The sequence below is a fragment of the Aulostomus chinensis genome, chromosome 20, assembly GCF_037954235.1.
Source record: "Aulostomus chinensis isolate RoL2024-O1b breed Wild chromosome 20, RoL_Achi_v1.0, whole genome shotgun sequence".
In the NCBI taxonomy this organism is placed as follows: Eukaryota; Metazoa; Chordata; class Actinopteri; order Syngnathiformes; family Aulostomidae; genus Aulostomus; species Aulostomus chinensis.
Window position 1 is genome coordinate 16,398,321 of NC_141339.1, and position 70,665 is coordinate 16,468,985.

Here is a 70,665-nt window from a genome sequence, read left to right on the forward strand (position 1 = left end):
AAGAACATGTAAACGTCTCAAGTTTGACCACAATACGGCCATGTCACGTGTTGCCAAAGCTACTTCTCGAAACTATCCCAAAAGCCCCACTTTCCAAGAGCGATCAAAAGGCATTCAGTGTGTTCTTTCAACAGAGGCTGGACCTTCCTGCTTCCCAGTTGCGTGGACGCACTAAAAGATATGCTGAAGTAGTAGTGGATTTGATAGTCACCAGCCCCAAAGCTGATGTTGCTACACAGTCATTGGTTTAGTGGCCGTCTTAGACTATTGTTGATCATTAGTCACTAAGCTGGCTTGTTGAAGGGCTGATGTAACTTCCCTTTTCACTCTTGGTGATCACAGTTGACCTCTTCTTGCCAAAAACCTGTTTCCAGAGGAATGGCGCGTTACCTCACTAACATCCAAACATGAAGCATTTACATGATATTCAGCCAGAAGGGCAAAAAGGCAAATGAACAGACAGCTGATGCAACAAATCGGCGACTAGTGTGATGAGTCACACACCTGTTTTGTCCAATAGCGAGAAACAAGAGGGAGCCAGAAGATTTTGGATGAAGTTTAGCCGGTGGGGGCCAGAAAATGACTCAACAGTTGGTTGCTGAAGCCGAGTAAATCAAAGGAAGACAAAGGCTGTGCTGCATGGCTCAGAGAGCAGGTGCCTTGAAAACATCCTCATTAATCTTTTTCATTTATGCTTTTTAACAAAAAAACCTAATTGAATCAGGAGCTGACACATACAGTCACCTGGAGTTCATGACAGTATGAACTGAACAGTGAGATATTCTTTAATTAGGCTGAGAAGATGTAAATAATGTGATCCATGGGGATTTTTTTTGTTGTTGAAGATGCATTTTCAAGGTAATCTAAATGTCATATTTAGACATTATAATTAAGCAGGAAAAATGCGTTTGTCTGCAGCTCTTTAAACGTCTTAATACACAAGAAAACATGCTCTTAAATATAATAATTTGGCCTTTATTTTACATGTGAAAGGCTTATTGCTTGTGTGTGTGAGTGTGAGAAGCTTGTGTGTGTGTGTGTGTGTGTGTGTGTGTGTGTGTGTGTGTGTGTGTACTTACTGTACTGTGCAACAGTGCTCATGCTGGATTACTGCCTGCAGGCTATCAGCCAACAGCAGCTGTGTTTGTTTGGTGGATCACAAACAGGGTGTGTTTTGGGATATAAAATTTCTAACATCTTCATCCAGATGATAACTGTCAGTTGAAAAAGATTCAGTTTTCTTGTGATCTCAGAACCTGTTTGTTGCATCAAAGTGGACGTGGCAGAGATGTGGATTTTTTTATGGCAGGTGATTGATCTCAGGAGTATTTGTCTTCAAAGAGATTCTCTTAGACCACGTGTTGGTGGGCGCTGGAGTCCAGCCGTGCTTTGGAACAGTGTAGCAAGAACACTGACTATGAAAGAAAAGATGACATCTCATTATGTTTAAAGTGGCTACAGACACAAAAGCATCATCATCAAGTAAATGTTGATTGCACAGTGTAATTTTTGAGACCATCTGTAGTTAAATTGGTTCCATTCAATCAAGGCTTTCACCATGAAATGACTCTGGGTACCAGTCCAAACGGAAGTACACGGAACCCTTTACAACAGGCCGGCAAACAGAGGGGGCATGCAGCTACCCACAGAAGAAGTGAGCCATCTTTAGTAGCATGGAGGAACCAAAATTGTGACAAAGAATCTCGTTGATGAAGGAAGCAAAGGTGACCGAGAGGGCGAGTGACATAATGAAAGGAAAAACACACATATTCAGTTGGCATGCTGTCGACTACATTAACAACCAACAAAACCTGCAAACTAAATGTTCCTTTATTATGGCACTGACATGGGGGTTTCAAGTTCAAATTGGCTTAACAACAACAGTTGTTACTCTGTAGGTAGTCTCGAGAACAGGCTGCCTTTCGTAGACCTGTTACCGATGTTGCTAATGCTAGCTAGCGTCCAGAACAAGTGCTACAAACCCAGCTACAGCCAGAGACAAATGTTTGTGTTCACTGCTGGATCACCAACCATCATAAGTTACATGAGTAAAGTTATATATTTGTAGAAATAAAATTTCAAACGATGTTTTGTTTCTCGCATCTGGTGATAGCACTGGCGGCCCAGTTCGCGCTAATGTTAGCATGCACAAACAGATATTTACTCCATGTGTGTTTGATAATGAAAACAAAGAACTTTTTTTTTTCATTTACTTTTTCAATGTACAAGGTCATTTCTTCCATCACCATTTTAGTTGATGCTTGACTTAAAAGAGCTGGAGAAGGATTAGGTTGGTGTAGCGATAAAAAACAAAAAACAAAAAAAAAAAACAAACACTTAAAAACAATAAAGGGGAAGTGAAGAACCGTGTGTCTGAAAGAGTTGTACATCTACCAACTTGTTGTTGGGGATGTGGCAGCACCCAATACCCGGCAACTAAATGGAACTTTCTACAAGCAAGGAGGTTTATTTTGCTGATAAATGACATCACATCTCACCATCAGCATTTCACTGGAAATGCATGCAGTCAATCCAGAGGCCAATAAACAGCATCCTAGCAGAGCTATCAGGTATATGCAGGTGGAGAGCAGCACGCCGTCAGTGTCGGTAAAGTGCGACTAACTGAGGAATGATGGGTGTGTGAGAATCACGGCACAGTTCAAAACCACTTGCTGGTCTTCATTAGACGTGAGGTCTTTGTCTCTGGCTTGTAGTCAGGGAAGCAGGCGACCTTGTCTTTTATGGGCAGAAGACTGAAGGTGGGTGATTTGAAGCAGATACATTTTTGCCTGCGAGCAGGGCAGTGAGAGAAGCTGCTAGAGAATAGCAGTCTGAGTTTTGAGTCGGAGGATTTCCCCTGTCAAGCCTTGCATCCGTTCTGATATTTTTCTGCCAAAACATGGAAATACCTAAGCAATGATGTTATAAAGCATGAAAGTAAGTGTTGTTGTTGACGGGGGAAATGGCTGTTTGTTCTAAAAAAACTACTAAAAGTATGACTGTTTGTCTTTCGAAGAGGTCATCTTTTGACTTCTGGGATGCATATCGATCAAATAAGTGGTATCGACTGTCACCGACCAAACCCGCAACCCTGAACATCCATTAACAGATGTGGCTTTATGCCATTCATCCATTTACTTAGTATATTTATTCCTGTTCATCGCCAGTTACATTGAACCTCATGTGGTGACGTGAGGTGCCAGAGGAGAACTTTGGCATTTAAGTGGTCTGCTATTGGATTTTTCAAAATGGGAACAGTGTCAGATCCACTGACAGAGAGCGTAGATTCATGAAAGTTATTTTTAGTGTCGCACTGGATTTAGATCGCAGTTTAGCATATAAAAATGAACACAGTTTGAGTAAAAATGTTCCTGCGATTGTTCCCTTTTCTGAACTTCAAAAATAACCGAAATAAAGACGATTAGCCAAAATTCAGTTGGGATAGCTTTTGAAAATGTGGATTGTATGCTTTATTTCCTCTTATGACCGAGCCAATTAAAACTGAGTTCACACCTGACACACCTCACCAGTGTATGTTGGACCAGGCAGAGTAAATTCAAGCACATTGCCTTTTTTGTTGTTGTGCTAGCTTGCTAACTAGCTTGCCCACTAGCTCCCTAACTAGCTTGCTAACATACACAGTCTCCTGGCTCATGTTGAGAAATAGTAACCAAAACAGAACATTTCCACAGTTACAAAGCAGCTTTTCTTTCTCCCAACTTTTCTTTTTTTTTTTTTTTTCATTTCAACAATCATTTCTTTGACTCTTCCTCCTAGGTTTTTCAGCCAGCTAAAGCTAGTCCCGGCTACACCCTTCAGCTCTGATGGGTTTGATGACAAAAAAACGCATTATTACAGGTGCATGAGGCTAGAACTGTTACCACAGACATAAAATGCACTAACAACATGAGACAGAGAAATTTACCGGATGTTTATAACCCTAACGGGCATTGTGTTAATTAATTTAGGGCTTGACTATAAGGGTTGTTCGTTCTTATGTGAACTCCACACCACAGTTTAAATTTAAAGGGATGCAGCTCTTTCATGACAACATATGTTGTCAGCTTCTTCTATGAAAACATATCGGCCATGTCTGAGGCTGAGAACTTAAGGTTGTTTGCTTTTAGCTGGTTGGAGGACCGAAGGTCACATTAATGTAGATTGATTTAAGGTTTCTTTTTTTCAGACAAAGGACAAATGCTGCAGAGGGTGATTAAATCCAGGCCCTACACTTGAACACTTCTGGGAACTGATTTTCCAAGAGCAAGGGACTTGGCGCCGGGGATCCTGTATATTTTCCACCGTGATCTCTGCTTGGCAGAAGCCTAAATAATAAAGCGCTCTTTACTGAGCTGCCCGGGGTTCCCTGTGTACAAACACAAGTCCTGACCCCCCACCCCCACCCCTGGCCTTGCTGTTTTAACACGACCCGTAACCGAGGGGGTTTACCTCACACCCCACTAAGCTCCTGTCCTGTGGTTGTCTGACAGTCAGCCTCAGCTCTGCCACACTCACACATCATCTCAGGTCAAGTCGATTTAAGCTTGAGGTAAATTTACTTGGACTGGAGCACAATGACAGGTTTGATACAAACATCTAGCCCCAATTTGGAGATAATGGGTCATGAAATAACCTCTAATGGTTTAACTAACCACTAGGAATCCGAAATAAACATGAAAATAGTGAGTCGTTGAAGTCTACAGTGTGTTGCACCCTCTATCCACACCTATACCTCTCTGCAACTGATTATACAACATGTGTTTTTCAATTGCATCATGCAGTGCACCAGGGTATGAGTCAAACCTAGCAGGCAGTGATGAAACGTCCATTCATGCGATTCACACACGGATGTGTGTTTATTTAACTACTATGCAGGTTAATCTGGGTCCTCAAAGGCTGGTGTTGTGTGTTGGTGCCAAAGCTCACAAACCTTCTGATCAGCCTGCCAGCGTTGAAACCTGAGGTCAAGAGAAACCTCGTCTGTAAGCGGCCCCCGGCTCCCTTCTTTCTCACAGAAGATGAGGTTTTTCCCCTTAAACTATTGCATGAATACTTGGCTTCTCGTTAAATGCAGTACAGTATTAAAATGTTCCATATGTCCCGCTGCTGATTATTACAGTGTGCCACTGACAGCATCTGCTAGCACCTTTACCTCCACATACCCATTAATTGGGGATCCAGCCTTAAAATGCAATGTGTGCATAACACCACACTTTAAAAGCCAAAACAGTAGCTTGGTACTGGAGGAAAATTAAGTGATTTTTCCATTTTTTAAAAGCTGAAACATTTTTCCCATGAACAATAAAATTAAAACAACACATACGCCTTTGGGTACGGTGGAAGAAATTAGGCCTCAACTGCAGTAGCTCATCAACGCCGCCACAACTCACATCCCTACGCCCTTGTTGTGGGTCAGACTTTTCAAGGCTAATACTCATGTGGCACCATAAGTTCTTGCACTGCAATCATGGTTAACCACATGAAACCCACCATGAGATAAAGTTGTTGAAGAGAAGAGACGTTTAATAAATCTAAAAGTTGCTAGTGCTGGCAAAAACTACATAAAGTCTCTTTACAAGGGTTGGGTGTAACATAACAATTTGTACTGGTTTAACATAGCTGTCTTCTTGATTCATTTCTTTTATTGTAATTTTATGCCCTGAATACAGGCTGCAATCACTCATAAAAACCAAGAAATCTGTGTATCTGCTTGTTTTTGTGTGTACAGAACAGAAAACCAAACATACATGTTCTGTGTTTAGGATGTGTTATGTCTGTATTATCTAATGACCAGAGGAGGCCACACACAAATAAGTTTATTTTGGTCACTTTTGGCTATTTACATCGACTTAAATTAATTTCCTGGAGTCTTACCCTCACCACTACTTGCCTGACCTTCAGATTAAACATTCATTCATTATCTATACCGCTTATCCCGCACAGGGTTGCGAGGGATCGAGACCAATCCCCAGCTAACGACAGGAGAAGGAATGCTGACCAAGCAAGTTCCAGGGCCCGTTTGGGGCTGGTGCCTGCTTTCGAACCGGTTCTTTGCATTTAGACGACATGCAAACCAGCTCTTGGCAATGGAAAGCTGGTTCTGGGCTGGACCCAAGACTTTGCTGGCTCGTCCTTTTCATTGAGATTATCGTGACCAAACAAAACTTTGATATTGGTATACTTAGTCCAGTGCACACTCCAGTAACATCGCTTGTCTGATTTACAAAGGTCATGTTTTTAGCATTTAAATATTTTCATGGCTTCCAAAACTCCAAAGACGGACTGCATTCTTGCCTTGTGGGCCTCTGTGGAGGTCCAAAACCAGTTAGTGGGAGCCATTCGGGCATCCGTTGGGAAAGGCAGCACGGTTCAAGAGGACTGAAGCAAATAAACAACAAACTCAAAACGATAGAGGAGTTTATGAAGCAGCCAAGGCAAAACCTCCACTTTGATATTCTGGACTCGACCCTCTGCAACAGACCGCTGAGCCAATGTACTGCAGCTCTGAACTCAGCGTTGGCTACGTCTGAGCCAAACCAAAGTTAATCCTTGTAAGTTCTTCAGTAGAGATTGTTTGCACTTTTTATTTCCAACATCAGTCTTTCTATAATTGTTTATTAATCCTTCGTGAGGGATCCACCTCACCTAAGACTGCCTAAGTCGCTGCCCTGCAGGATCGAACCCAGAACCTTCTTGCTGTGAGGCAACTATGCTAATGACTACACAACCTTGCCGCACCACTAACCAAAAAATCTAAAATTGCACTAATTGGGGACATGCCTTTTTGTCCCCAATTCCACACGTCATCCCCAATTAACTGGTCTTTAGTCTGCTTTGTGTCCCCATAAATACCGAACGAGTGGCTGAACTTGGCAAATGAGGGGCATCTTTGTTTTCTTTATGGAAAGAAGACGATAACCCCAGTACCAAGTAGAGCTCCTCTGGCACTGAGCCAGTGTTAAATATCAAGTTTGACTTCATAGCAGTGCCTCCCGTCTGCAATCCATCTGTGAGTGAGTTAATGTGGAGAAATGTACACGGATGAGGTCTTTGTTAGGCAGACTTACAGAAGTCTTTACTGCACTTACTAGTATTTCACCCTCAGGCCTCGCAGTACTTTCATCTCCTCCCCTCTTTGAGCTGCCTGATTGTCTGTTGTCATCTTCTCACGTTCTAGCACTTCAGCTTCTGTTTTTATCCTCTCTATAAAAATGATCAGGCTTCAGTCTGTTTCTTTTTTCCCCCACTCGTGCGTCTAGGCTGAGTACAGTTTGCTACCACATCTTAAATGCGGCCAACGCCATCGTTGTTGTTTTGACAACAAACAAATGTCACTGCGTCACACTGCCTTCAGTCCAGCCTCCTCCCTCCACATTTCTCCCTCCAGTTCATGCTTTATGAGTCTGATAACTAACCTCCAACTTCTCAACACAAACTCCAGTTTGTAATTGTAGCTTTGTGTTTTAGGTTTTTGGTTTGTGGGTGCAGGAAGGATGATGATAATGTGGATAGCTGATCGAATCTACGAAGCGCCAGCAGGCAGATAGGATCAGCCACACTCAGGGCAATGACGCACTTCACCCTCAACTGCATTGCAGCATAAATCATAATACCATGATTGCTCACAGAGCAGTATTCTGTATTTTTGCATACAGGCTGCAAGAGTGATGTACGTCATCACCCATCTTGTGGTAACTCTGGTAATAATCGGTCGTAGCATTACTCCAAATAGCTTGCGTGTTTAAGGGAGGACGGCATGATGATATACCATGCCATTTATACTGAGTTAGCTATCCTTTAAAGGCATAGTTCAATGTTTTTGGGGGAAATTCACTCTTGTAGTTAGATTAGTTTGCTATCACTCTCTCTTTTGATTAAGTTTTGGAGGCAGCAAACATGCCTAAAGTGCCAGTACCTCCAAAAGACAGTTGTTCTAGTCGTCATGCTTCCATAGGCCGTTCCCCTCCTACATATGCAATGAGAGAAATGGCCGTGTTACATCCTGCCAACACAGTTAAGGTCATAAAGTTAGGAACAGGCACAGAAAATACTTGATTCAGTTTGGGAAAACATCACATTCTTCGGTTAACATCACGAAATACAAAGTTATCCGTCTGACTTGGACGCCCAAATCATACTTGAAAGCCTGATGTTAGTCGGTAAACACCAACCTGATGAGGACTTGTTTTTTGTTGTTGTTGTTGTTGTTGTGGTTGTTTTTAGAAAAAGTAGCTGCCACTCACCACAGAACACTGCTGGAATGAAAAAAAAAAAAAGGATTCTAATTGATTTTCATTCTGTTTTTGCATCGTTTAAGACCTTTATGCCGTGTTAAGAGGTCCATTTTGAAATATTTTTTGTGAGATCACCTTGATTTGTTGAGTCAAAAATCTAAATATTCCTGATGTATTAGATCATTTTATGACTTCTTAATGGCATCATTAGATTCTCTTTCATCATTGTGCTCAATAACCTTCATTTTTCTTTATATAGTTTCTGCTTTAATGTCTAAAGGATGAGCCCTGATCTCATACGAAAACAGAAAAAAGTATTTAATCCTCTCCTCTCCTCCTCCCTCACCTCCATAAATCCTTTTATCTTTACCGAGTTACACTTTTCGGGTTTAAATCATAAAAATAAAAGAAGCCAAATGAGTGACAACAGAAAAGCAAAGGCTTCTGGTAATAAGCATGTGAGTGAAGCTTTGCAGTAAGTTCTTCCAAGCAGCTCTGAAATGTCATAAGCATACAAGGAGCTTTATTCAAACATCCATCTCCACATGTGGGTGGGCAGGCCATCAGGAGCGTGAGGTCACACCCTGCTCGTCCTCGTCCCTCCAAGACCTTCCTGCTGACTATTCACATATTCCACATTAATCCTACTCTGTTGGCACATTATAAACAACACACACACACACACACAAAAGGGCCCATTGCCTGGGTATGAACTCAAGTCCTCTCTGTTTTCTCTATTTTTCAGCCATTCTCTTTTAAATTTAAAGAAGCATTTTCGATGCCATCCCTTCAGCTGGATCGTAAAAGTCATGGACACTAGTTAAGTATTTCCTGAGTTCTCATGTGCTGATGAACCTGTAACACCAGGAAAAAGCGAATGATCGAAACTTCTAACAAGCAACTATGCCAAGGATCAGTCATTAGCTAACTAGAGAACAATGAGATCATCAGAGAATCAGTCAAATGGGAACTGCTCTCTTGAGTTCTGGCCTGAAGTCAGGATGAGCTCATAACAGAGCTGCTCAAAGGCAACTTTATCTCTCCGTGCCAATGAGAAGTTTGTGAAGTCATTTTTTCAGCCTTTACACATGCATAACTCGGCTCTATTCAAGCTTCACACAAGAGTTGAGTGAATGGAAACAACTGACACTTGAGGCTAAATTATGACAATGTACTGTAACGTTCGTCCCCAGCCTGAAGCGTTCTGGGCCTTCCTGTTCCGTTACACAGACGATGGAGTTGACTGTCGCAATGTCGCCATCGTGTGGCCAAAAGGGAAACTTGCACTGTTCCGGCGCATACGTCCACCGTTAATAAAACCAGGCCCTTTTTAATTTTTGTTGTTGTAGAAATTGGCTCAGAATTGAGTTCAAATCCTGGATCACGTGTCATTACCTTGTTCAATTTGTTTTAAATTTTATGAGTAGTTGCCCCCCCCCCCCCAGAGTAAGCAAGAATTGACCTGTATTTTTATTTGTTTTTAATCTAATTCTAAGTTAACATGGCTCTACTGCACGTTAAAATCCATCTACCATATAAAGTTCATTTCTAATGCAAAAACAGGTAGGAAAATTTTTTTTTTTTTTTTTTTTACTCAATTCAGAATAATTGTCATGATGATTTTAAGAATATATACTAAATGTTTTCAGTTGTAATTGTGAATTGGAATCTGTCATGACAGTCAATAAAGTTTTTTTTATCCAACCTTTAATGCATATCCGACTTTTAGCAGATATTTGTAATCCAGTTTTGAGTTGAGCTTCAAGTTTAAAGACATTAAGAGGCTTGATTAGTGTTTTTTTTTAAAGAGTTTAGTTAAAGACAGATAAAAGTTTTATTTCATGTTACAAACATGAATTGTTACAAACACACATTACATAATAAGACATCAATATTTATCTTGTTCCTCCCTTATTGCCATGGAATACAAAAAAAATATTTAATCTTCTGCATAAATTATATTCATTTTATTAAAATTAAATATCCTCTACCCCCCCCCCCCCAAAAAAAAACCCAACACTCATATAAAAATGTATCCATTCTGGCAAACATCTTCATGCAGAATATACTGAACACAATTAACTGTTTCAATACTGGCAGGTAAAAGTGTCGAAGCACGTGATTCGCTGATTTGTCCTTCTGCAGATTTAGCGTTTTAATTTATTAATTTTTTAAATCCATCTCTGACTTCACAGTTGCAGTTCGGCTTCGTACAAAACATCAGATTTAATTCAGTGTTTACATTTTTTTTGTCAACAATTAAAAAGAAAAATGAACATCTCACTCTCCTCAGAAGGAAAGTTTTAACAAATTTCCTGAATGTGTTGTTATATCTGAGTATGTTACATTGTAACAAGCAGATTATGATCACTTTCAAAGCGTTCATGTTAGTGCGTGTGTGTGTGTGTGTGTGTGTGTGCGTGTGGGTCTAAAAGTCTGCCTCTTGGATGACGGCAGGTGCAGACACACTCTCATCCTGGCAGTCGGATGGTCCCTATTGAATAAAGCAGGCGCGTTAATAGATGGAAGGAGTTTGGATTCATCACAGAAGTTGTCTGGGCCAGTAACCACGTCCAAAACTAAACATCAACAACTCTACTTCCTGTTAGTGGCTCACACACAAACAATTAACATCACGAATGACCGATAAATAACACTGATGATTCTATTTCTGAAGCGACGCGTGAGCTTTTTTTTTTTTTGCCTCGGTGTGATGCAAACTTTCCATTCAAAAAGGAAGAAATCTTAATTTAACGAGACTGGGGGATAGAAATAGGAGGGAAATATTCATTTAAAAGCCATGCACATCTTCAGCTTTTTACCTTATCAGGGATGATCTGCTTCTTTAATTAGGCTCCACTGCTTAGCAGACCCTGATATAAAGGGACTGTATGTATGCAACCGCTGCACAAATCTCTTCCTCTTCCTCAATAGAAAAACACTCCATCGATGTCTGACTAATAAATGACGCAGCAACTCAAACGCGTCGCGCTGCACAACAGTCTGGCGGTCCCCGTGAGCCGAAACGCACCGCGAGGTCTCACACATCTGTTAAAATAAAATTCGAAGGTGCGCTCGAATGGAGCTTCTCGTTGGCAATCCATGCTGAAACTTTCAAATCTATAATTAGAATTTACAATAACTTCACAATTAGGTCCAACTGTTGCTTCAGCAGCCTTATCGTACTTCCCATCCAGCAAGAGCGACCTAAAACTGCAAACTGGCATGTTTGATGTAGGTCCCGAGTTCTTTCACATCGTAGCAAATGTGATCTGACACATTATAAAAAAAAAAAGAAAGAAAGAAAAGTGAAATGAGTCATCGTCCAGTTTCAACATTTGGGTTTAGTCAGGGAGAGTGATAAAAGATTAAATGTGGTTATCACATTTGGATGTTGACTGAATGGTATAATTATATAAAAAGAGGAAAGGGATCAGATTTGGAGACGGTGCCTTGAGGTGAGCGGGACAGTCCTGCAGCGCTAAATGATTAACTGTGCAAAGCGATGATCATTTTTCAACAAGTGAAAACAAAAAGACTAAATTGTGATTTGTCTTTTCCTGTTGACAACATTTCACTGCAGTAAAATGTTAGTCGGCTTCTGTGCGTCTAATTTAAACGTCTCACGTGAAGAAGAAGCCAGAAATATTTCATGCACGAAGCGGCGTGAGGGAACTGCTGGTGAGAAAGAGGAGAAAATCACGTGAGTGATTTGAGACAGCGTGTGCTGATTTGCTGGTGCTCCTACCTTTGTGCATCTGTGCGTTGAGCTAAGATTTGAGGAGATTTGAGGAGAAGTGGAAAGGTTTATTGATCAGGGTTGAGAATCAGGAGGAGGAGTCTGCGGTTTGGAGATTAACGCCGTGGCTCCGTAGTCTTGTCCCGCCATCTGTCCCTCCGCCTAAAACAACAGCTGCTCATCATTCATGTACACAGGAGTGAGTCTCCAGTCCGGGACGAAGTCGATCACCTGATCCTGTTCTTGTTTCAGTTACGTACACTTTTGCCTAGGTTTGGAGTATGAACATTACAGCCATGTAGGTTGATGGTGTCCAGGTGAATTCAAAGACCTCCTACCATACTTGGGAATCAATATGTTTTTTAAAATGTGAGTTCACCGCATTTGAACTGTAAACTAACATTCTTGCTACTTCAAGCCATTTTGACGCACAAGCACGTCATAGAATATTCCACGCACGCGAAAACACAGTGCATAATGCATGCATAAAACAATATTATTATCAAGACTATTATTGATTATTCAACTCTTTTAGGGGTCAAATACTTCAGAGTCATGGTATCGTGACAGCTTTGGCAAATTATCTTGGTATGGTGAGTGAGTGTGTGATTCCCATCACATAATGGAAAATTGTTATTGACATTCAGGCAAATTGGGTACAAAGGAAAAATTTGTCTCAATAGAGTTAGTTAGGGAGCAACACACGCGCGCGCGTGCGACTCTGACCACATGTCCTCCATGCAAACCTCTAATAAAATGACACACATACAACCACAAGTGTTTTTGTTTTTCTCCCTCGCAACAAACGATCAAGCTACCAACTGAAGCACTTACTTCTGCTTTGGCCAACAGGTTTGCATTTTGTCTCCGTAGATCAGACTTGATCAACCCTGCAGGAGAGTGGAGACACAAAGATGAACGTATGACTCTTCACAACGATCACAGTCACCTTCATTATACTCAGGTTTGCTCTCAAAGTACCTCCACATACAGCGGAAAAAAAAAAACTAAGTACACACAATGACATGAATAAAAAAATGTGGTTGCGTGTAATACAGCTGACTCTCCAGTAGAGGGCTCCTACCTACAGACACATTTCAGGAGGGACCCTTTATGAAAAACCCACAAAGGCAACCCCCCCCCCCCCCCCCACCCACCCAACCACCCACCCACACACACAAGCTTCTCACACTTCCTCATCCTAACTGAAGAATTCAGCTGTTCCAGTGTCAAAACTAGTGAGTCAGACTTGTTGACCTTTGAGGCTGGAAAAGTCTCATCAAAGTGTTTTTGTTTTGTTTTGTTTTTCAAGCGTGTTAAAAGTTCACTACATTTGGTGGCTAATGTATTTTTAAAAAGTGAGCTGTTCCTCATAAAGCCCCTCAATGGTCCGTGAAAAAGGACTGTCCCAGTGGAGCATGAAGCTGACCTTTAGACCCTGCTACCGTACATGTATGTCACTGTGTGTGTGTGCGCATGTGTGTGTATGTTGAGAACATCCTGCAATACTTTCCATTACTAAATGAATGTACAATGATCCCGAATCTGTCTGATTTCCAGAAGCTTTTACTTCAAACAGTCAGAGCGATGATGGATCCGTGTTGTTACACACTTTTCCCAAACTCCGGTTCCAAAACAGCACAATAGAAGTGTCCTGTTTAGTTTAACGCTTTTAAAGTAATGCTGGAAACTAAGAGGAGTCTCTAAGGTCGACTATCCTTATCCGTGTGTGTGTGTGTGTGTGTGTTTCTCCAGTCTATACCTGTCAATATGGTGCCAATGAGGAGAAAGACACAGAGGAAGATGTTTCCCGCCAGTGTGCCGAAGTTATCGATGATCTTCCCCTGGCTGATGGTGAATATGATACCAAACACCTGAAAACAAGCGCGACAACAGTGGGAATGAAGCCGATGCCAGTCTGTGAATCACACTCAAGCTCGGCTGTCCGAGTCCGACTAGGAAGCTCGCTCGATTCTTTAAGTCGTCGTGTCTCACTTGGGGTTTCTGGTTTTGGAGGTTAGCTCAGCATTTTAGGATCGTTCCACCTGATCATTGGGCATCAGAGCCATTTGACATGCTTGTTCTGGAACCGTTTCCTTATGGTTTTTGTGAATGGCAAAGCAATAAACTGTTAATCATAAAAGCAAAAAACAAATCTAGTTGCAGTAAAACAATTCACGATATTTTATTTTAGGACCGAGCCCATTTTGGTTTGGATCATGAAGTTGCAGTCAAAAGAGTAATAATGGAAAGAAACCCATGACTGAGGTAACCGGGCTTTTAAAGCATAAAACTGCCAAGCCTCTTTGTTTATGGTTTACACCCGTTTGCATAGTTTCCTTCAACAATTTTTTTTTCTCACAAGTTGCCGACCCCTGCAAAAAAAACCTCATCTTATGCCCCGATGTAAGTCCCGCCCCCCTCAGGTAGAGAACCAATGATCTGGTTTGCAGCTGGGCAATCAGGTTGAGAGTGGCACTGCAGGTCACTGAACTTTACCTGTGCTGAACAGTTGAGGAGCCCAGAGGAGGTTCCCTCCGACTCTGGGTAGGTCAGCTCCACCGCGAACTCAAACCCCAGAGGCAGATAACCGGTCATGAAGAACCTGGACACGCACACACGAGACACAAACATTCACTTAATCCTTTTTAGAATTCTTATCATCATCATCTCACTCGTGTGTGTCGACTTTGTTCCAGCTAAATCTCAGAGTCTGAGTTATTTCAAGAGAGACGCCCGTGTCTACTGTTTGGTGATGTCACTCAGGAGCAACAGGTTTCGTCAGCCGTCGCTCATCGACAGCTGAGAGTTGTGGTTCTGCTTTAACGGTTGGACTGAATCATTGGTGTTCACAGAGAGATCAACCACAGTCGCTACGTACTCATACTTCCACACACGCAGTATAAATATGTGATTTTGTTGTTTTTACACAGGAAGATCTGTCACAGGTCGAGAGCGATATGAGCCATCATGACTCTCCTCATTCAGCCTGAGTCACTCGAGCGTTCACTGCCTTTGTGTGTGTGTGTGTTCGTTATGTAGGTGTGACTACTACTGAGGATGTGTCATGTCAAGGTTTAAGTTCCTGAAACGTTGCACAAGGCTTTGATTCTTGACTTTAAACACCACTTGACTAACACTTGAATGTTTTCTATTTGAATATAAAGAAACGCAGCACAGACTTTACCTCCTCTCTATTTACAGCATCCTGGTTCCAAATATGAGATCCGTGTGTACAAATCTGTACCTTATCAAGCCCAAAGGTGGAAGTTAAATCAACAGGGCTGTAAATTATTGCTTCAAAGTTCAACAGAAATATGGCCCCTGCAGAGGAGTTATTGACATGGCAGACCTGGAGGAATGAGGGAGGAATTCAGTGGAACAGGTTGAACCATCTGAGAATCCCAGTTATTTTTAATTCAAGCCCAGCGGACTTCTTCACTCGCAGCTGGAAAACATGCAGAGTTCACCAACTTTCATCGGTTTCTTAGTTTTACCTGCCAAATGTTGAACGTTTGCTCACTTAGGAAGGAGAGAAGAGAGAAAAGAGGGGCCAGAAACATTCTACTACAACAGATTTGTTTTTTAATAACCGATCAAATTAACTTGTTCTAATTAGCATCCACCATGCCAAGGTCCTGGCCAGCTTAATGGAACAGAGCCTTGATTAAACAGCAGCTATTGAACGCGTCACAGTTGCTGCCGTGGATGAAGAAGACTCGGCTAAACCAGAGCAACGAGTGGAGGCGAGGCTGCTGCTGACGCGGGTCAGGGTGAAGGAGGAAGTGCTACCTGCTGACTGCTGCATGCAAGCACAGCAGCCAGGCTCCGAAGAGAAACCAAGTGGTTTATGTGCAGGTTTTAGAATTTTAAACAAATCGTGAGGATTAGACAGCTGGTTCCGATTCTGCAGTTTACCTTGAATGGACTAAGCAAAGCTAAAAAAAAAAAGAAAAGTAAAAGAAGAGTTGAGTACCCGAGAGCTCCAGCGGTGATAAATACCACCCACAGGTGGCCCAGACTGAGAGTAGCAGCATAGACGATCATCCCCACCAGAGACATGAAGTAGACGGCGAGGGTGGTCTGCCTGGGACACGCAGCACAATCAGAATACTCCAGACATTTCAGACTTCTAAAATTATGTTTCTGTGACAAAAACATAATTTCACACATCCCGAAGCAGGTATGTACACGGCAGCATTCCAAAATTCAACTTTAATGTGTGATGAATAAACTCGGAGTGGAAAAATAAAACTGGAACTTCAATTATTTTCTTCTTTTGAGCTCAGTTCATGATCCTCTGTGAATTACAATCATCCTGAAATAGACGAATGTGATTGAAGTCTTCTAAAATGGGCGACTGGAGTGTAATTCCAGCATGTAGGTTTGTCATCGAGCTGGCAACAAAAGCAGGAACGTATCGCCGCGTTCACCAACAGGAACGGAAGACAAAAGAGGGTTTTGGCCGTCGTCGCCTCGAGGACAGCGAGAGGCAAAGGACAACACGCCGCACCTGAATAAACAGGCAGAAAGAAGCAACAGGACACACACACGCGCGCGCACACGCGCGCGCACACACACACACACTAACCTCTGAAGCTGTGTAATGATACCAAATACATTCATCAGTTAAAATGAATCCAAAATTCTGTATCTTAATTTCTTGGTGCTTCTGTTTTTTTGGGCCTTACTTGTATGTTTTGGTTCTGTCCAGCCAAACTCCACAGATCAGGGAACCAACCATACCGGCGATGACTATGGTCAGACCTATCCTCCCAGCATTCACCTCTTCTCCCTGGGGGTGGGGGGGTGGAGTCGCGCAAGATAGGACATAAGGTGAATGACCTCACATACCAAAGGAAACAATTAGAGGAAGTAGACAGACAGGGCAGATGAGCAACTGTGCCCAGGGAAGTTTTGTACTCAGTTCTGGTAAGCTCGCACCTTCTTTCTTAAAAAACAATCAGGAAACAGAAAGTGTGTGTTTAGAAAGATGCAGCTATTAAAAACACACTTCTTCCCAGCACTCTGAGGTCCCCATGTTTATTTCATCACTCCTCACAGTAAATAAAGGAACTGAAAGTCAAGAAAAAGATCTGAACGATTACAGAGTTCACAGAAAATGGCCTCCCTGAATCACTCACTTCTATGTTAGAGGCTCTACTTTCAAGGAAAATCAAAAACTCCTTCTGGCTACCCAGTAAAGGAATTCATACAGCATGTGTGTGACAGGGAGAGTGGGCGGGACTTACTGGATAATGCTCTATGATCATGCGGTTCAACAAGGTGCCGACGGCGTAGAAACAACCCACGTTCAAACCTGCGAGTGGGGCCAAACAGTCGAGAAAAAGTCACTTCACGGTAACCCCAGAGGGCACGAATACACTCAGGAAACTTTGACAGTCATGAGATGAGAAAGCATCCAGCTAAGGTGTGGGTGTGTGTTGCAATAATACAAGTTAAAGGCTTTTGGTTGAGTCCAATGTGACTGATAAGACTGCTTTCCCGTTACGAGGGATTCTGTAAAAGGAGACGTCTGAGGCCCTGCCCAGACATTTCTGAGTACGCGTTTCTTTTCTCCCTGTTTGCAAAAAAAAACAAAGAACAAAAAACCTTGTCCACACCAGAGGTGTTTATGAATAGTCTTCCGTTCACATGACAATTCAGAAATGATTTAAAAACGCCCACATGCCAGGCCAGTAGCTCGCGGTAGCGTATCATCAGACTGTCCATCAAACATAAGAGAAGAAGAACGTAAGCCTGAGCGCCGAGCCTCTTTTTGAGCGAGAGAAAGCAGCTGAAAGGAACACTGGAGGAAAGGAAACGAGGGGAAGTTTCTGCTTCATGTTGCATCGTGATGCAGTACAGCCAGGTTTCCTTTTTAAAATGTGCGAGTGAACTAAACAGTTTGCAGATATAAACAAACTGGTGTTCCGCCATCTTGGATTTCTGGGACGTATGCGATACCGCTAAACGACCATGATGCCAGCGCTCCTGATAAAACTGTCCCCAGGAAGACGGGCAAAACAGTTTTTTCAAAATCTTCACCCACGGGAGATGTTTTCCAAAACCTCCATTGACCTAAAACTCTGTTTGCACGTGGACGGAAGAGAAAAACATGAGAAAAAAAATTCTGTCTACAAATATATCCACAATTTTTTTTAAAAACACGCCTCATTAGACGGACTGATTGTGAAATTCTGGGGCGATACTGGTGCTCCGATACGGACGGGATTTAAAAATTTATTTTTTTTTGCAAATACTGATGTTTTTCCCTGTTTTGTAGAAGTTGTTTCTTTTGATCTTTTTTTCCCTCCATTTTTAACCAGGGTTCCAAAAAAAAACCAAACTCAATATCCTTGAATTGTGGCAGTGCGGTGAAATCGATACAGCAATTTTTTTACAAGTACTGATACCTAAAAAAAAAAAATCGTTCTTTTCATTAAGAAGTCATGCCAGCTACATTTAGTGTGTTTAGTAATGGTGCAGCATTGAAAATATCGTTGAAATAATGTGGAATGGAAATAACAATCTGGCGTACTTGTTATCGGACTACCAGGGTGGTACGGTAAAGGACGTAGAACATCGTAGCACAAAATGGTACCCTGATATACACCCTGAGGTCCTTGGCGATCAATGAGGCATGTGCCGGCCCCTATCGATACACTGTATCAGTACTTTCCTTCCAATCAAAAGGTAAAAATTAAAGATTAAATGTAACTCATTGATGCAAGCAGCCCCATGAGCCTGAACTGATCTGAGCACTGTTGAGCTACACAGACAGCAACAGGTGGAGCTGCAGAACAGAAGGCGTCAACCTCAGGTGAGACCAAGTGAACCCTGCATATTTATCTGGTAACACAAGGACACACACGCACACGCGCGCTAATAATAGTCAGAGGAATTGTGTCACATGAAGCCGCACAGCAGGTTCAAGCGAGGCAAAAGTGTTTCTTTGGACAGCTGTGGGACTGCGTGAGCGTTCCCTTTGAGTTAAAGTGTGGGATTTTTTTTTTTTTTTTTTGCGCCGCATAAATCAAGTCTGTTTGTTAAAGATTGTCAGACTACGAGTAAACTTTGAACCGCTTCAGGGAACACACGCATTTGAATAACTACAGATTGTGGGTACTTTTATGAGATTTCCTGTTTAAGATGAACTGTGTTACAGTTTAAAACGAAGGTGTGGAGGTTTTCCTGGCACACAGCCAGTAGATTACCTCCTGGGGGGATGGTGATTACCAAGGACTGATTAATACTTTCGATTATACTGCTGGCTTGCTGGGTACTGTCAGATATACCAAAAATAGATCCATCAACCAAGAGACTGTTGCTTGAAATTCTTTCTGATGTTTGCTCACGCAAACTTAACACCACACAATTACTCGGGAGAACGCTGATGACGACATACCGTAGGTGACGATGAGGAGGATGAAGGGCTTGTTGCGGAGAAGCTTACGAATGGAGGCGGTGTAGGAGTACTGCTCTGGTGGGATGCTACGAGCTGTGGCCTGGGCCTGAGTTGAAGGAAGTTTAGGACGCTCCTGGAAGACTGAGGTAAAAAGAAAACGTCCCAACATGTTAGTCACACAGTGTTGTAGATGTTTTTTCCAGTAGTTACAGAAATATACTCCTGAAATTTGACACGTTCAAATCAGGTGACCTTGACCTTTGACCACCAAAATCTTTTCACTAAATCAGGGAGTTCCAGTTGGAGGATGGATGGCGGAGCCATTTGATTAAATTCCCTCTGTTCCTGGGATATCACTTCATCTAGAATAGAACAGACTGCCAGAAACATCACGACAGAGCCTGATGATGGAGGGGCATCAAAACATTGTGTACTTTACTTTAGAGTACAAGTACTTCAGAGTACAAGTACTGGCCGTGTAGCATGACGTCGGGGGACAAAGGCAAAATATAGAAATATCAGGGAAGATGCCAGCAGAGGTTGTGAGCTTGTGCGAGAAAATAAGTTCTCCCATTTAATGCATGCACTCTATTTTCTGAAAAATGAAAAAAAAAAAAAACTCAAGGACGGACTCAACCTTTTCTAGTACGACACCTCCATGTCTCTCCAATGTGCTGATAGAAACATGACTAGCGTTTGAATATTTTAGTTTATGATTCAAAATCTTATCATTTCCCCATTTGTTCAAGTAAACACGTCAGAAAGTCAGGAAAGCGAACGCAGCTGAAAATGAAAACCCCGGTAAAACCCAACAAAACTCGTAACGTGTTGTTCAGACATCCCTGTTTTGTGCCACTCACGCTGTTCTCTTACTGATGGCCGGTCAGCTGGTTGGTGAAACCAAAACACTGTCTTAAAACGGGCTTCTTCAGTCCCTTTCTCCTGGGTGAGAGAGCGTGTCCCCTCGGGTCCCAAGGGAGAAACACACGTCTGTCGTTGTGGTTGTTGGAGCAGAGCCAACATCCCTCCCGCACTATCTGACCTGAAGTTTTTGTGTACAGTAACCAGTCGGTGCTAATCCTCTACGGGTAACTTTGAGACATCTGGTCTACCAGGGGATCTGCAGTTCACGGGAAGTTTTATTCACACAGTTTTATTTAGTATGAGAGTTTATAAAAGACTCTGCACGCCCACCTAGAATCCTTTTATTCATTCAACCAGATACACCGCTCACATTATGTCTTCATACAGAGCAGCTCTGTGGTCAGCGCTGCTCGTCAGTTCTCCTCTCTCACCCCTCTCTGCACCGTTTATGTAAATCCCAGAATCCTGGGAGTTCTTCTGGCCTGTTGACTCACCGGCCTGCCGCGGCAGATGGCCCTGCCAGCAGGACAACCCTCACACATGGCATCTTGCATGTATGTGTGAGGGTGTGCGAGTGTATGTGTCATATCATTAAAGTACCACGGCCAGCTGCTGCGATTTATCTCACGGGAGTGGGCAAGTCAGCATATAAAAAAACGGATGAAAAAAACCAACAACTGAGGAATGTGAAGATAAGCTTTGCCTTCAAGGTGATGGGAAGATTTGCCTGTGGGGTATCTGACAGTCTCGACTGTGGTATTTTACAAATTTCTATGAGATTACACCAAGGCCCAATACAAGGGTTTGCAGCCAATCCAAGAGTAGGATGATAGAAAGATTTGTTTCATGCTTCTTGGCTTCTAATCTTATCTTGTTTCTTTTGAGAAGAAAACAAATGAAAGAGTCTGATGGAAAAATCCTTTTCATTGTTGCTAGAACCAGGAGACAGCTAGCTTAGAATTAACATTGGAAACAGGCTTAAAAATCCCCTTGTGAAATGACTCATTTGAATTTGATCATAATTTGATCCGTTTGTTCAGTAACATCTGGAAAGTATAGAAGAGCTTCCAGGGGAATGGGGAAGTTAGACTTTGTCGTTGTGTAACTCTCCCATTAGGTTTAATCTTTATTCAAAGTTAAACTAAGCTCAGCTAAGCTAACTGTCTCCTGGCTCAAGTTGTGTAAAGTACATGATGTATTTGCACTTTGTCTATCTGCGTTTAAAAATTGGACTAATAAAATAATAAGACGTGAACTTAACAGCAACTGGTAGGCAGGTTTTCTGCTCAGTGTGAAGCTAGAGCCAGGAGACCGTTAGCTTAGCTTACATTTAAGGCTGAAGACAAGAGGGAACTTAGCTTAGCTATGTCCATGGTGAACTTTCCCCTTGTACTATGCTAAGCTAACTGCCTTCTGGTTCTAGCATGTACACGACAATAATAATAAAAAAAGGGTATGAACTATTAATTTGTGAGCTTTACAAGGTCTTGTGTAAGGTGTAAAGCAAGTGATTCTCACTAACTAATCTTTATGCTGAGCGGAACTTTCTAAATCAGTGATTCTCAATAGGCGGCTCCCTGGCCTGGCTGCCTATTTGTGGCCCTTGAACGGTTATTCCTTCACTGTGTGTTTAGGTTGGGTCAGCACGTCAAGGCAGGGTGACCATAGGGAGGTTCGGGAGGTTTCCCGAATGGCTGTCCGGCCGGAGAGTTTTTTGTTGTTGTTTTTAACTCCAAACGCCACCCTTCCCTCGCGGCTGCAGCACACAGCGACAGTTACACCGATAATCCACAAGCGACTGCACTTGAACTTCACTCCCACCCCCCAGGACGCCACATACTGGCCAGGACTCATGGACGTGCAAACGACACACAGACAGGCTGTTAGGGGGTCACTCAGAGTTCACTGCTGCCAGCGCAACTTTTTTGACTTTCACTTTCGTTTTTGGAGCAGTTTTTAAAATTTTAATCAGTTTGTAAAACTGAAAGGGACACTTGGTTTGGTTTTAGCGTCGACGTTAGTTTGGAATTACGGAGATGCTTCATTCACCATGGAACAGAAATACATTTTTCCGTCTTCCTTGTTGTGCTTTGTGTTTATACTTAAAAAGGAAAGAGTTCTTAACCCCCTCCTGACATATTTGTTTAGGCTGGCAGGGGTCATGTTGGGTTTTATGCAACTATTTATTTTAAATTTATGTCAAAATGGAAATGATATTTTATTTTAGTTTGTATTTTTGTTGTTTTGAATGATAGGGCATTTTGTTTTTAATATTCAAGGGTTATCGCATGCGGCCTGACCGACCTCAATAAATGGACCTTTCACTCATTGGAAAAACTCTTTTTGGCCCTTAAAGATCTGTATTGGAGTACCCCTGTTCTAAATGTAGCTTGATTTTTTATTTTTTTATTCATTTTTTTTACACAGATGAGAATAAATGAGTAAACATATTTCACAAAAGAACTACTCGTATACTAAAGGAAGAGTCAGCTGACGTCTGCATGTCAGGGTTTACTTGTCCATGCTGCAGTAGTGACAGCTCGACCAGTGTGAATGTTGTGCGTGGTAGTACTATGCCTTCACAAGCATCCTTTTGTGCGTCTGAATGCCAAATGCTTACCGGCTCCCCCACCCTCGTGCAGGACAACTACTTTTTCATTGGGCTTGTTACTCATCCAAGTGTTAAACATAGATATTTCTCACTTATAGTCTGGCACAGATAATTCTCTTAGTAATGCGCCTTCTCTCTAAAAAAGACAGTGTATCATTCTGCACTAAAAATAAGCAAAATAAAGACATTTCAAGTCGTCCTCCTCTGAATTTGAGAGCCACGTACCAAATTTTGTTGATTAAATTATTCCCAAGGTACTCTGTGTCCATTCCTAAGACATTTCACCCAACCTCACTCGTTCCACAGTCGTATCTTTCTGTCAAGGACGGTTTTGTGTTGGTAAGAACGTGCAGCTCAGCACTTTTCCCGTCTGCTGAATGGTGCTTCTTGTCCGAGTACAGGCGAGATGGCTGTAAATGAAAACCACCATCGTGCACCACCGTGATACCCAGAAACCTGACCTGGACAAGTCCCACTGAAAAACCTGACAGTAATGGTGTCAGAAGGACTCAGAGGAAAAGGCTGGAGGCAACAAAATGTCCTTTGATTTAATTCTTTTCTCCGAGATACTCCTTTATCTGTTCGGGAAAATAACAGTTCCGGTTAAAAAGAAGCATCACCAGTGTTGGTTTGTTCAGACTCTACAAATGTATGTCCATATCACCCCTTATGGCATCGAATGATCCGGAAATTTCTGAATTGTTTTTATGTTTTGAGACGTCAACCTTTTGACTTCTCGTTTATAGATACAGAGCTGTTGGATAGCTCGTTCACTCAACAGTGCTCGTGGACAACCGAGGATCCATTTTCACTCCTTGTTATTCTGTATTTATTTATGTGTTCACTCGTGTAAACTGTTGATATTTTTTGTTTCCTTGCATGTACACAGTTTCCTTTTCTAGATTTCCTCATGTGTACTGTATAGTTTTGTTTTTTTGTATTTCATGTTATACTGCATGTTTATTTATTTATATTTTATGTTACGGGGCTCAATTTTTGCATCCCTCCCCGTCTGTGACAATAAAGGATTATCTCATCAAACCCAGCGTAGAAGAACGAAGCTCACCGCTGGAGACGTTGTCTATCAAAGCAGCTACGAAACTACGGCCGCCCCACCAGAGGAGAGGGACCCACCTCCGCCGTGTGAACTCGGCCCCGAAGGAACTACGGCTTACCAAAGATGACGAGGATGAAGAGCAAGGTCGCCACTCCCGCCGTGATGTAGAACATAACGCTGATGTGGTGCGCCAGTTCATCCATGTCGTCCACGTTAGGCACCAGGATGGGAGGCACGAGGAACCCGATGGCGATGCCCAGCTGTGAGACACACGTGACACAAAGTAACAGGAAGAGAAAGACAGAAGCAGTGCTTGGTCGTACGTTGTGGCTCAAGAACAACAACAAAAAAGCTCTTCTTTGGGAACATTTATTTTCAAAATCTCTACTCAGGATAGTTTTGAATCCACTGCAGGGACATTTGCAGTGACGCAGGGTAACATCAGCTCGTCATCAGTAGAAGAAGACAGAGGTCTTTTTATCAAAATAGAACGATCTAATACACCGACCCAGTTTTGCTACCCTCTTCCTCTCTCCTCGTCATCTGTTCTTTCTGAGGAAACATTACAGTTGATATATATTTTCCAATATCGTGCATGCCTGTACGTTTACACGTCTTAAACCTAACTCGCACCAATATTCTCACAAACATTAACAATTACTTATCCAGAGCTTAGGAGCTAAAACTAGCGAGTCACTGCGTTTTCATTTCCTCTGGAATTTTGATTCGTAAATCAGATCAGTTTCCTGATGTTGTTTCGTGTCCTATGATGTTCAGAATTAAGAGTTACCGCTGTAGACTGACTTGTGGGTCTATTTTTATATCACCGCTTACCGGATTATCCTTACTAGCAAAAAAAAGAAAAAAACACAAAAAAAACAAACAACAACAAAAAAGGAAAAAAATGTTCCGATAAGTGTTTTACTTATTCCCCACCTCTATTAACAATTATTTGCTGTTGGATCGAATGAAGCTTTGAGTTCTAAATGTAACAGCAGCACCGTTGCGACCTCACAAAACTATTTAAATACATTCCAACCAAAAATGTTAAATTAAGCATTTAATTTAAGTATTTTATGTGTGCGACATTTGATGGAAATGTCCCAAGAACAGGGATATAGCAAAAGAGTGAGATGAGAATATTTTTAACGTCATGCAAGTTGGGAAATGTAAACTATGTGTAAAGTGTATGTATGATTTTTTCATACTCTGAAAGTCCAGAAGTTTAAAACCCTCAGACGTTATACCTGATTTCCCAGCACTCCGATGGAACAGGCCGTAGAAACTTCTTCGTCTCCAAACCACACAGAGGCGAGGTAAGACGGGATGCCGAGGACAAACGCGGTAGCCACCGAGCACACAAACTGCCCAAAAAAGGTGACTGGGAACAAACCTGGACTTGAACTACCAAACTTTATCCAGGCACCAATGCAGTTAAAAGCTGCACCAACGAGGACAACATCCCGGACGCCCCTGTTATCCAGAAGCCACAGCACAGGCAGTATCAGTGGAATGTAGGTGAGCAGGTAAATCATGGACAGCCAGTCAATGGCCAGAGAGTCGATGTTGTAGAAGCGCATGAATATGTTACTAATGATGCCGTACTGCAGCCACATGAAGGCGTTGCTGGCTGAGACGGCGCTGAAGAGAAACAGCATGACCCAGCGACGGTGGTACAGCATGACCTCCGCCTCTGGGACCAGCTCTGGCCGGTCACTGCGTAAACCTCTACCATCCAACCTGGAGCTGACGCAGACGGCTCTCCCTAACGGTCCGGGAGTCCAGTGCAGGGAGGCCTGGCCTGGAGCGGGACTCTTTGCAGCCTGGGACCACAGCCATTCCTCACCCTTGAATACAGAATTAGCACGGTTGCCTTTCAAAGTATTGTTTTGTGGCATTTCAACTGCCCCAACGCGGGTCGCTGGTAGGTGAGAGGTGTTAAGATTCAGGAGCGTGCGTCCTAACAGCTCGCTGTCCTGCGTGCAAACTGCTTGTTTAAGGAAAGCAGTTTTCTCAGAGAAGCAAGAGAGCGAGCGCGGCAGGAGCTGATGCTTCCACTGATGGCCGGCGTCCTCGGTCCGATCAACTCACTGCATGTGACGGCACTGAGCCTCCACACGTCCACAAATGCATTACACTGACTCCTGTCATGTGACCTTAATGCATTCTAATTCTATCCAGCTGGACCTATTAGTTCACTGTTTAGGAGAAACAGAGACCTCCACACAACAACAAAACACATTTTTCTCAAACTTTTACCTAAAAACATGGGAAACTAACATCCTTGAATGGGCGCTTGCATCTCAATCCCAGCGGCTATAATCTGCTGCCATGCACAAATCCCAAGCCTGCAGGGCGGCGTCTGTCTCCCCGGACCTGCGGTCCGTCTCGCCGCTGAGAAGCTCATTTTCAAATGTTCTCATAAAAAAGCAGTAAAATGACTTTCTGGCAAAATTGTCTCTTTTTGAAAACTTCCTTTTTACCTTGAATTTCACATGACACAATTCAGGTTTGCTTTCCTAGCTCATATCTTTTGTTTGGTCATTTTCAATCTTACGGTGCCAGTTTTTATGTTTTGTATCTCCTATGTTCTTATCTTCTGCAATATGACACACGTGATGTTTGCCTGAATGTACCTTGTTTTTTTTTGTAAGCCCACTGAGTTCATTCCTGTCAGATCAAATATGAATAACATCTTCCTGATATGTGAAGTCAAAGTTTGAGGGATATCAAATTTTTTAAAAAACAAAACAAAATTCATGTTGATGTGCTGCATCTTGTAATAAATGATCAACACCTTTCAGATGTTGCCAGTTCTATGTGAACACGTGACTCAAACATGGCTTACTTTGACATAAACAAGAATTGTTTTTGGCTGGAGCTGATAAAACTCTTCATATGAGATGTTTTCTGCTAAATGTTAAAAAATAACAAAATAATAATTGGTTATTTTCACTCTTATTTCTCTCTTGAGGAACTTTATCAATTGAGCTCTAGTGGATGTTGTTGTTTGTGCTGCCACTCATTCACTCGTTCATTCATGTGTTGTTGCGGTTGAGGGCGTAGGGAGATGCACTGTGGTCGCTCTACCGTGCGTAATTACGCAAACGTGTCAAGCGGACGTGTGGGGATGTCCGAGTGATCCGAGGTAAGTGAAGCTGCTAGACTTTCTCAGTGATCCAGTAAGTGACCCGCTGCCGTCGTCCCCTCCCCTCTCCACCTACCTGATTCCCAAACACACCGATGGAGCAGGCGGTAGACACCTCCTCCGATCCGAACCACACTGACGCAATTCGAGAAGGCATCCCGAGGATGAAGACCTGCGCTAGCGAGCAGGAGAACTGTCCAAGGAAGGTCACCGCGAACAGGTTAGGTCTAGCGCTGGCCACCTTCATCCAGGTCCCCGCACAGTTGAGCGCAGTAGCCACCACCGCGATGAGCCGGAGCCCCTTCTTGTCCAGGAGCCAAGTGACCGGAAAGATGAAGGGAATGTAGGTCAGCATGTAGATCATGGACATCCAGTCTATTGTGAAGGTGTCCACGTTGTAGAACTTCATGAAGATGTTGCCGATGATCCCGTACTGGATCCACTGGAAGGAGTTGCTCAGGGAGTAACAGCTGAAGAGGATCACGATAAGCCAGCGCCGCTTGTACAGACGCAGCGTCCCTTCTCCGCCTTGCCGGGGCTCAACATCACCGGACTCGGCCTTGACATGCTTCTCCAAGTCCGCCTCGTTTGGCTTGGAGTCCCCCAGCGCTTCTTTCTCACTCATGTTTACGCCAGCCTCCTCGGCGTCCTCATGGAGCGCACAGTTGTAACACCGCAACGGGCGATTAAACCTCCCTTGGAAGTTGGAAGGGTGAACATCCAGACACTCTCGAATACGTTAGGACTTCATGTCTCAGCTGTTGAAATCTAAATATACGCGCTTCAAACCTTCCAACTGACGAGGCTGGCGACACAACTTCCACGCTGTTCTGGTTTATTTCCTCCCCTATAAGTTGAAGTGTCGCACTCGAATAAACACCACAACTTCAATGACAGAGTTAAAGATAACTTCCGTGGCCGTATATGATCCTTTTTCCGCTCGAGTTCGACGAGTGCCAACACGTGTGCGGGAGCACTGACCCTCTACCCGGACCTGAAACTTTCTTAGGATCCAGAGGCAAAGCGATCGAGCCCGATTGGAGGGCGGAGTCTCCGCGGAGGCTCAGAGTTGAGGCTGAAAGGCCTTAATAAACATCCATAGTCATTAAAGAGGGCCGGCAATGAGCATGAGAATTAGGGGGAAATGCTACTTAAAGTTATCATGTGATCACGAGTAGTGAATACTAATGAATAGTATATTTTTGTCTTTTTTTTTTGGGGGGGGGGGGGGTCACGGGGTGGAGATGGAGGCGAATTATTGCGGTAGACACTAAAATGTAAAGCCACACGAGGAAGGAAATGAATTATTGTTTTGCCCTCTTACACTTTAAAAAAAACTCAGTTTCATCCTTCCTTCTGTTGAACACTGCCACCTAGAGTCTAGTTTAATATAACACATCTCCACCGCCATCTAGAGGCTAGTTCAATATAACACATCTCCAAAGCTTGAATGAAAACAACCCCGGAGCCACAAAACTCACTCATAAGGCATCACATTTAATAAATATCTTTCGCTGGATCGTCTCACATCTCAGAATCTTCACCGTGTCAAGACGCTTGGAATGCGCTTGATTCTTGTTCAGTAAGCCTTAACTTTACATTCGGTTTGTCAACAATCAAATCGGTCAAAAAAAAAAAATCTCCTGAGCATTATCAATCTACATTTATACACCAAAAAACACGCTTGAAATAACACAAGAAACTCAAAAAATGATAGTATGACAAATGTACGGATGCCCATTTCTGCCAGTAAAAAAAAAAAAAAAAACAGAAGAAAAAAGACAGATAAAACCATATCTGCGTTAATAAAAATTAATCCTGCAATAAATCATAAATGAGAGATAAAAAACTGAGTTATGACATCAAAGGTCAACATTATAAGATAAGCCATAATTTAGAGATAACTGAAGAATAATGTGGCTGAATAAAAAAGTTCTGATTTCGAGAGAAAAGTTAAGAATCACGAGCCTAAAAAAAGTCAGAGATGAAAAAAAACCTCGTCATTTCAAGACAAGAGTTAAGAACGAATCAAAAAAAAGTTCAGCTATAATTAGATATAAAACTGATAGTTTTGAGATAAATGCTCAGAAATATGATAGTTTAAGTCAAAATTAAGTGATATCAGAAGAGAAAAAAACACTTAACACGAGAAATCCAAAGGTATATATATATATATATATATATACATATATATATATATATATGTATATATATATATATATATATACACATAGACATATACATATATATATATATATGTGTGTGTGTGTATATATATATATATATATATATATATATATATATATATATACACACATAGACATATACATATATATACACATACATGAGCCAGAGAGGTCAAAATATTAGTAAAGCAAAAATTTGATCAAGTGATTAAAAACAGTTTAATCTCAAAATTATGACTTTTAATCTAATAATTATGACTTTCCATTAGAAGTTGTTTTTCTAATCTGTTTTTTTTTTTCTTTTACTGTCAGGAAAGGGCTTCCATACACAGATGCTCTCCATGACACTAGAAATAAGCAGAGTCCCCTCAGCAGGTTGGTTATTTCTCCCATTGTAAACATTGACTGGTTGATAAAACTACTCATGGGCCGTTTAGATTCACAAACAGATCACATATATTGATCACATGAAAGCAAATATATGAGCAGAAGGAAAATAAATAGTTTTTTGTTTTTTTTTTGGAATACTGCTCGTTACGGTTTTGGGGGGGTGGGGTGTTTGGCAGACATATTGGACTTTCATGTTACTCTCCGCTGAGTTTTCAGCAACTGTGTATCGATTTGTGTCCATTGAGGTCAGTCAGGTCAGTGCTGGTAGTGTGGTACAGAGATGTGCTGGTGGTGGTAGCTGCTGTGATGGGGAGGATAGAGGAGGTCGGGGGTCTGAGGAGCCAAGCCGGTGCACAGTGGTTCATGGCTGCTCAGCACCGATGACAGATACTTGGCCTCCTCCGTCAGCTGCTTCACCTCCTTCCTCAGGGCGGCGTTCTCCTTCTCTAGGTTCTCACTCTCCTGGAAACACATCATTACGTTGGTTAGTTTCGCGGCGCATTTATGTCACAGTGACACCGTCCCATCCACCTCCCCACTGTTGGTATGAATTCATACTGAAGAATACATTTTCCATTATTAGAAATTCTATTTGCATTCAAAGGGCATTGCTTTTTTACTTCACTCTTCTACAACATGTTTCCCTGTTCTTAAAAAGTAGATTGTGTCACTTAAAAAAGACGCTTTTTGAGCAATCGTTTTGCCTAGAATACATCCTGCAACCTCACTGTGGACTTGCATCACCTCTCCAGGAAATTTGGCCAGAGGATGATTGCCTCACAGCAGCACAGTGGTGCAGTGGTCAGCACTGTTGCATCACAGCAAGAAGGTTCGAGCCCAGGCTGGAGCACAGGGTCTCTCTGTGTGGAGTCTGCATGTTCTCTCTGTTCCTGCGTGGGTTCTCTCTGGTACTCCAGCTTCCTCCCACAGTCCAAAGACATCAAGAGGGGACGAGGCTGATTGATACTCTAAATTGACTGTAGGTGTGACTGTGAGTGTGAATGGTTGGTTGCTCTATGTGTTGGCCCTGTGATGGACTGGTGACCTGTCCAGGGTGAACCCCGCCTCTCGCCTGAAGGCACCCCCTGCAACCCTGAATGGATCAGCGGTATAGAAAATGCAGAAAATGGATGGATGGATGATTGCCTCCCATGTACTGAGACATCTTCAGGAGGTGAAGTCTCTTACAGTCTACACAGTATTTTAACAAAGCCACGAACCAGCGTGAGACTTTATTCTTTCTTTAAACAGGTTATGTCATCAGTCAACTTCAAGCTTTTTTGAATGATATTTTAAGGAACACTTCTCAGGACATATTCTTATTTGTCATCGTCCTCAGAGCCAGACAAAGAGGTAGATACCCTTCTATTCTCTGTGTATGCATGAGAGAGTTGAGATCCACAAGACTAGCTGACCACTTGTTAGCTTAGCACAATGAATTAGAGTTAAAGGGAATGCGTTAGCATTCCTCCGCCAAAAGTCATCCAATGCACTTTCCTCCAAAATGATTACTTGCATGAACTAGAGCTGTGCCTAACTTTCATGACGAAATGATAATTACAAATCCCCAAATATTGTCATTTTAGAATCTTGGTCGGAACGACTTTCTCGACCGGGGGCGGTGACTTGACGCAGCCCCTCAAAAGCCTCATATCTTTGGCCAAAAAAACAGGACTAGAAGAGCATTTTCTCTCATGGAAAACACACGCAGGGGTGAGCAGGTTTTTATCCTGGACAAAGCAAATCCTGAAAATTATCTATTTGAGGAGTTTTGACAAAGGTATGCTAACACTTCCCTTCCACTACCACTCATCGTGCTAAGCTCGCTGGTCTCTATGTGTTTATCTTACAGTCTGTGTATAAGAAAATGGATTTTTTTTTTTTAAGTGGGCATGTTCTTTTAAAGACCATTCTAAACTATTCTGACATTTCTGATTTAAAAAATAAAATAAAATTCCTAAATAAAAGTCTATGTGGTAATTTTGTGACCCACTTTTTTTTAATGATTGATGACATTTCTCTCCTGTGTGGGAGGAGCTCAGGGGGAAACCTTCCATGCAGGTAATATAAAAGGTCATCACAACATGGCCAGAATATCATAGTGCTGATCTTTAGCTAGTTATTGGCAAAGAGGTTCTGGGCAAACCCCGACACATGCGTCACTTAGCCAAATACATCCCACTGATATCAACGCTTTACAAGAAGTGACTGATGTTTTCTCCCCTCCTGCCCACGTTGCTGAATTTCAAGTTCATTTACAAAGAAGAAGAAAAAATACTACTGAAGAAACAGGAAACAAGCCTGGTGTCGTAGAGAGGGAAAATTCACCTTCCTGTTTATGTAGCATGATGATAGAAGTAAAACCACAACCTATGCTCTGTGGTCCCCTGGCGCTCTCTTGAGAGTTTTTAAAGAGACCGATAATATTTGACAGAAGGCAGGACATAGAGTTTGCAGACCTGCTGCATTGACAGGAGGATTCATTAACTTTTACACTCAGTGGTTTGCTGTCGTTGTTGATGACTTGTTTCAAGCGATATTAAAGTCTTTAAAAAATGATATCCCTGTAAGTGTATAACAATAAACTGCAGGACTCTAGGAATGTTGGTGGTGCTGTTAGCAGCATTTTTGTTCCTTTTAATGTGGGAAAAAAAGAACAGTTTGGATGACGAGTGGATAATGTGTAGCAGGGAAATCCATTGATTAGCATGCTAACGAGCTCATTGTGGTGCCGTTTTTTTTTTTTTTTTAAGGTCTTAGGATGTAGCGCTGACCGCACGCAAATTAACATACTTTGACCAGCTAATGCATGGTTTTACTGTGGCTGTGCTTTATGTAGCTATCGTGCTAAAATCTGAGCTAAACTCTCTGAAGAGTGGGAAAACAATGACTCACTCACCAGCTTACTTTTGTGAATATGTGATGGGACGAACTACCAACAGGCTAAAGAACCCAGAGAGAGAGAACTCATGGATATGGGCATCAATGAGGCTTCAGCATGACGAATGTGAAAAATGTGGGAGGCTGACACTTTGAGTACCAAGGTGTTAAACAAGCATTTTGTCTCTAATAGGGCAAATATGTAAGTTAGCAGGCTGCTAGCTCGCTAACATACAGCCAACACTGTCTGAACAGTGAGTTGCTGCTGACTTACAAGCTAGGGCTTCCAGTGGCAGCCCCCGAGCTGTCTGTGTGAGTAAGAATGAGCGAATAAATTATAAAACACTTTTCCGTTAAGGTGGAAAATTGCTATTGTAATGCAGTCCATTCAGCTTTCTCACAGTTAAAACCGCAATAATACAGTGACATCTGAAATCTAATGTTTTCAGCTCGCTGCGGGCATTTTTATATATTTTATAGTTTCTCAACTCTAAGTTGTTGTTTTTTTTGGTAGTTCATGCCATCACGCAGCAGTGGCTTTTAGGCATTTTAATGCTCTTTGCCAGTAAGATGAATTTACAAGGAGCGACCTTCAGACAATACAAAGTCAAAGCATATGGACTCATGGCCCCCTGAAATGTGCTCTGCCTTTGCAGTGTTAAGTAAAGGCTGACAGCATGTAAGATATGTGTGTGTGTGTGTGTGTGTGTGTGTGTGTGTGTGTGTGTGTGTGTGTGTGTGTGTGTGTGTGTGTGTGTGTGTGTGTGTGTGTGTGTACAGTATAGCTGATGACAGTAAAGTTAGATTGTATGGTCCAGTAGTCGATTGTCTACAGTAAAGATTGACTGACTAAAATGCAAAAACATATCAGCTTCACGGTTCTTATCTTGTGCCAAGTAATAGAAGTAAAAGCTCAGATGTTCAACTAAATTGAAATTGGCAGCCAGTGAGATAAATGGGAGTCATGAACACACTTTTCTTATCCTTTTCAGAACTGCAATCTCTGGTGCAGGACTCTGGTGTAAAAGGGAGTGATGCCCACACATGCTAATTTATTCCTGAAGCTTCTGAAAACACTGAGCAGCGTCCAAGTGTTCAGCCTAGCAGAAGCCATGACACATCGCCACATGGTCAGGTAGCATTTTGTAAATATAGTGCGTACCAAGTCCTAGAGGATTAGATGTGCTGCCTGAGGATTCCTCACAGTTAAGCCTACATATTGTGTAGGTGGTTTTGAGACATGTGGCTTCGTCCAGTTATGCAGATTTCCATTTACTCACACTATTACACTATTTTTTTAAACAAAACAATGCTGCTTCAGATCTAACAGTGTGTACCGACAGCACCATTGATAATCTGCCTTGTATCCAGCAAAGAAACATTTCTTTTCTATTGTAAGCGAGACTTCTTTTTTTGTTGTTTAAGTAGCTTTTAGCAGCCTATAATCTGCTTGAACTAGATCTTCAGTTCTTTGTTTCAAGCGATGTCGAAGCATCTTCTCACCAAGTGAAGGCTGTCAGCTTTCTGAGTTTGTCTCATCCTGCTTTTCTGCGCAGCGATCCTGTTCTTCTCCCTCCGCATGACCTTCTTCACATCGTCAGAGGAGCTCTAACAAAACAAACATTTGGAAAGTTTGCATGGAAACATTTAGGGTTGCAAGATGATGTTGATCTCACATGGAATGTCCCGAGGGTTGTGATGAAACTGAAGAGAGACTGCGGTGTTCGGTGCCTGCTTGTGTGTGAGGTTTTACTGGTTTTTGATGGCAGTTTGACCAAAGATGGGCTCAACGGACCAAACGTGAGAGGCTGGGTCAGGGAGGGGCTCAGTCATTGGTTAGGTGTAACGCACACCCTGTTTCATGTCCTGAACACTCCATTTTCTTAGTATCGTAATAACTAATAGGTGGCACATCAAAGAAATTTAAAGATAACATATTTCAAAATGACAGTTTATATCCGCCTAACTAAAAACAAGTGATGTAAATGGGTCAATCCGGATCATGTGACATTCAGAAACGAATGTTTTATCTTCTGTAAGAAAAGGAGCAGCGTGTTATCCTGCGGGGGGGGGGGGGGGGGGGTGACAGGGCAGAGTCTGAGTACAATACTGTATCTAACACACAATCTGTTCCTGACAACTCTTAGAATCATTCACACGCAGTGAATTCACAAAAACAAAAGATCCCAGCAACTTGGACAAGTGATTAATTCTGTATTTCGCTTGCAGAAGCCTACACTTGAAGCGAGTCATGCAACCCGTGTGTGTGTGCGTGTGTGTGTGTGTGTGTGAAACACTCTGAGAAACTGTGAAAAGAGCCCACAAACATCAACTGTACTCCTGCCACTCAGACGTGCACGAAGCACTGCTCCAAACCAAACATGTAGTAAGCACATGTTGTCGTCAGTCTCAAGGGTTATTGTTCATCTTGTCATTGCTAATTCTATTTCAGTTTACAAGGTGAAGAACGGAGGTTACTTACCGGCCGGCTTCCAGGTGATGGCGACTTGTAACTTGTGTCATTGCTGTCAGAACCCTGAGCCATAGCCAACCACGCTGACTGAAACTCTGTGTCTTTATCCACTTCTGCTTTTTGTTTCCGAGTATATCTGTGTGTTAAAATGTGTGTGTGTGTGTGTGTGTGTGTGAAAGAGAGAGGGGAGTACTAGAAGGACCTCTGAGTCGAACTTGGTTTACTTCTTAATGAGTAATGAGTCTCTTTCTTCCCTCTTTTCTTTGCTTACTCGCCTCCCTCTCTGTCACGCTTTCATGCTCTCTCTCTCTCTCACTCACTCATTCTCTCTCTCTCACTCACTCTCTCTCTGACTCTCTCTCTGACACACAAACATACTGTGAGACTACATGCCTGTCTAATTAGCACTATCTGATGTGGCTTCTTGTAAGAAAGTCACATGTCTGCTGGAAAGCTGAAGCACATCATCTTGTAACCTCCAGAAAAAGAACACGCTGGTTGACACAGTTAAAGAGTGGGCAAATTACAGTTACACACATTGTTTTTACGCAATAAATATTTTTGCTCAACATGAGAACAAAGTACATAGGCAACCGTAAAAAGAAAGATAAGGTATTATAATCAGATGTGATTATCTATGTGTTCGTCTATATTTGTCCTTAAATGTTAGGATCCAAAATATTGTGAACTCGTATTTGTGGGGTCAAAATGTACCGGTAAAGATTGCCGTTAGAGGGTCAAGGGTTGGTTTTTAGGGTGACTTAGAATGAGGTAAAGCCGCAAAACTAACCAGTTGAAAGACTGGGTAAAGGGGAACTTTGAGAAAAAAGATGGATTTTTTAAAAAAAGCGTTCCCATTTGGGTCAGTTCTAGTTAGGTTTACATTTCCAGGAAATTCACGTCATGTAAATAACTCAAAAGTGACTAAATATCTGGAGAAAAATGACGTTTCTAGTGTGTCTAATTCCCTATTGTGTTGTATTCCTAGAAAGAAAGCTAGAAAATAAAATTCAAAGGAAATTTGATTGCAACACTGTAAATGGGAGAATCCAGGTGTGCAAAAACACGAGGCGAACCCCTGATGGTATGCTGACGATACTGCAGAGAGAGAGAGCGCGATGGAGTGAGACAAAGCGAGAGACCATGGTCATCTTGTGCTACGTGTAGCCGCTAAAGCAGTCGTCTGTACAATAATTTGGAAGGGAACAAGTCCCCCTTCCCTTAACATGCACAAAGTGGAGCCAGCGGTGCTTTAACGACAGAAGTTTGAGGAAGCGAAACAAGATTTGATGCAGCCAACAGCCCAAAACACACATTTTGTTAGCTAGCTAGCTAATTAGCTGAACTGTCTCAGTTTAAGCCGCTAAAAGTTGAAAACTGAATGATGGGGGGGGGGGGGGGGGGGTGTGTGTGTCATGATATTAACCGGTTGAGATTGGTAGGTATGTGCTGACGTAAGAACATGTAGGTTTTTTTGCTTTACAGGGAAGATTCATTTCTGTATGTGTGTGTGTGTGTGTGTGTGTGTGTGTGTGTGTGTGCGCGCGTGTGTGTGTGCACATTAGATGGGTATTCCCTTCCTCTTTTTTTAGCAGCTTCTGTTTCGACTCAGTCCCCTAGAGATGGTATATCCCAAAACTCCACGTGGATGAGTGACTTGTGAATACCAACACATGCTTCATGGTAATTTCCAGAAGTCCACCATGGTTTCTTGCTTGTGACACACCTGCTGCAATGCAGTTAGGCAACGTCGAGGCTTCGGCCATTCCTGAAGGGGCCCATCAAAAACCCCACCAAAAAATTTTCTCATTGTGTCTCTGAAGAATAAGAGGGATTTTAACCTACAGTTTGAGGAGGTGAAATTATTCAATGAATATACAGAGAAGTGGGGGCAGACATACTGGAAACGTGCCCACTGCGCGTCTGACACATGCCGATGCTTTATTATTCAGTCGGTGGTGACTCTAAAGCCGCTGTGCCATTTAATTATTGTGTCGTTTGCCCTCATCACGAGGTAGCATTTGGCGGCACAAGAACAAGATTTCCTTGTGAGAAAAAAAAAGAAAAAAAGAAAAGAATCAGGACCAAAACAGCTTTGCTTTGCAGAACAACCCTCCCACACAAAAACATGTTCCACCATCACAGGAATTTTGAAGAGCTTGGGCAAGGGCAGACATTTCTAATACTTGGCATTTAAAGCTGTCCAAGAGAGTTGAAGCTGTAAAAAGAAAGCTGATTAGTCAAATGTTGCTTTCACGAGAACACAGACAAAAAAACAGTACAAACATTGAGTGTTTGGATGTCAGGAAAACAAGGTTTGGAACAATTTCTCAACTTTAAGTGACGTTATGATGGATATGACAAGGCTTTTTTGTCTGCACCGCAAGATCAAATCCAACTGAGGATTAACAAAACAAACAGAGCGAGACTGATTAGCACAAACGCTTGTGTCGTAATATGAGCTTTTCACAAAATAAGAATAAACTCTCGCGCTCTCATTCATTGATACGTGTGATTTAAGTTTCTTCATTTCTGACACACTTGAAAATACCCCCCCCCCCCAAAAAAATGACTGTCAATGGTGAGAGGTTTCTGATAAACAACAAATGATCACAGTAAAGTTGAGAACTGTGACGTCTTTTGACGATTGCAATGATTGTAATCATCTCTACACAGGTTGCGGTTTGGAATTATACTCAGATACAGTAAATATTCTCTTCATGGTGGAGGTCAGTCGTGAGTTCCTGCAGTGAATGTGCGCACCGCACGGACAAGTCTCACCAACGATACTTGTCAAATTTCAAATTAGAAATAACTCATCCATCGTAAAACTCCTTGCACCAAATATGACAGAATCGTCTCAGAAAGAAAAAAGGGGCTGTTACAGGTTGATAATTTTGAAAATGAAAAACAAAAACAAAAAACAACTCATGACGAGGTTTGTGTTGTTGTTGTTGTTGTTGTTGTTGTTGTTGTTGCTTGCAAGTAGTGAAATAATGTGGAAAAGGAGTAAGCAACATTCTCCACTTGGTGGAGGTGTTTGGTTCGTTTGGCACAACAAAAAAAATTTTCTTTGTTTTTTTTCTTTTACATTTGACTTTCATCATCCAAACTCCATATATACAGACTAATTCCCTCCATCCGTCCATTTTCTACCACTTATCCTGTTAAGGTTGGGGGGTGGGGGGGGGGTGGGATCTGGAGCCTATCCCAGCTGCCTTCGGGTGAGAGGCAGGGTTCACCCCGGACGGGTCGCCAGTCCATCACAGAATACAGACTAATTGCTCCAGTTTATCGGCTGATCCTCCAGTATGACGACATTCATATGCAGGCATTATGTGTGTCTATGTTAGAATCATTTTCTTTATGGTGCATCTGGTACAGTCTACTGCCTACTGTACATGTCACCCAGTGATTCTCCTTCACTGATGAGGGAATAAACCTGATAAAACATCATGTATGAAGAATGTTGAATTTGCTGCCACCTGCTGGCCAGAAATACTCCACTGCTGTTGGTGTAGTTGCAGTTGTCTGCCAGGTGGAGGTGCTGTCGGACGCTGGTTGGTGAGGTTATTTTAGGGTGGTAATAATAAGAGAAAGGAGGAGTGGGACGCTGTTGTGTGACGTCATCATATACCGGGTGAGTGTGTGTTGAGACAGGAGTGTAAAAAGACCGAGTCCCGCTGTGTTGCTCAGGCTGCACTACAGCGTCTATTCTCAGGCGCGATCCCGCTACTGAGCGGTACGGGGGCTTTGACCTGCTCCGTTTCCGGCCTGGGCCGGTGCACCCCTCCTTGGGCGACCTGGTGGTCCCGGGCTCCCCCAGGAGCACCATATCGATACCGGACTTAACGCGGACGCCTGATCAACATAGTCCCCTGCAGCTCAGAGCTCCTGAGCTCAAACGGTCCTCCGGCCTCAGCCTCCCGGTAGCTTGGATTACAGGCGCGCGCCACCGCACCCGGCGACAGAGCCACGCGCCCACAGGGCTTTTGACTCTGACGTCATCTGGAAGGAAAACAGCTGCTGCAATAAAGGAAGATCAAATATAATTGACTGTAATGGGACACAACTGTTCATTTGATAACTAATAACAAGGGAAAAGATGATAAATAACTTTTACTTTGCCAGACCTGTGCTGCCGGGCTTTAATCCATGTCTTAATCTTATATTTATACATCTTTTCAATCATTTCCTGTTATATGATTAAGATGGAGTCGTTGTTCAACATGCAAATGTCATCGAAGTAATAAACATGAGCAGATGTCTACACTGGTCACAGGCATCACTTCCTGCATATAAACTCATTAAACTTGTGAATGAACACATGAAAAAATATTAAAAAGTGAACAATTAAACAAGAAACAATAAAAGGCCGTGACATGAATGGACTGCCCAGGTGATAGTGACTTTATTTCCTGAACGTGATTTACTTCCCCTCGCTTCAGTTGCATTTTCTGTAATAAAACGAAGCAAAATCTGGGGCTGGACTGTCTCTACGCGATGCGCTCTTCAGCTTCCCCCCCAAAAAACAGACCAAATCTGTAAACCAGAATAAAAATGTTGTTTTTATTCCAACAGGATCATCAGTACAGTCAAATGTCAGCATTCCTCTTCACAAGGAGCCCCAGTTACTCATTTGTAATAAGAATATAATTTTAATGAGTAGAAATCCAATCACAAACCAGACACACACACAAAAAATCATGTCCACTTTTGTCTTCATTAAACAGGAAAAAAACACAAAGATACAATAGAAAAGATGCAAATTTCAATAGATAAAAGGTGATTTTATATATTTATCAGGTCAGGATGAATATTTGTGATATATTCCTTATTTTAGCATATTTTTTACGTTCGAAACTTCCCCCACTAAATTAGAATGAAAGCGAGGAACACGTAATAGCTGCCGTTTTGCTCCTCGGTATTTTAAAAAGGCTCCGTGAATATAAATACATGAAGAATGACGATCGAAGGGTTAATTTGTGTCAGCAGTTAATTACAGCTTCCTTTTCAAATGAGAACAATGAATCAAAATACATTCCTTTGTCATTGTTCCGCTCATTCTCCTGTCTGATATCACCGATACCTGATTTCAAACTTGAAACGGAGAACAACAGCTCCGGTCAACAAGTAGATCGCATCTCCGTGAACCAGCAGCGTGAAGAACATGAGACTGAACAAATGCTGAGGTCTTTTTTTTTTTTCTTTCTTTTTTTCTTTTAATATTCCGGTGGCATCAGCAAAAAAAATTCTTACAAAACACTTGGTGAAAATACGTCAAAAGAATATGTCACATAGATGAAAATCAAACGTTGAAAATGCTGAGAATGTCTCCACTGGTTTCACATCAGCCTGTCAGGAGTGGATTAGCTGCCGGACAGAGAGGGACAAAAACATATTAGTTGTTGCGAAATGTTGACGACAATTGCAGTCCCAACCATCTAAATAACAATTTGAAATCAAACAATGTTCTTCATATGTAAAACATGACGTTGTTTTTAAATCAGTGCATGTCTTTTCGAAGCCTCTCCTGCTGACAGTGAATGGGTGCCCCTGTTTGTTTATCCAACTGATTTCATGTAAACAACTTGGCTCGTTCACCTGTTCTGTGTTTTCGTCCATTTCAGGGCGTGTCTGGGAGGTACTGATGTCGTCGGGTGGTAAAAGGTGCATCCGGTTCGTTTACACTGGCCCGCGAAGCGACAAGGCTGAGGACAGAGAAACTCACGTCAAAGCACTTTCTACTGACATCGGTGAAGGACTGTAGACATAAATCCAGTTTTCTTTCTTTTCTTTTTAAAAAATAAGAGCCACTTCCTGGTGCCGTGAAAGGAATCCTGTCTTACCTTGGGATGATAATACGCACAGTCCATCTTCTTGCACTCTGGAAAGAAGCGGCACACACTTGTTGTTTGAACTGCCGGCACAACTGTGAACACACGTGCAGCCACATTAGAGAGCTCCACACCACTGGGGGGATTTTTCCCATCGTATGCTGTTGAATCACACGCTATTTGACCACATGGTTTAAAATTATATGCCTTCTTTGTTTAACTCTTTGGGCCATCAGATGTGATTTCTTTGCAGATAAATTGCAAATAAAACTTATCTTGATTTATGGAGACATGAAATGTTTCTGAATGACTGAAATAACCTGAAACTTAACACCTTGGGGTCTCGTGTCACGTGGAGGTAGTTAAACTCTGACAGTTAAGAGAAATGATTCGCTGAGAGCAACAGACACGCCGCTGGGATTGAGCTGCAACAAAGATGCATCGAATGCAGACTTGACTACACGTGGTGCTGATTGTTCATTCGTACCCTGTCATGTCCTTCTACAAAGATGACAAAGAAACTCTTCAAATGCTTATTTTTTTCAATGGAGCTTTGACTTGATCAGCCTCAGTATCTTCAACCTGTTATCCTGGGTTTGGCCGTCTTAAGACTAGAGAAGTTCCTCGACTGATACTGACATTTTACGTGTTCTCATACATTTTTTAAATCTAGAATTTTGTAAATTATATATTTTCCTGTGAGCAGGAGGACCTAGCTGTGGCATCATCAGTGAATTTGAGTTGGAAAAAGGTTGGCGGTCAAATCTCTGGCACTCCCTAACCCTTGCTCAAGGACTACCAGTGATGGCCGTCACGTGTTTACATTCTGCTGTTCATTCCACATCCAGCTCAAGTGTGCGCGGTCTCACACACAGACAGACGTGTTCGTCATAAACAGACCTTTTCCCGGCCCGGGCTGAGGGGCAGCTGTGCTTCTGCGGCTGACGTGAGTGAAGGGGCAGTCTGGCTTTGAGCACCTAGCATCGTATTTACAGTTGGGATGCACAAAAAGGCATTTGTCCCCAAACTTGCACCTGGGAAATGTCCTGCAGGGAGACACAGGTGTTAATCAATAAGCGAGCGATTAAAAGCTTCATTGTTATTTTAGCAGCGAAGCTACTCACTTGCACTGTGTCGTTGGGTGATGATACGGACAATCATCTCCAGTCTTGCAGACGGGCCAGAACTTGCAGCGCTCCATAACCTTCTGCTTCTTCAAGGGCACGTCGTCGTCCTCCACCAGCTCCACGTCCATCACATCCTCTGTCAAAAGAAGGCAAGAATGTAAAAGGTTGCAACTGAGGACCGAAGAATGAAGACTGAAGACGCAGTACCTTCTAGTGAGGTGAGTCCTCCTTGTAGTCTGTGAAGGACGCTAACTTTAGACTCCCTGTTGACGTGCACCGTCGCCTCGGTGAGCTTCGAGGGTGGTCTCACATCATCTAGTTCGCCGTCACATTCTGTTAAGTTACCCAGCGGACTTGGGACCCCGTCTAACGTCACGATGAACTTGGGGCTGGCAGAGTCATCCCTCTCTTTACTAGTGTGAGAAAGAAGAAGATCAAAAAATCTACACACACTTCTGTTTCTGTATAGATGGGACAGATGAGAGAGTGCCCTCTTGTGGTTGATGTGCTGGTGTACCTGGCCTGGACGGTGCGCGGTAAAGCGGGATGGACGTCGTCTTTAAGCTTGAGCCGCTGCTGGTTCCTGGCGTTGGACTCTTCCATCTGTGGTTGACTCATTATGAAGGAGCGGGTATCAAATGGCTTCGTCTCACTGCTTACAGCAACCTCCACTGGAGTCACATGACCAAGAGAGTTGAGATAAACATCTCAAGTGAAGCATCTTTGCAAACGATTACCATTTTTGTTTGTGAGAAAAACCAAAAGATTAAAAAAAAAAAAAAACTCACTGTAATTGCTCCTTTCTCGCACATCATTGCGCTCTGGGATGTCCAACTGAAGGCGTGAAGCTAAAGATCTGTTTTGAGCTGATGGACAAATGCAATAAGCATGAACAACACAACAAAACATTCTGGACATTCGCTCTGCGTCATTGTGTGGCTGGTACACATACTCAAGAGAGCAGAGACTCATCATAGGCTTATCATACTCTATGCTGATGACACGTGTGTGTTTAGGCTATTTACCCTGAACCTATATACAGCAATGTCTTATGACTGCCATTTACAGGGTGAAAGAAACCACACTGGGTTAAACAGATGAGCTGTAACCATGGTAACAAAGGTAAGCGACTGCGTCAGGCCACATAGGACATAGAACTGAATACCTGCTGGGTCACTTGTGCTAACTAATTTGTCTGACTTGGATCACGTTCAGAGGGAAAAATACAACCCTAGCCACCCTGTAGTTGATATGTAGTACTGTGAATATCCTTAACATACAGTCAACGAGTACTATCTAACAGGAAGTGGGGCCACTGTAGAGTTTTCAAGTGTTTGTTCCTGCTTAGCTTCTCTATGTTAAAACCTACATACCGAGAGTTCTGGAGGGAGGTAGATCTGCAGATGTGTAGGCCTGCTGAACTCTGGGGGCCAGGTTATGAAGGTGCTCCTGGACCAGCTGGATGGCTGCGTTCATCTCCTCGTTACTGGCCAGGCGAGTGCGAGGCGCCACAGGGACTGTCTGCCTCTGTGGCACTGAGGAGGACAAAGACAAATGTCGTTACTGTACTTCTTCCAAAAAGCCAGTGAAAAATATTACTGATTTGATTAAAAGGAAGTTAGTAGTTTGAAAAACTAAATGCTTAAAATACAGAGCATGTAGAGTGAGTCATACTTGAAGGAAAGGCTGTAGTTTTGGTGATGGAGTCCTGGGCCTCAGAGATCGCCTTCAGTATCAGATTCCTGTTCGCTTGCTTGGCTGGTGGCAGAGTAGGTCTGAAACAATTGAGACGAAACTCTTTTTAGATCCGACAAACTTGACTGTTAACATTTACCTTCATTTCTGATGCTGATTATCTTTTTGACACTGACTTGCGCTCTGGTTTAGAGGGGAGCGACACTCTACTGGACAAGCCTCTTCCTCCGTAGCTGCTATCCTCCTCATCAACGTCATCACTGTCCTCGTCTGCGGCTCGGTTTACTCGCACAACCGAACTCGCGACCGGTGCCTTGCGCTTCCGAGACAACTCCTCCTGTTGGGAGTAACGTGTAGAAAATATTATGTCCATTTTGATGTCAAACAAGATTTCATCAGTGTACTAGAAGGCCAACGATACCCTTGTGGACACGCTCCTGGAGGTTGCACTGCTCCTACTCTCCTGTTGCCTGGCGTGAGAGGATCCTTCCATGGGTCGAAGCAAGTCTGCTGAGCTGACTGACGCTAACTTGCTCTGACCTGCCCGGTAGATTTCTGCTGAGGGTCGACCACGTGCTCGTCCGGGGTTGGCACCTATTTCTAAGGGGTCCTCAGCAATGAGGTCATCATCCATCTCTGGTTTGATGTCAATAATCGCCTCAGAGGGGAGCAGCTCCATAAGAGGTTTCACAGTGGAGGTAAGACGGGAGGAAATCTTCTCTATGGAGCCCCTCCTGAGAGGAAACAAGAATATTAGAATCTTTTTTAATGTGTGTCGTGTAGATAGCAGTACATGAAGGAAGGAGAACATACCTGTTTTCATGCGCAGAACTGGACACGCGTGCTTCACTCCTGTCAGAGCGGGAGCTGGACACTGCCAGCGCCTTTGAATCCTCCATCCTGCTGTCATCAATCACAGACAATCGGGGCTTCGCAGTCACGGTGCTGCTGTCAGACTGCAGCTCATGTCTGAGTGAGGCAGGTTCTGGGGGGAGGGAGGGGGCGAAGTTGTCATACTTAACTGCACAGATTTATGTGGCACTTCGTGCTCCTGTAACGTGCTGAAATGAGAACATTTCTGAGCATCTAGATAACACACACAAGGTCGCTCCAGCTCCCAGTCTGGTACACTTAACAGCAAATGGAAAAGTACCGGGATGGTAGGGGCACAACTGTGGGCCTTCATTAAGAAATAAAACTTGTCTGAGCAAATTCTATTTAACAGGTCTGGCAAAGAAATCATCAAGACTCTCAGCAACAAGGGATTATTTTTCCTACAGACAGCAGGTTATCACTTTGGTGGGTAGAAGAGTTCAGAATGCACTAAGTGCGAAAGTAACTTACCAACAGCAACCGTTCTTAATTTCTCCAGGACACCATGAAGCCTAAAACAAATCAAGAGATCAACGTAGTGAAAAGACAAGAAAATAAACGTGTCAGAAGTGTTGAGAAAAAAAAATGCAAACACAGACGAAAGTTTCCCTGTGTGTTCTCGTACCAGGCTGTGAACTTGATTGTGTTGTTTCCAAGAAAAAGGGAGAGATCGTCTGCCATCTGTTGAGAGGTTTTCCTGTTTGCTACCATCACCATGATGTAATCAGGAAGTTCCTCATCTACAAATAATCAAAGTACATCATTGCACCACAAATAAGCATCAATTTTGCAAGTTTAAAGTGAAGTTGGATTAATCAATGGCAGTAATATCTCTCTTTATTTGTACTAATATTACTCAGTTATGTGAATAGTACATTGCAAAATATATATTTTACCAATGGTCCCACATCCCCAAAGGGTTCCAAATCAAGACTGGATCAATAAAACAACCTCTTGAATGAAATTTTATTCTTTTCTTCAAGTTTGATGCAGTCAGTAATGATAGCCGTAACATCTTCATAGTTCAATTAGGAGACACTTGGGGGAAAAAAACAGTTATTTCCTTATCAGATATTTGTTTAATATCAATTACAAAAACATCAACCCTCAAAATATGTGTTACATGAGCCTACCATATTTGTTCAACATTTTTCATTGTACGGACACGTGTGTTTGCATTACTGAACATTAGAATGGGTTCGAGTCATTCAAACATGAACTGCCTGGCGATCCCTGAATACTGAATATCCAGCTTGATATCAGCTTCCTTAACTTACCAATATAAGCGCCGAGTTCCTGGAGCTTGCCCTTGATCGCGGCCTGCAATTCATGAACAGTTATTTCAGTGGTATTTATTTAAGCAACTTACAGATATTGACCGTTGGGAAACAATGGACATTTCTTTCCTGCTTGCGCCTACAAACCAACAAACGAGTACTATATCGTTACTGTCCTGTGTTGTGAGGGTAAGCAGAGTTATCAACTCATTAACCTGCTAGCTAGCGACCTCATTACGTGATGTAACGGGCAAACCAGCCGTTGGCCTGTAAATAAAACCGCTTGATACCATTTTGCTAGGCAGACGACAGACAGCTAACATGCTAGCAGCGAGCGGCATCGTGTTACAGTAACATGAATCTGGCTAAATGCGATGCAGAACACTTAAAGACAGCAAGTGTGTTATAACTCACTCGTATTTTCTTGCTAATCTCTGCCCCGATTTCCATAATTACAGTTTGTAATAATCAAGTTATCCCCAAGAAGCAACTGCTATGCTCCTCCGCTAACAAATACGATGCAGGTCACGTGACTGGCTCGGGCAGCTGAGAGGGGACAAACGGGGTTAAAGTCAAATCGTTTGTACGTCTATAAATAAAAGGCTAAAAACTGGATGGTACTTTTTAGACTTGTATTGAATCTGATGTAAAAAAAAAAAGAAAAAAAAAAGAGGAAATTACCAACTTTAGAAAACATATTGTTGAATAAAGGGGTATGGTATCCAATTTATTGGAAAATTAATGGCCATGGGTTTAGTCACAGTCATTCTGACAGGCATCTCAGATTCTAAAACCCAGACTTTGATCTCTAAATCCCAGATAATCTCATAGAAAGTCAAAGCCATCCTAGCAAAATGTTTATTGTCACCTTGATCAGAATGAATTTGAATTGTAGCCTTTCGGCTCTGACTTTGGGCACCATTGAAAAATGACAAAGAGGTCTGCAAAAGAGAACAGGGGAACAATACGTATAGAGAATTACTGAACATACGCTTAATTGATTTAAAAAACTCTTTTCATGTTATGGCAGAAAAAAAAAACCATTTCAAATGTGGCCACAAGATGGTAGTAGAGATATTCAATACAGCACAATGCAGTGCTCTTTGGTCCCTGAGAGGCTCTGTATCTCAGTAACAGATAATCTAATTTAGTAAACAACAGAAATGGACTCAGAGACCCAAAACTGAAAAGACTGACAAGAGTAAATTTAGACATAAAACACCAAGTAAAGCACAACTGGTATTTATTCATTCTCGGCATTTGATCTGGCCTTAGCCTGTAAAACCGGTACCGTCAGTTCTGTCAGTCATCACCAAATGGCTCATTTGAGCCTGAAGTGCCACAACAAAATGATGCCCACATGACTCCTGATGTGAAAAAAGTAAACATGTTGAGCTTGTAAGATATTCATTAAGCTGATTTGTCCTGCTATATTTTAATGAGCTGAAGAGTAAATCAGTTGTTAACCTCAGTGACAGTGCCTGATTCATTATTTCATCATACACATGAAACTGCTGCATTTCCACACCACATGACATTGACTTTCTAATATTAAAAGCTGTGTGCTTTCCTTCAAAGATTATATCCTGTTTTGCAACATTTCAATGCCAACCAACAATGACGGGAAGGATCTTGCTCGCCGTCTAGACGAGCGTCTCACACGGCTGCGGCTGTCTGCAGCTTTCCTCCACCTGCTTTGTTCACGTTGTCTCTGTTGATCAAAGCTGATGCACAAACTCAAAATCAACTTTGTTCACAAATATTATGACAGCATGACAATCCTTACACATATATTCTCATTATTATTATTAACAACATTCTTGACAGTATTGTCTGATCTTTATTTAGGAGACACTTGCGCTGCTCTCCGCTGAGGAACTTTATCAACCATCTATATGAGTATTTATGTGGAACAGCTGTCTGTGTCCTGTCAGATGAGTTCAAGTAAGTTTGTAATTCAAATAAAATGAGCCCAACAACAGCCTTATTAAACACCTTATTAAACAAAGCAAAAAAAAAAAAAAAATCTAAGCCTCTTAATATATTGTCATGAGGCTCACTGTTGTCTCCATTAATCTTCAGGGATAAGTCATTGTGGACTAATTTGAAGATGTTTTTAATTTTTTTTTTTTTTTTACTTTCAGTCCCTCTCCATCTGTCTTAAACGGGCATAAACATTGACAGAAAGCCTGGAGTTTGTTTGGAGACAAGGTCCTCCTCGTTGTTCATTTCTCTGTGGCCTAATTGGATCAAGATTGAGGCAGAATTTCTGCAGTGACCCTGCAACAACACTATACTGCAACAACATCCATTAGCAGAGCTGAAACACAGCACTTCCACATACTCTGGTGTGTATCCAATAGATCCGTATTGTAGGAGTTAAAAAGACAGTGATTGCACATCTTTATGTCATCACAATGCTTTAATTAACACTGTAAAACTGTGTGCTAACAACATGTTATTTAGAGTCCAAATATCTGTTGTTATTCTATGGTAACATAAAAAAAAAAAACAAGAGGCTGCAAATTTAGTTTTAACCACTTGAGAGCAGCAAACCAAGCCAAGAATAACAATGACATAATCTCTCCTGATGACCTGATATCACCTTTTGAAAAGAAATGATGAGCATAATTTGCTTTTCCAGCAGACACTGAACAACACCAGTCTGCAATTGGAGTCATATTTTTGTTTACTTGAATGTAAGCACCTCTTTTTTTTTTTTTTTTTTTTCGAACAGCTACAGGAAATATGTAGCTCTTTATCTGTGAAAAGCCTCTCTGGAATCACTTCATTTGGTACTGGACAGGAAGCTTAAACTGGGTTTATCTGGTGTTTATTAGAGTGGAGCTCCAGATATTTAAAGCTGAAGATATGGGTGGGTCCAGTTGAGCTGAGGGGAAATGAGCTGGGAGCACTTTTCACATCTTATGTAGTCAATGATCTATTGTTTACACGAAACGTTCGTTAGTGCAGCTTTAAAGTATGCGCGACCTTAACAACCGCTTGAAACTGAATGAGAGAACCAGCATTTCAGCCTATAACAAAGGCTCATGTAGGCAGTGTAGCCTAATGTTTATCTCCCCAAAACGCCGCAACAGCATAATCACTTTTTCTCTTACATTTCCTCACCACCTCCTCCTCTTGTCTGAGTTATGTACAGGGTTATTTATTGTCTGATCTACACCGAATAGCTTAGCACACTTGGACTGCCAGCCACGCCAGCACAGATTGATGAATGCTAACCATGAAGGCTACAGTGTAGGAACTGACGCACAAGTATAAATCCGCATTTAGGCCTTGTATCTGTATATGCGTTGTTGATATTTGCAATTTCATAAACCTTCAGAGCAAGCTCCTGCTGGGTCATACAAACAGCTGCAGTTTAGCCCGGGTTAAGAGACTGATTTTGTCTGTTTTTGACACCTACACATGTGGAATATCCTCATGAAACGCTGCTGAGATATCTGCAGAGATGTCAATAGCCCGTTAGCTCACTTGTAGCCTGTTGACTTGTTTTTGCGAGCACACTGTCCATGGTCAATCAAAATTATGCAGCAAAAGTTCAATTTATTTTCTATTAACAAGCTTAAAGCAAACACACAGGCTTCCATAAAGAATGAATGGACTTCCAATGTACTATCCAGAGTAATGGATTCCTGATGTATGTATGTGGAAACGGGGTTTTACAGCAACGAATGCCTCTCACAGTAACACTAAATACACTAAAAGGAGTGAAACTCCAACAATACCTTGTAACTTCCATAAATATACAGTTTTAAGATTTAGAACACGGAAGTGAAAATGGTATACAAAGAGAAACATCTTATACTGTACGTATATTGTGAGTGTGAGTACTTGTAAGGTACTGTGGCAAATAGAGCGTGCCAATAATGACACGGTGTGGTTCCTTTTAAAGTGTTTGATTTGTATAGATGTCGCAATGTTCAAAGGTGCAGGTGCTACATAAAAATATTCCAAATGTGCGCTTTAAGTCACTGTGAAAAACAATTTCGGAGAAATGTGTTCATTCCAGAATTGCATTCACTCTCTAACTGTAATGCAGCCCCCCCCCCCCCCATCCCCCATGCTACATATTGTGGTAATTCTACTTCCCCTTTCTGTAAAACTCTGTTACAAACTAAGAAACCTCAGTTGTGAATCAGCTGATTAACTTCTGCGAATTTTGTAACCGCAAGCTGTATGATGACGATAGTTCTGAAGCTTCTTCCTCACGAGAGACAGTTGAGCGTGGCTGCTCTCCACAGTTAAGGAGAGTCATACTCTTTAGAGTCACATTACAGTTAGAATAAGTCAAGATCCTGCCTTGAGGCCCGAACAAAGGTAAAGAAATACGTGAAAGGTAGAATGCAACAGAAAAAAAAAAGCTTAGCTAATTCAGTGCACCTGCTCCGACAATGACCAGAAACCTGATATAGTTTTCCCCTGACAAGATGACACCTGTATGAATGAAGCTGCTGCAGCTGGGGGTCATATTCATGCTACACACACACACACACACACACACACACACATACAAACACACACACCAATGCCACACGCTCAGAGAGGAAGGCTTGCTTGCATGCAAAGCCAATCTGTGGAACAGCTGTTCAGATTTGCGCACTAACACTTAGACTGTGAGGTGATGCCAGATAAGCTGCAGTGGAAATACTGGTTTACTTGCAAAGACAAAAACACCTCAGAACCTGCAAGCTGTATAATCAAAACTTTTTGCATCGATTGTGCAAGTGTATGATGTTTTGTTTTTTTTCTAAATTGGCTTGGGTTTAAAGGTTTAAATTTAGTCCATGACAAATGCTTGATTTGAGAAATAAGCTGGGGTTTCATCCACACAAGCGTCATGTAAAGCAAAAAAAAAGTTTCTGGTTTAATTTGAAATTAAAGCACAGAGAGCTGACAACGTGATACTCGGGGACGCGAGAGGGGATATATTTATTTATTTATTGCATGAAAGAGCAGACTGATAATGATGAAATAATGCATGTAAAGTGAATATCAACACCAGGTAAAATAATGTGGCAACATCGCAATGGGTGTAAATGAGTCATTGCACCAATTTAGCCTTCTGCTGGTTAATGTTCGGTTTATGTCACTTGAAAGTGCAGGAATTTTACTCTTGAAATGTTGTAAAGTGTGTGTGTGTGTGTGTGTGTGTGTGTGTGTGTGTGTGTGTTGTGTAAACAGATCACAAGGGGTCCAAGGACAAGACATGAACCAGATTCTAATTGTATAGTTTGACTGGTGTGTTATTTTAGTGTGACGTCAAGGCTTTTTTTTTTTTCTTTCTTTTTCTTTTTTTTTTAAAGATTGACAGCTGATCTAATCACTGTTGCTAAACCTGTCAGAGGCTCAGATCCTCGGTGGGTCATTACAGGTTCACCGAGCCTGAGTGAGTCAGGATGACGGCGTGGCAAGAATTTAAAAAGCAACCTTTGCTGTGTAAGAGCGCGGGTCAGGTTTTGCTTTTGTTTTTCAAAAAACATTCAGATGAAAAGAGAAGAAATTGAACTAAAAGAAACTTTTTGAACTCTGCTGCAGTTTGACACGTTTATTCCAGTGGTCTCAGTGAACATCTAACTTCTAAAACACTGAACCTATATTTGTTATGAATTGGCCCTCAGGACAGCTATGTTTTTGTTGTTTTTGACTGTATATATCTTGATTTCTTTTCCACACAATTGCCACCTACACTGATTATTTTGTTGGCCTCGTTAGAAGATATCTTTCTTTTCATTTGTATCTTTAATCAGTGCAGAGGGGATGTGAATCACATGAGGACAACGATCAAAGGGCTGTTACTGCCATTTGCACTGATTCTTGACCAAAGCAGGTTTGTGCCTTTTTTTTTTTTTTAAAGCAAGTTCTCAGATATCAAGAAACAATCTGAATCTAATTCTGTGAATGCCTGCGTACAAATATTTGGTTGACTTTTTATAGCACGGTTTGTGTCGACACCGCCGGGCCCGCAAAACAGTGTTACGCCACCATTCGCTGTGGGGGGATTATGTGTAATAGATCAATTCTGTTGCTGAAGAAGAAGAAGAAGCACACTGGTGTTAGAAAAACAGGAACCTTATTACTCTGTGAGGGAACACTTATATGCAAAGTGGTACTTGGAGTTTAGACTCATGGGGTCTAAACCCTCCACTAGCAGACGCACATGAAACTGTATCCTACACACTCAAAAATGGGCATTTGAGACAAGAACACTTTTGAACTTACAAGAACTTTTGAAGAATGTCCCTTCAAAGATTCCTTTGTTCCCTCGAAAGTACAATATTGGTCCTCAAGAAGCCAGACGTACACAGAAAGAGTGCCAAGTGTAGTGAAGGGTACACAATTGCTTTTTTTTTTTTTAAATGTATTTACTGTTTGCCAATTAAGAATATCCTTTAAGTATGCTAACATTAGCTAATTCATGCTAAACACAAAGTGATGAGGATGTACTTTTTTCTGAAGTCAGCTTGTGGCATTCTGTAAAAAAAAAAAAAAAAAAAAGTCAAGTTTATAATTTGTTTCTCAATATATTTATCATAAAACCTCCCAGTAGCTCAAGAATAAAAGTGAAGGCTCAACACACTGGGATTAACATTCCTTTGGCCATGCAGCTAGCTAGCACGGAAAATGGTAGGATCCTAACAAAAATCAGGAAGTACTTTGAGGATACAAGCATTATTTTATTAGTCCCTAACTGAAAGGGGTCCTCAAAACATATTAAAACACAAAATTAAAAGTTTGAAGGGGTTTTATTATGTGTTTTCAAGTGTCTGAAATCTCTAGCAGCGCCACTGCCTAAAATCAGCGAAGCAACCATCCAAGGAAAGGCAACTGCAACAGCTCATAAAATGTCTGTTGTGTTTATGTTGAAAAGTTGAGAGCAATAAGTTTTGTCTGATTTGATACTTCTCACAATTTATACTGTAAAATAAAATGCAACCCCGTGTTTTGAATTTACGGTGCACATGTTTTTCCCATCACAGTTTTTCTTCCGTGCTATTCTCCTGCCAACTAAAGATGCGTACAGTCAGGCCGTAATTTAACACAAATCCTTTGTCCATAAAGTATTGATGAAGCATCGTACAATGGCGCTGTCAAAATGATCCAAGCACAGCAAGGCAGAGATCAAAATGCATGGCGAATGGAGAAGGAGTCCTCTGGGTTTAAGCTAACCGTTTGGTTTTCTGAGTTTATTGATTCAATAAAAAATATCAAACAGCTGGTCGAAATGGCTGCATTGGGATTTTGTGATTTTTCATCTCAGCTGATGTTTGAATTTGTATTTTAAAAGACCCAACATACATTGCAAACTTATCAGATGTAATAAATAAATGTAGTGCAAAGTATTTAGATGTTCACTGACTTCATTTAAGTATGTTCTGAACATCTCAAACTACAAACACGCACAGTTATTTGCACATCTGCTGGGATTGTGTTGGTCTGTGTCGGTGGCAGAGACAGCTCTGGTTTGAAGCTACTCACGACTCACTCAGCTGAAGCCTGTTAAAGACTCTCACAACTTGGCGTGCCTCACAGAATCATGTAAAAACCTTCTGCTGATTGCATTTGCAGCTGGTTGGCTTCGTCAAAGTGCCTTTTCCTCTTTGAATCTGCAACATATGTGGAGTTTCTTTGTTTGCAAGGAGTTTCAGCCCCTTATTGTTAACTTTAACCCTCGACTGTGGTTTTTATTCTGCTGCTTGGTTGTTAAAATCCTAATATTTTTCATGAAATTACTGACTTTTAACCTTCATAATTCTGTGTAAACAAAGGTCCCCCCCCCCCTTTTCTCACCGGTTTTAACTAATTTTCTTCACAGAGAGAGAGAATAGGAGCGATAATACATGCCGTTGTGGAAATTAATCTTGGTGAAGGGGTGACTGATTATGTGGTGGAGAAAGCTGCATGCCTGTTTGGCTTTAATTAGAGTATTAGCAGGATGCCGGGCAGGGCTTTTCATTAGACCAAAGCAGGATGTTTCACAATGAGAAGCCCTGCAGAGCTAGTTTATAACAGATGTATGAATGTTGATATATAATCAACATGTTGTTTATGAATATATTAAGATGCATTACTGAGCTGCTCATTATTTTTCTTTTGGTTGGGTATGCGGACTGTAATTTGTTAAAAAAAAATAAAAATCTAACAGATCGTGATCATCTGAGCTGTAACACTATTACTCATATCACCAAACACTAAATCTCTTGGATATGAACTTACACCCACACAAAGGACTTTTCCCTGCAACAGGAAACACTCATTTAGGCAGGACGTGGGAGTGGAAATTTTCACTGTTGGTGAATCACTGTGGACACACATGGGCAGAGACATTTCCCTGCAAACTTCCAAACTACTACTAGAAAGTTGCATGCTACGAGGAATCTCTTTCGTATAACAACATGTTCCATGCGGTATAGTCTATGCACACGTAACAGTATTTGTTGGTACAGGTTACATCATCATAATCGAAATTAAAAATTCTGGTTTGCCAGTCATTTAAAGGTCAAGATTCTTATTTGCCATCTACTCCAGAGCCAAGAAAATGATGTCCTTTTTTCCTCTCTGGAGCTGCGTCCCATAGAAGATCGGCTGACCGCTAGTTAGCTTAGCACAATGAATGGTAGTGGACGGGAAGTGTAGCATAGCTCAGACAAAAGTCATCAAATATACTTTTCTTCAAAACTGCCCTTGCCTGCATTTATAGAAACAGGGTTCTGAAGAACATTTACTATGAAATGACGACAAATTGTAAAACCCACAGAGACCAGTGGGCCGCTAGTTAGCTTAGCACAATGATTGCTAGTGGGTGGGCAGATTGTAAGTGAGGTTGAAGAGGACTGTCTCTGAACAAGCCAGGATTCTGAACCTCATCAAACCTACAGTAAATACACAGAGGAAGAACTGCAAATTTCAGCAGGCAGAGAGATATGCTAACCCTACCTGTCGAATATCATTCACTGTGCTAAGCTAACTAGCTGGCCTCTGCTCCTAAATGCATGCACCTTAGAGAGAAGGGTATCTATCCTCTTGTCTGACACTGGAGAGGATGGAAAATAAGTATATTTGCAAAAAATGTTGGTATGTTTTCCATCCCATAAACCTAATGAAATCTTGTGTACTTCTTCAGAAATATAATTAGATTAACTGTATTTATTTCGAAGCTGCAACTACACACAAAAAAGTAGGATACAACAACACTGACCTTCATGCTGCTTTCGTTCTGTCTGTTTGTGCTGATGAATGTGACGTTCTAGAAAAAAAACACAATTTAAAAAAAAACCCACAAAAAGGCAAATTGTCAGTGCTATTTAAATGTTTACTATGGCATTATAGCATTAAAAAAAACCTGTATGTAACTTCTGTCTGTCCTGATGGAAGTGAGGTTGTGTGAGAGTTACCATTCTTACACATGGTGAGGGAAGCAGTGAAGGATTTTAATAAAAAATATCAGTAATCCCACATGAAAAAAAACAACCTGTCATTTCCGCAAATATCTTAATCCAGACTTCAATTAAACAAAGTCGACACACGGCTGTGTCTAATACCTGACAAGAGAGTTTAAGCTGATCTGGAATGCTTCAGATGTTGCAGACTGTCCGAACAGTTGTGTTTGTTCCGATGGTCATTCTGGAGTCGTGGCCTCCAGGTTTGACCTCTGACCTTTTTGTCTCTTGACACATGTGTCAGCACCGTCATTAACACAGATTCACACCTGCAACACTCTTCCCGTCATACTGATCTATCATGGTTGGGATGACTGTTTCATGAGATTAATTCATGGTTATAATTATTTGTTATTGTTCTGTTTAAAGTCAAATTAAAAATGAGATCTTTTTTTGTGACTGCTATCCCCTCACCGTTACTCCATAAAGCAGCTGGTTAATGGAGCAAATTAAATCCCGGAGGCTAAAACGTAAAGAAAAATGTATTCAGTCTCTCTTTCAAGCCTGTCTGTCAGCATGTTCATTGCCCTCGTACCCCCAGAAGCCTGTAGCTATAATTATCTATCTGGTGTGCGGTGAATGGGGAGCAGCTTTAGGTTCCCAGATTAATTACCTTTGCGTAGAGTTCGCTGCTGGTGTTACTGCATGAATGAAGCTGTCAGACACACTCCAGCTGACGGCTGGGAGACCGGAGGCTCATGCTGAAGAACTGGGCTCATCTTAGGCCCGGTGAGATTCAGTGTGCAAAATGACAAAGAACAGATGAGAACAAAGACAAAGAAGAGTTTATTTTTCAACAAAACAGCAACATATAGATAACATTAATCTTGCTTATCATGCCACTAGAATGACTGATTCTTGCAACACAAATAATCATTAAAGGCTTACAAATCAACTTTAATGCCAACAACTCATGATTTCACTTGGACTGCAGCTTTATCGCTCTAAAGATGAGCCCAAAATATGTATTTAAAAATGATGCAAATCAATTGGGGCAAGGAGCAAAGGAGTTTGCGTGCCAGTGCAGAAAGGCTGAATCATTCCTGCGGTTTTCAAAAGAGGAACTAAGAAAATGTTTCCAAAGATTATTACCATCTGATACAAAGCCTACGCTCTGATAATTAAATAAGGAAATGCAACATGAAAAATATGCAGTTTGAAAATCACACATAAGATGTTACAACTACAGCAGAGAAGTTGTATGCTGAGCTAATGGTTAGCCAAGTACTCCGCTAAGGTTAAATTAGAGCCTGTCCCTAAATTTGTGGTAACATGATCAATGCAGAAAATACCTGGAATTAAATATCCTACAAATTATCAGACTTGGAACTTGCTTGAGATTTAGTTTTCCTGCCTCGGGTTTTGAAAAACTTGGAACTTCCTGGGACTACTTTGGTCGCATTCCTGTAGTTATTAAAGATTCGCAGAAAGCTATGTTTTTGTGTAGCCAAATAAAAAATGCACAACACCGAGCCTTCAAATAGTTCATAATCGCGAATTTGTGCTCTGCCCTAAACTGTTTTTGACATTAATTCACTGGTTACTGCATGTCTGCTTGGCCTCAGAATCTCCTTGTTTTGCTAGACATAGTCCCTAATCTTGTTACTGAAGGGTTATAATAGCTGCTATAAACCACAAGAGTGGATTTCAAGGATATGAAGCATGTCTCTAACGTCCACCTTCATCTTTTATCCCGGTCTTGTGCAACGGGGCGGCCCCTGGAGTCTCCTCTCATTTAATCAATTTTGAAAGCACAGTGGGGAATTCCTTTACAAGCTTGTCACAAGTGATGGGAGCATAAATCACAGCTGAATACCTGCTCTGACTCAACAAGCATAACAAGACCATTAAACGCCTATTGTCACAGCCGAGATTGTTTATATAAAGCGATAATAAGCATTTAAAGTATGAAAATTAGCAAAGGAGTTCCATCCAGAAAGATATTAGAAAAGCATTTAAAGACACGATGCATTAAGCAGACTGTTTATGTCTTTACAGAGAGAAAACATGCTTTTTTCCTTCCTTTCACTTTCAAGTTTGGCATTAAAATCAACGAATAATTTTCGAAGGGGCATTTTTTATTACAAAATCTTTGATTCTTTCATTTATTAAAATTATGAAACTGTTTTTCTTTTTCTATTTGCAGTTACAAGTGCTGGGTCTGGTTGTGCTTTTGAGTTGCTGAGTCAGCATGATGTCACACTACTGGAGGGGAACTGAAAGTTCAGATCTCAGTGTGAGAAATAGTGCAGGCGATTCAGTCTGGTGATCCGAGTGATGATCAGGGGTCACCACTCTGTGTGAAACATTAGCAGGTAATTACAGACCATGTTCACTGCAGCTGGATGAAACACGCCTGGACACGTAGATGCAAACATCCCCTCTCAGAAGAACATTTATCATCCAGGTTGAATATAGAATCCTTGGATTATAGAAACGCGTCTTTGCCTGAGGGGAGTTCAGCTCAGTGCAACAAAAATACCAGAAAATACTGTAAAAGTGTAGAAATGATTTATCAACTTGTAGAATGAAAACCCCACTGAGATGTAGCACCTTGTTTTGAAGGCCTGCATACACACAAATGTATAAAAATTTGATTTACACTGATTTATGTCATCATTTAGGGATGTCAAATAACGTTTCAAGCCTGAATGTAAGAGAAATAGAAAATAGCAACAGAAAATAGAAATAGAAAAGCTTTGTGAGACAATAAGAACACATCAGTCAGAAAAGTAGAGACAGTTGTGATTTATCGTTTAACTCCATCTACACTTGTAGAAGACACACGGGGGTCAAGATCAACACGCCGCGAATCAGCAATGTAGACAAAAGTGATTCATAGGAAGTCATCACCTCAAGCTGGACCCCGCCTGGGAACAACAGAATCAGAGAGCTCTTTGTGTGTCTCCTTCCTACAGAGGAAACGACTGCCAGTCATAATTCAGCATTTTTTTAACCCCATCTCTCAACACCGTGCCACGGGGCAGTAATAAATGAGGGATGACTAACAATGGCACCAAAAGCAGGTTCACGTCTGTAACCCTTTTTTTTTTCTCCTTCGTATTTTTACCATGAACTTCAGTGTATTTGGAAGAAGAGAAGACAGCAGTGAGATGGGCCGATGACACAAGGCATGCTGGGATCTGCGTCGACCCCCCCTTGACCCTGAATGGCATAGTCAGGGGTGAGATGTGAATGGATGAGAGCTCAGCTAGAAACATCAAGTGGATTCTTGTGTTGCACAACAATATAACACATAACATGGGAGTTATATGGCAATCTGACTAAAGAATAGATAGTGGCTGTTAATAGGGAATATGTTGTGAACCAGCTGTCCGCTGCTTGTCCCGCACCACACAAAGTCAACATGTAACAGCTGATATTTTCTTCAGGAAGCAGTGGACACCAAACAAGAGCTTGAAGGGAAGTTCTGATTCGTTCTCACAGGTCTGATCCGTACCTCCCCAGAGGTTGTTTGTCATTTATAGTCTGGTTTGTTTGACCGGTGTGATCGCTAAGTTTCCTCAGCACGGTTGGAAGAGGTGGGCTACAGCGCGGCGAAGTTGTACATGCAGAAGCGCAGGTTGGTAAACGGGTATTTCATTGGTTCACACAGCCAGCAAAGCAAGCAAAGCTCAGCAAATGGAACGTGATTATCTTGCTTCAGCATGGTACACTTCAACGTGGCCAAGCGCAAGCTCTCCTTTGTTGGCTGTTTTCAAATCAGTCATTTTGTTGGCTCTGATTCAGTGAATGAGTTGGTGAACCTCTTTACCTCTGATGAAAAAAAGCAAGCACCGCTAAAAGCAACATGAGAGCATCCTCCTATCTGCCCGTATATAGATAAAGGCAAAGTACTTAGTTGGTAATCCAGGTTGGGTAAGTCAAAATAGTGATCAGATTTTGTTCCATGCAGCGGTCTGAACGTCAGCACCACGGCTGAGCACCTGTTTATAAATGCATCTGTAATGTCGATCTGGAATAAACTGCAGTGCAACTGTCCCCAGAAAAGAAAAAATAGCTGTTGCTGGGTTTTTCTTTAATCAAATAATTTTTCAGGTAATTCAGCAGATTATTAAGACCGTCACTGCAGTTAAATGGAGAGGAACAGAGAGGTTCTTTCCTGCAGCCATAAAATCTGTCACAGGAGTAAAAAAAACAAAAAAAACAGCTTTGAGCCTGTGGTGTAAATCCTCCCTGACAGGACTGCTGAGAAAGCTCTGCGTCCTCAGCAACACTCAGAGAACTGCCTGCCTCGCTGTCCACACGGCAACAAAGCTCACACGGTGGGCCTCGACCAATCAGGATGCTCCAAAGGTGACAGGCCCGGGCCAGGTCTTCCTTTGCTCTCTGTCGCTATGGATGCTGTGTTTTTTTGTTTTCCTGAGAAAACCTGGTGATGGAGTAAGAGGCCCGGTGGATGAGAAGGTCCTATAAAGCGCGCTCTCACTCTCTCTCTCTCTCTCTAGACATATTTATTTTGGAGTGGCTTCTGTGGTGGCAAAGATTTTCCAGTGGGTGACTTTGCTACTTTCATAATTTACTACATATTTTGATTATCGTCTACCTGTTTGCTGTTGTATAAACATTAGTAGCGCAAGTAGATCTAGTGGGGTGTGTCAGAGACACACGACTGGCTGCAGGAACAGTCAGATCTGCATGTTAAACTCAAATAAAACACTTTTTTTGTTCCATATTCGAATGCACCAGTTCTTTTTAATGGTGCACAGAAAGAGATTTGCAATGTTTTGTTTGTTTGTTTGTTTAGGAAGTGGTACAGATGAAGGACAAGAGTCTGATATGGAATCTTATTGTAAAAGTGTGTAGGTTTTCGAAATGCAAAGGCTAAATCTCTCCCAGGGAGAAGTCTTTCAAAGCTGTTTATATAAATGCCTTAAGTTAATTTATTCTTTATAGGTTCCACTTGTGTCTTGAAGGTCAGGTCAATTGTTCTCCCTGGTGCGATAAGGTAGATAAAGTCTGCCAGCAGTGAAATATCTCAGAAAAGACACAGCCAGTCACAATGGATTTATTGTGTGTTCTATGTGTATCCTGAGGTGACTTCTGTTCTCCCTCAGTGTGTGTGTGTGGGAGTGTGTGTGTGTGTGTGTGTGTGTTATTACTGGAGCCTGTTTGAGTCCATCTGGGTGCTTGGATTGGGTAGTTTGATCCATGCCAAGAACAATACTCCTTCCTCTCATGGCCTGGCTGTTTTGTTGGCACTATTTAATTCCCTCACTCTCACATCCAGTCTTGGCAAAGCCCCCTCGACCAATTAGGAGATACAGAAAAAAATCCTGAAGACAATTCTGAGTGCTAACCTTAACTTTTATGAATTCCTTTGTTTGGTTTTAGCTGGATCCTGAGAGGAAGTGGTGTTAATGGAGCCCTTTAGTTTGTTGTAAAACTGTAGTCTAAAAAAAAGGTGAAGATTCTCATGGTTTTGCTGCCAAAGCTAACTTGCTGACTCATTGTGATTTGTGAATCAATCTAGACAAACACTCCTCCTCTATCAAAACACGCCTCGAGGCTGCCTGCTGAGGCTTCTTCTGTGACAGAATTCCTAATTATGGCTCCAACAAAATAATCACGTTTGCAGATGACACCACGGTGGTAGGTCTGATGAGCCTTGATGATGTCGACCGCAGATCGAGCTCTGGATCTTAAGTTTTGACCGGCGTGCGGGGACTTGTGAAGGGGCGGCCCGTTTGCTCCCCTTAGGTCGAGGTGCTGCCCCTCTGAAGGGTTTTGTTTTTATAAGTAGATGGATAGAGGGCAACAGCCATGCTCCCTCTTTCATGATGCTGGGAAATGTAATTCCCAGAAAACCAACTTTGGAAAAAAAAAAAGTGGACTCCAACACATGCTTCTGCACTGATGTATTAAAAGGTGCGGACGTTTCACTCGCAGACCTTTGTAAGAATTGCATTTACAAGTAGCCTGTAATCAGAACAGGTTGACCAAGTGAAACTGCTCCAAACGCCCCCAAACATTTGACAATGTAGCATCCAAGCATGATATCCAATCCAGAATCTTTGTTGAGGTCATGTGACCCACAAGTGAGTCTTCTGAAGATATAGAAGTGAATGGCAGTTTACTTAATGTAATATATCATTTAAAAACTGAATGGGGCTTTGGGGTTGCACGGAGAAAGGCTAGCTTAATTAGCACTTTCAAAGTAGTCATACAAACTAAGTTATTTTTATGTTCACACCACAAGAAGGAACGGTTGAGGGACGTAAGAAGTAAAAAAGGTAGATTTAGACCGGTCCTGCTGTTTATGAGTGAGCTGGTGATGCTGCTCAGCTTTTTAAAATTGCTGGTTACCGGCGCTGCACCATTATGTCCTCAGCCCATTAATGAACATTTACAACCAGTCGTTCAGTTCAGTTCTCACTATGCTGAGAAAAGGCACAAAGAACATTCCTCAAAACTGGGTTCCTAGAACTAACGTGATTACCAGTTTCAGTGGTCCAGACACACCAAAAAGAGGGTACTTTTACTTTTTCTGACATAGGAACTAAGAGGAAATATCCACCAAGCAGGAAGAGAGCCAATTCTCAATCAGATTTAGATTCTGTTGAATAGCTGACTAAGGTTGACTTTTTTTTCCCTCTCATAAGCCACACTAAAAAAATAAAAAATAAAAAAAAATCTAATGTCAGAAATAAAATTCTCAATAGAAAATCAAAATCTCAATCAATCAATTTACAAATGCACTATTCCCTGTGAAACTTTGCCTGCAGAAATGTAAACATAGGCCTTCTGGTTTGTGTGCCATAAATTAACATTTGGCAGGAAGTGCGACCAAGACTAGGGTGTGAGGCAATACCAGAGAGGGAAAGCAAATATTCCCCCTGATGGTCTAGTTTACTCATGTGAGTCATATAGAGACGGTTTCACAACCAGTTGAATACTTGCGGTTGTTTAAACAGTCACCGGCTAGAAGTGAGACACTCGTTTCCACCGTCTCCTGCCTGAAATCAAACTGTGCTCTTCACTTACGACGCCCAACACAAACATGATCACACATGGACAACTTCACTTTTATAAAAGCTCATCGAACTTAGCGGATGAGAAATATAAACAAGGAACTGTAGTGAGATCCCTGTGGAGATGATCAAATAATGTAAAGAGTTCATGGGGGCGGTGTCTGGCGTATAAATACATAAATAAAAGATGATGGACATATTTCCTCCACTGTCCATATTCAGATGGTTTGGGTGGCGTGTGATACATGTGCCACACCTCAGCTGTTGTTGTCCTCAACCCCAGCAAAGAATAATTGATGTATTTGAACTTTTTATTTATGATTTTAAATGCTAAAAAAACCCCACAACAACAACAAAAAATGATTTTCCTGACATCAAAAAAGTGTTGGACGCTTTTGACTTCATATTGTAGATGTTTAAAATTAAGCATCAGTATGATACCATTTTAATTAAACAATGCTTATTAGAGAATTGTGTTCTAATGTAAGGTAAGTAAATCTAAATTGGTCTTTAAAAGTGGGTTAAAGCTTGCTGATCGTTGCACTTGTCTTACAGAGCTTTGGCCCATTTGGCAAGTCAAGTTAAAGTAAATTTAGCTCGTGTCCCTCAGCAGGCGAATAATCTGGTCCCTCGGCTGTAGAGAGTCTAGAAAAACATCACAGCGCAGCACTCTGATTTTTCCCACGACCGTCTGTCCTCAACAGTTGGTCGTGACAGGTGCACATCTTTCACTATGCTGTGCATTCGCCGTCCGTGCCGCGCCGGCATAACGACCTTGACTCACACTGTTAGCGAGCAGTGAAGACGTCTGTTTGCATTTACAGGTGCCAACATTGAAATTCCTCATGATTATATTGTTAAATTGCAGTCAATTGTGTCAATTTGGACACTGTGTGTGTGTGTGTGGGGGGGGGGGGTGTAGGCATCCTGAGATGTGATTGATATCTCATCAACTTGTTTCGATGGAATTCGGTGGATATACATGTAATGTTACACAGAACAAGTGGTTAACGTTTGGAGGTGATCTGGATCAATTTGTAGATCCTGGATGTGCAGGGTCCTAGGCAGAATGTACTACATCAATTGGCAACACTTCTGGATGACTCATGCTCATTTTGGCTGTGTCAAATATTTGAGATAAGAATGTTCCAGAAGGCAGTGGTTAGCACTGTGGCCTCACAGCAAGAAGGTTCCGGGTTCGAGTCCCGGCTCGGGCACGGGATCTTTCTGTGTGGAGTCTCCATGTTCTCCATGTGTCTGCGTGGGTTCTCTCCGGTTACTCCGGCTTCCTCCCACAGTCCAAAGACATCAAGAGGGGACGAGGCTGATTGGATTCTCTAAATTGACCGTAGGTATGAACGTGAGTGTGAATGGTTGTTCGTCTCTCTATGTCGGCCCTGCGATGGACTGGCGACCTGTCCAGGGTGAACCCCGCCTCTCGCCTGTTGACGCTGGGATAGGCTCCAGCCCCCCCGCGACCCTTAATGTGTAGGAATAAGCGGAAGATGACGATGGACGATGTTCCAGAAGTCCTTTTGATTGTATTCTGGATCTTTGCTCTATGATCCAGAATGCATATTTGTATCAATGATGGCTAAACACTGAAAAATTTGGGCATAATTTGGTGAAATTTTATTGTCGATGAGCAGCTGGAAATGGATTGGTGATCTAGGAAAAACAGTTTGTGGCCTTTGACTTTTGATGGCGTCTTCTGTATCCAAGCCACCTCCTTCATGGACGTATGCACTCTCTGAGATCTTTCTGTCTCCCTCTGTTCTTGATATTGAGCTGATATTTGAACACTCGACTTTGCAGTTTGTCTCACCAGCACAAACACATCTTCACCTCGGCAGCACACATACATGTACTGTATCCAGCCTCTGACGGGGTGGAATTATTCTCCAACCTGCTCTGCAACAGAAAGTTTTGACCCCGCTCTTTAAATTACAGACCTTTTGGCCTCTGCTGAGGTTTGCCTTGACCCGTGCACAAGTGCACAATGCCCCTTAGCTTGGGCTGGAATCGCATGCCTCAAATACCTGGAGCATGGGTTTACTTACGGAGCGAGGCGTGCCGGCAGCACGCACATGAGCCCGGCAGCAGCTGCTGTGTAAAGCTGCTTGTTATGAGGCCGTGATCCTCTCACATTCCAAACTATCGGTGAGTGGATATGAGAAGTGGCACACTCAGGGGACTGATACCGATATGGGTGTAACTGCTGTGTGAATGTGTCTCGTGTGTGCGAGTTTGTGTGTTTATGATACGCAAACCATAGCCGAGCGTAAGCAATGTGCAGCGCATCTAGATGCATGGGATTCTTATGAAGATATGTACTGCACGATGGGCATGTTAGTTCACGTCCCAGAGTTTTTTTACTTATTGCTTGTCAAACATTGTTCACACGACTCATCAAGTGTTTAAAGGTTACACGAGTATAGCAGATGTTGTTACATGAATGCCGGTTAGCAGTAAGATTGTGAGTGTGTGTCTATCACTACAAGTGCAACACACCCTCATCCATGCGGCAGATTAAGATAAGGGAAGGATCTATGCAGCCTGCGATGGCGATACGGGGTCTTAATGAGAAGGGACGAGAGGGAGGAGAAGCGATATCGGCCATACGGGGGCCCTTCTCAGCCACTTAGGCCCCCTGTCTGAAAGGAAGCCTGTGAGAAAACAATAAGGGATGTTTCCTTACCACGCAGGCCATTATAAAGCCAGCGAGTGTGATAAGAGCGATAACAACCTCCCTGCCATGCTCTGCTATTCTGGGAGGAGGAGTGGGCTCTGGAATAACAGGATATCCTCCTTTGTTGTGGGCATTTTCTGTGTGTGTGCATGCATGTGTAACAAATTTGAAAATCTTTTTAATCTTTAAATGTGTTTTATTCAAAGCAGCCATAATTGATATTTTTAAACGGTAACGATGTTTCAAATGGCATATATCACCTGACGACTGCAATTTATCAAGTTTAAGCTACGTTTGAAGAGAAGCAGCTCTAAAATCCTACTGCGAGCTACGGGCTCAGCTCCATATAGACGCGGCCTGAGCTAGCTTGTGATAACAGGGGCGTGTATTCCTCAGGTGTTGATAGAGATTAAAAGCAGCTAAAAGAGGGCAAATGATTCTAATATTTTGCAAATTCGATGTAATGATGTGGCCCCCAAATTGCAAAAAATCGATTCATGTTTTAATTTTTGCCTGTCAGAGCTGAGCAGTAACTATTCTGTTACTGACACTGAACCTGTTTTATGTGACGTAAGAATAGTTTTTAATTATTTGATTTAGTCTAAAGCCGTCGACGCAGATCCCTACGCGGACCCTATGCCATAGCCAGACGTGCGCCTCCAAAAAATCCTGACTACGCGTCGCGTGGTGACGTGAACATCGAGGACTGAGATTGGTCCTCTCAGAACGGAATTTCCGGTTCAGTCGCAGCCCTATGGTTGCAGCACAACAACAACACCGCCATTTTCAAAGTTTCTGTGGTGAAAGCTCCAAGAAAAAATGGACCAAGCCGAAGAAAGGATTATCGAGGAGGTGCGCATGTACAACCACCTCTACAACTCCTCTTCGCATGTGAATTGTTGTCTGTGACTGGAAGAAAACCAAGGAATACGACAAGAGCCCCCCATAAACAGTACAAAGACAAAGCCACACCCCCCCTAGCGGCTTGGCGGTGAATTGCAGAGCAACGCGTTCCCTCGACGCAGAACTATAAATGCTTAGTGACGGCGTCGTGTCCATGGCGTAGGTACGGCGTCGACACGATGCAGCTTGATTAGCTGAGCTGAAGAAAAAAAAAATGGGATGAATGGCCTTCAAAGGATTGTTTTTCCTTTCATACTTTGAGCAGTTGTCTTTATCTTTTCATTTTTAAATTTACAAATGTATCTGCACTTCTGCTAGAATAAAAAAACCTTTCAACTGACACTGACCAGTCCACTTCACTCAGCTGATGTTGATATACAGCGAGGAGGTCGCTGCGATGGGAGGAGGCTGATTTCTCTTTTTTTCCTGTTTCCAGTTTCACATTTCTAACGGCAAGTCACGACTATCTTTTAAACCTACGACCTTGACTATCTCCTACATGAACAGGGCTGTTGTTATTGTAACCGTAACAACAAAGGTTACATAAGCTAAAAGTAAAAGTAAAGTAGAAAAATGTAAAAATGTGATTTTTTTTCTTGAACCTGACCAAGTGACAAAGTTAAATAAACGCAAGTTTCCAGAGATGTGAGGATAGAATGAAAATGCTTGAAACTGTAATGGAATCGGTAAAGACTGACTTGGTCCCGACCTGTTGACCTTATTCTGAAACTATCATCCTATAGATCTGACTAATGTAAAAAAAACAAACAAAAAAAACCCCGCAACTTTACATCCAAAGCTGGACTTTCACTTCCCAACAGGAACTGAAACCACGTCCATTTTCCTACTGTGGTAGGTTTTTGTTTTCTTGTTGATTTTGCAAAAAAGGAAAAAGCTAAGTTTGCAACATGTTTGATCAAACAGTTTGTCCATCGTGCCTGTTACAAAATGCTGCAAAAACTAGGACTTTACACATGTCGACAAAGCACTTTAATAATGTGGCTAATATCGAAATAATCTGCGTCTTTAATTTTGACATGGCATCGTTTTACCCAGGGGGTTGATTTTGGCCTATTCTTGGTCCTTGTGGGTCTAAATTGCTTTCTGGCGTTTTTACGAGTGTGAGAGAGTGCTGCTGTTCTAACAAAAATCAACTGAATTATTTTCTGAAGGTTAATGTCTTCACCATATTTTTTTCTTATCATGCTAAACAAACATTCAAGGCACTACAATGTTTCATCAAAAGTTCCATCATGATTGCAGGTTTCATTTCTCGAAAATCTTTTATTTCACGTGGCATATTTCTTATCGTTTGGCTTTTCTTCCCCCATAAATCACCCCTGCCTTTGTCTGTACAAGTGTGTATTCATGTGTGTGTGTGTTTGTGTGTTTGGGAGGGCGGGGGGGGGGGGTTGCTCCACCTCCTCTGCCTCGCACCAATCCATCCCTCTCTTCGACACACCCTGGCAACATTAGAAAGATTTGTTTTCTTCTGCGTTCCCTCAATCTCACCCTGCTCCCTCCCTCTGTGGGTGATCAGGTTACAGTGTCACAGCCAGCTTTAAAAAAAAACAAAAAAAAAACGTCCCAGCTGAGACCTGAGCCTGACCAGGGGAGGCACAGCTGGTGCCCCAAATCCTAAAGGGTTTCCCCCCATATTCTCTCAGCTGATGCTAAAACCTTCCACTGCCTCTCTGCAGTGAGAGTTTAACTTCCTTTAAAACGTGAACACTCCATGACACCTTTCGTAGGTTGTTTACATATTAAGCAACAGCTGCTCCATCGTGATTCCATATATTTCACACTGTATATATTAGAGTTCACGTTATCTAAATAGAAGCCCAGTTCTGTGTGCACTAACGCTGAATGATTGTGCTCAGAAAGCAGAGCAGAAGAACATTTAAATAATAATAAACAATAAGTCAGCAGACTAAAATTGCTTTTAAATAAATACACAGGTAAGGAACTGACTGTGAGAGGCCATTCTCACACTTACTGTCATGACATTGGTGTTCTAAGGTCATGTCTCTGTATTGGGACACTCTCTATGGACAATGACATCACCTCACCAAGTGTTAGATAAGAGCTCTGAAACTCTCCAGTGTGTCTGTCCTGGCTCGTCTCAAACACGGGGTCAAGTGAGGTTTCTTATCTTGACTTGCCAGTGGTTATCGTTCTTTTATGCGAGTAAACATATGCGAACACACACACACACACACACACACACATAATATCACACCTCTTGATATTTGCTCACAGTGCTATGCAAGGCTGCTGATGGCTTAAATTGTAAACCAGGCTGTGTTTAATGTCTTCTGTATGTGTGTTTCCAATGACTCACAAACACAGTGTTCTACACAAAAACCTCACAGACCACAGCATTCAACCAGATGAGGCAGGCTGTGGCATGAGCGTTTGCAAATTTCCTTTTATGCAGCAAATGTATGTGTGGAAATAGGAAGGTGTGTGTTGAGTACATGACAGCGCTCTCTCACGCAGCAATTGGAGAAACAATCAGTGTTAATCTTTAAAAGCTACGATAATGTTGTTTCATGCAACTACAAGCTACTGAATTGCATTGTTTCTCCAACAGTGTGTGTGTGTGTGTGTGTGTGTGTGTATGTGCATGTGTCTGTGTGCATGCAGCAGCTGGATGTCATTACTCATGTTTGTGTGTGCACTGCTCAGCTCCCCTTTTGGCCTTTTGTAAGTGTCTGCAGAGCCAAAGGCTGTTTCCCTGCGCACTGCTGAGCAACCAGAAGTTTAATGTTCTCCACACGAAATGAAGCCCGCGCCAAACACTCAAGCTCCCCATCACTCAGTGCCGTGACAGTCAGCGCCGTTCCTCTCAACAAGACCTGCTCTCACGGGGAAAAGTTTAGATTTGAAATCAAATCCTCTAAATCAGCTCCATGTTAGCCAGCTGTCAGAGAAGAAACATTAAGCTTATAAAACGGTACATTTGAACGTCACTGTGGGTAGGATGAGTTACTTTATTTTTGGCTTGGGAGTTTGGATTTATTTATAAAAAAAAAAAAGAGGAAAAAAATGTGTACATAAGCATGTGTTATACAGCTGATTTTTACCAAAACTGGTGGAGCATGTAGCTCAGGCCAGCAGCTCGGTGCCTTTTGGAGCAAATCCATGTAAACAATATGAATTACTTCATGTGCCTATGCAACTAAAACATAAGAAAAGATAATACATGAACTGAAACTTTAATTATAAAAGAATTTCTCCACAGAAGCACAGGAAAGGTATTTGGTGGAGTGAAATGTGAAAACTAGTTGATAACTGAAGAAGGTATAACCTTGTTCCACCAAGGTAAAGTCAGGCAAACTCAGTGTAAAAAAAAAAGAAAGAAAAAAAAAAGCAATTTTTCACAATATTTTTGTTAAATGTCAGGATACACACAAGGACGCTTTTATACAAATCCGTAGGTTGTTATGGTTACTTAAGATGCTATGACTGGTTGTAGAAATGTGGTTTTGAGTCTTTTTTTTTTTTTTAAAGAGATTGTGTCCCATTCATATTCACCAAGCCCTGAAGCTATTAAAGTATTAATAAAAAATAACAATCAAATCCATCATTTCAATTTTAGGTCCCGATTTTCTACATCATTTTCTCTGTTAGTGACACGTTCCTTCAGAGAATTTGATGATGTAGTGATACACCACCACATAGGAAACATCCATCCAAGTGGTGTAAACAATTCCATGAATATCCACAAACACAAAGGCCGCACTGTGAAGAGGAAACCTCGTCCGTTCAGCGAAACCAATGTCTGTCTGAGAAAGTTTTGTTATCTCTGGAGAAAAAAAAAAGAAGAGAACTTGTGAAGCAAGATGTACAGTCCATGAGTTTATTTCAGTCCTCTATAAATGTATGAAACCACAATATTATCAACAGCAGTCAGTTGATGTGAGACTTCCATGTCTGCCTGTCAAACTGTGGGAAAGAGTCTCATGGGAACATATTCACTGACTAATTGTGACATACGACAACACAACCTCTGTAAGGAAGACTTGCGAGCTCACAGGTACGGACACTCGTCCATCACTATCTATTAAAACAACACCTCTTTTGAGATAATATGGTCTTGATGTACGGGTGGGTTATTCAGTCATAAAAGTCAGTCCAATACGGTGCCATTTATTTCTTTGTAAATATTTGCATTCAGCAGTCCAGTTTCAGATCAGTCAGCCATTTTGGTGCAGAGCTAATATCTTTGTTTTTAGCTCGGTCGACATAAAATTACGTACGTTTTGGTCCTCGGGGATTGTGTTGTAATCCCTAAATGTTTAAACTAGAACCACAATCAAGTCAATGTCTCAATTAGTCTATTTGTTTTTTGATGACATACCTGCAGTAGAGTTGCATTCCCAACTCAGCAAGAGTTTGTTACACATTTGATTAGCATGCGTTAGCATGCCAACAACCTGGTGGTAAATATGCTAAACTTTCCCTGCTTAGCACCAGTATTTTGTCATTTTATTGTTAATTCAGAATATTTTCAGACCTAGCGCTAAAGATGTAAAAGAAAACGTCACTTTCTTGAGGTACCAATAGGGCTGGGAGTCTAAATTCTACAGTTAATAAAAGATAGTAGAAGGTATGACTTTTTTTAAACAAAATATAATAAGGAATAATCAAACCAATGTTTTTTCTCACATATATATCTACATGTATTTTACAAACATATGACACTCTATAGTAAGTATGTGCGTGCTGCTTTCTAAAACCTGCAATTTATTTCAATTTCCATCATGAGCAGGTCTTTTGAGAATCTTGAACAGCTTTCTTGATTTTCTTTGGGGGCTC

General features: G+C 41.9%; 3 protein-coding genes, 3 long non-coding RNA genes and 1 other non-coding gene across 12 annotated transcripts in view; 2 read left to right on the forward strand and 5 right to left on the reverse strand.

The window, feature by feature from the left end:
• Positions 1–10,250: 10,250 nt before the first annotated feature.
• flvcr2b (FLVCR choline and putative heme transporter 2b) lies at positions 10,251–28,131 on the reverse strand. 4 transcript variants are annotated; one of them, XM_086189492.1, is made up of 11 exons: positions 27,138–28,131; positions 24,032–24,173; positions 19,382–19,522; positions 17,226–17,293; positions 16,665–16,768; positions 15,950–16,060; positions 14,473–14,578; positions 13,736–13,847; positions 12,808–12,863; positions 11,983–12,135; positions 10,251–10,728 (listed from the first exon to the last, which is right to left on the reverse strand). In XM_086189492.1, the coding sequence occupies exons 1-10, from the start codon at positions 27,684–27,686 to the stop codon at positions 12,049–12,051; spliced, it is 1,476 nt and encodes a 491-aa protein (XP_086045618.1). In that variant the 5' UTR covers positions 27,687–28,131; the 3' UTR covers positions 10,251–10,728; positions 11,983–12,048. The 4 variants fall into 4 exon arrangements, with proteins under 4 accessions (XP_086045618.1, XP_086045614.1, XP_086045616.1 ...); XM_086189488.1 differs by lacking the exon at positions 27,138–28,131 and adding an exon at positions 25,161–27,108; XM_086189490.1 differs by lacking the exons at positions 11,983–12,135; positions 27,138–28,131 and adding an exon at positions 25,161–27,110.
• LOC147243020 (uncharacterized) lies at positions 14,418–16,400 on the forward strand. Its single transcript, XR_015110601.1, has 3 exons — positions 14,418–14,801; positions 14,907–16,156; positions 16,258–16,400. It is a non-coding gene; the product is annotated as an uncharacterized LOC147243020 (long non-coding RNA).
• LOC147243021 (uncharacterized) lies at positions 18,977–26,678 on the forward strand. The gene is made up of 3 exons (XR_015110599.1): positions 18,977–19,527; positions 23,883–25,431; positions 25,524–26,678. It is a non-coding gene; the product is annotated as an uncharacterized LOC147243021 (long non-coding RNA).
• A 1,272-nt stretch (positions 28,132–29,403) lies between the features above and the next one.
• Positions 29,404–35,373, reverse strand: batf (basic leucine zipper transcription factor, ATF-like). The gene is made up of 3 exons (XM_086189875.1): positions 35,000–35,373; positions 34,021–34,125; positions 29,404–30,099 (listed from the first exon to the last, which is right to left on the reverse strand). The coding sequence occupies exons 1-3, from the start codon at positions 35,060–35,062 to the stop codon at positions 29,893–29,895; spliced, it is 375 nt and encodes a 124-aa protein (XP_086046001.1). The 5' UTR covers positions 35,063–35,373; the 3' UTR covers positions 29,404–29,892.
• Positions 35,374–38,657: 3,284 nt separating this feature from the next.
• Positions 38,658–38,956, reverse strand: LOC147243023 (signal recognition particle RNA). The gene has a single exon (XR_015110783.1).
• Positions 38,957–39,539: 583 nt separating this feature from the next.
• On the reverse strand, positions 39,540–46,357 carry zc3h14 (zinc finger CCCH-type containing 14). 2 transcript variants are annotated; one of them, XM_086189873.1, is made up of 17 exons: positions 46,214–46,357; positions 45,800–45,842; positions 45,148–45,262; positions 44,994–45,034; positions 44,463–44,634; positions 44,071–44,383; positions 43,826–43,986; positions 43,629–43,729; positions 43,328–43,489; positions 42,743–42,820; positions 42,472–42,625; positions 42,162–42,367; positions 41,952–42,090; positions 41,728–41,873; positions 40,840–40,922; positions 40,595–40,701; positions 39,540–40,363 (listed from the first exon to the last, which is right to left on the reverse strand). In XM_086189873.1, exons 1-17 carry the CDS (start codon positions 46,247–46,249, stop codon positions 40,360–40,362), a joined length of 2,061 nt encoding a protein of 686 aa, XP_086045999.1. In that variant the 5' UTR covers positions 46,250–46,357; the 3' UTR covers positions 39,540–40,359. The 2 variants fall into 2 exon arrangements, with proteins under 2 accessions (XP_086045999.1, XP_086046000.1); XM_086189874.1 differs by lacking the exon at positions 46,214–46,357 and adding an exon at positions 46,015–46,033.
• Positions 46,358–51,312: 4,955 nt separating this feature from the next.
• LOC147243025 (uncharacterized) overlaps positions 51,313–70,665 on the reverse strand; it is a 23,444-nt gene continuing 4,091 nt past the window's right edge. The window contains exons 2-4 of one of the 2 annotated variants that reach the window (XR_015110628.1): positions 55,874–55,979; positions 55,020–55,067; positions 51,313–52,294 (exon numbers count right to left, since the gene is read on the reverse strand). This is a non-coding gene — a long non-coding RNA (uncharacterized LOC147243025). Of the gene's footprint in view, positions 52,295–53,359; positions 53,428–55,019; positions 55,068–55,873; positions 55,980–70,665 lie in introns of those variants that run through there. The other variant, XR_015110627.1, reaches the window with a different exon arrangement.

Coding starts and splice junctions, on each gene's coding strand:
- flvcr2b (XM_086189488.1), bottom strand. CDS start 25,811: ATGCCACAAAACAATACTTTGAAAGGCAACCGTGCTAATTCTGTATTC. Junction 16,769..17,225: donor TGATCATAGAGCATTATCCA/GTAAGTCCCGCC, acceptor CCCCACCCCCAG/GGAGAAGAGGTGAATGCTGG. Junction 16,061..16,664: donor GACAGAACCAAAACATACAA/GTAAGGCCCAAA, acceptor TGCGTGTCCCAG/GCAGACCACCCTCGCCGTCT.
- zc3h14 (XM_086189873.1), bottom strand. CDS start 46,249: ATGGAAATCGGGGCAGAGATTAGCAAGAAAATACGA. Junction 45,263..45,799: donor GGAACTCGGCGCTTATATTG/GTAAGTTAAGGA, acceptor GATTATTTGTAG/ATGAGGAACTTCCTGATTAC. Junction 40,923..41,727: donor TCAGCCCGGGCCGGGAAAAG/GTCTGTTTATGA, acceptor GTGTGTTCACAG/TTGTGCCGGCAGTTCAAACA.
- batf (XM_086189875.1), bottom strand. CDS start 35,062: ATGGCTCAGGGTTCTGACAGCAATGACACAAGTTACAAGTCGCCATCA. Junction 34,126..34,999: donor CATCACCTGGAAGCCGGCCG/GTAAGTAACCTC, acceptor TTGTTTTGTTAG/AGCTCCTCTGACGATGTGAA. Junction 30,100..34,020: donor AAGCTGACAGCCTTCACTTG/GTGAGAAGATGC, acceptor ATGTGTTTCCAG/GAGAGTGAGAACCTAGAGAA.